At 39.9% G+C, this 72089-nt stretch overlaps 1 protein-coding gene, 1 long non-coding RNA gene and 4 pseudogenes across 2 annotated transcripts; 1 reads left to right on the forward strand and 5 right to left on the reverse strand.

Annotated features, from left to right (window-relative positions):
• Positions 1–5149: 5149 nt before the first annotated feature.
• LOC112189140 lies at positions 5150–6296 on the reverse strand. Its single transcript, XR_002931742.2, has 3 exons — positions 6204–6296; positions 5334–5461; positions 5150–5190 (listed from the first exon to the last, which is right to left on the reverse strand). It is a non-coding gene; the product is annotated as an uncharacterized LOC112189140 (long non-coding RNA).
• A 27532-nt stretch (positions 6297–33828) lies between these two features.
• On the reverse strand, positions 33829–34689 carry LOC112164718 (annotated as a pseudogene).
• A 723-nt stretch (positions 34690–35412) lies between these two features.
• On the forward strand, positions 35413–36391 carry LOC112164724 (annotated as a pseudogene).
• Positions 36392–38590: 2199 nt separating this feature from the next.
• Positions 38591–40209, reverse strand: LOC112164730 (annotated as a pseudogene).
• A 1619-nt stretch (positions 40210–41828) lies between these two features.
• Positions 41829–44578, reverse strand: LOC112164742 (annotated as a pseudogene).
• A 15077-nt stretch (positions 44579–59655) lies between these two features.
• Positions 59656–60720, reverse strand: LOC112164751. The gene is made up of 3 exons (XM_024301047.1): positions 60432–60720; positions 59869–60327; positions 59656–59774 (listed from the first exon to the last, which is right to left on the reverse strand). The coding sequence occupies exons 1-3, from the start codon at positions 60718–60720 to the stop codon at positions 59656–59658; spliced, it is 867 nt and encodes a 288-aa protein (XP_024156815.1).
• Positions 60721–72089: the final 11369 nt, after the last annotated feature.

Consider the following 72089-nt stretch of genomic DNA (forward strand, 5'->3'; position numbering starts at 1 on the left):
AGGTATGTCCAAGACATTAAGTAAAAGAATCGACACCTTATTAATAGCCAATGATTACATCAAAGTTTTTTAACCAAAGTCTAATCCAAAAATAAAAGTCAAACTTAGACAGATTGTAGTCACTCAATCCGTTTGGTAACTCCAATCAAATATGTCCAGGGAAGTAGAGAGAGATGTCGGTGGAGCGAGGCTCTCTTAAGTACCACTAATCTCAATTACTTTCCTAGACATCATACTTCATTGGATACGCCACTTGAGAAAGTGTTAATACAAAATTGTCATTTATTAATTAAGGCATAATTGCCATTACATAATTCTTGGAAAAATAAAAAAACTATTTAATCAAAATCTGCGGCATCAACATGGTTGTTTTCCTCGCTAGATTTGAAGTCTGTAATGATGAGATTGACGTCATTGTCATTTCCATCATCTCCTTCAGCTGCGAGATGAGCCTCATGCTCTCTCATATCTTTATACACTTGTATTGTGCAACTTTGTTTTTCCACTAGCATTCTAGTGCTTAAACCAATGCTTTAAAGATCCACATCTATAGCATTATCTCACCCATTAATTGAGATGCACCTTGTGCATTTGGACATCCTCCATGGACGTTGGTGGCGACACCACCACTACCGGTGGCGCCTGTTTTGCCTCTCCTACGTTGGCCAATGTTGCCACGTGTCCACTTATCCATCTCGCGGTTTTCCTTCCTTTGTAGGGCGGTCGTATGAACCCACATGTCCATTTCGTTGGCCCCTAAATTTTTAGGGTTCCGCTCCTTGCGCCCTTCTTTAGGTGCGCTATTAAAATTCGCCTCGTGAACGCTCTTAGTTCCAACGGGCCTTTGAATTATAGTTTTTCACGAGTATGTTGTTAGCTTTCTCAGTAACTGATATAAGTTGATGAAACCTCGTAATCCATCTAGCATTGCACACAAGCCTATTGCTTGGCAATCATTAACGCTGAGACGGGGAAGGTTGAGAGGATTTTTCTCAATTAATCTTTAGTCTGTGAGCTCTTCTCCACAGAATCTCATTAGTAGTGAGGTGATTCTTGACGTCATTCACCCATCAGTGATAACAAATGTCATTTGAATCTGGTTTTAGTGAAGTCGAGTTTTTGCACGTCTGCATTTGACATTCAAAGACAAAGGAGAATAGATTAGTTTCGGAGTAAAAACTTCCACGACAACTAATATAAGATTTCCGAGCCTTAATGCTACCAAGAAATTGATTTCCAAAAATATTTAGATTAGACGAACAATGATGTTTAATATGGTCACAATTTGATGCTTGCGGTCGCTCTTATTCCGAGCATTATGAACACTCTTAGTTCGTTAAGCGTGAATCCCCATAATTTCGCTTTATTAAATACTCAAAATCCTGTTCATATATTCCAAAATTGTGCAAAAAATAAAAGGAATTTAAAATACAAGAAAGCAGCAACCTTAATTACAAAACTTACGTGTTGAAATTCAGAGCAGATTCTCTTTTGAATAGTTTTCACTTTGATTGTTGTACCGGTCTCAAAATAACTCCAATAAGGCTGAAATTCGGAGATCAGATGGAAGATACAGAGACGAACAACTCTGATGAATAAAGGATTTTGATCTGAGGTTCTGAACTAGATGTTTCGGAGCCTGCAAGCAGAAGGACATGCACCAGAAAGGAGAAGGATGCAGTCGGTGTGTGTTGGTGCTGCAGGGGCAGCAGGGATGCGTACGTAGGGGCGCGTAGGTGCTGCAGGGGAAGGTGCGTAGGTGAGGCTAGCGTGGGCTGGGAGCTGCGGCAATGAGGCTCGAAGGTGGCAGTGGCAGGTTTTGAAGAATTTTCTGGTTTGGTTTTTTTCTTGTGGTTAGGGCTCGTGCTGATAACGTGTTGTAGAGAATTGGAAAAATTGTATTGTATCTTGTATTCATCTCACCATGAGGTTTTTATAGGGTTACATCATGTATACAAAAGGCAATACATAATAGCTATACTAATCAATCGCACATTACAAGTATGTCAATCGCACACATTACGAGTCTATCAATCGCACATTACAAATATGTCAATCGCACACATTACGAGGCTATCAATCGCACATTACAAGTATGTCAATCGCACACATTACGAGTCTTTCAATCGCATACATTAAGCAATACCTATTGCATGAATAGTCATTATCATTTACAATAGCCTTTATGTATTGCAATAATGTTTTAATTAGCTTTGCCTCCAATAAAAGCTGTAGCCATAACTCATGAGAGCACCAGGGCTTCTCCTTTAAGAAACTCCATCTTCCATGATCTCATCACATTGCTTTCTTTCTTGTTCTTTTTTCTTAGGTCGCTTACATCATCAGTCCCCCTCCCGCCCCCGCCCCCGCCGACCAATCAAGCTCCTTACCCAAGACACTTTGTAGCATAAGAACAAAGCTACAATATCCCATTATTTCCTATGACATGCAAGCTCAACATCAACCAGAAAGGCAAAAATTTACTCAAGTTTCTTTCTTATGGAAAATATAATCATTAGGTGGCCAAATAGATGTGATTATAAAGTTATAAACTATAGCTCCTTTGCAGACACTATGCCAAAAAAGCAATCAGACGACAGAGGAGATCTGTCGTCTAATCAAAAAAATTTCTGTTGTCTAGTACGGTGCCGTCTCTTAGGGGTATCAGACGACATAATTTTTTTTGGTCTTCTGTCGCTTGATGAAATCAAGACATGAGCTAATTGTTTGTACTAGTGAATTCAAACGACAGATAAATGTCATGTGCATTCAGTTCAGATTACATTTATCTATCGTCTTTAATAGCCTACAATAACATTTATCTGTTGTTTCAGTGCACAAGTAACAACATATTTTTTTCTTGTTTATGTTGTTATTAGATATGTCCAACAACATATTTAGATTTCATTTTGTTGTTGCTTTTTATTTCAGATGACAATTTTCTGTTGTTTGAGCGCACAAGTAACAACATATTTTTTCTTGTTTCTGTTGTTCTTAGATATGTCAAACAACATATTTGGATTTCATTTTGTCGTTGTTTTTCATTTCAGATGACAATTTTCTGTTGTTTGAGCGCACAAGTAACAACATATTTTTCCTTGTTTCTGTTGTTCTTAGATATGTCCAACAACATATTTGGATTTCATTTTGTCGTTGCTTGTTATTTCAGATGACAATTTTCTGTTGTTTGAGTTCACAAGTAACAACATTTTTTCTTGTTTTTGTTGTTCTTAGATATGTCCAACAACATATTTGGATTTCATTTTGTTGTTGCTTTCTAATTCAGATGACATATTTGTATTCTCGTTGCGCCACAATTATGTAAATCTGAAAACTACCCAATGCATTCATCAAATATGGAATCCATTCATAAAATACAAATATTTGATTAATCTGTTACTGCACCTATACATACATTACTGCAGCTATACATACATCCATAATATAGCTAAACTTAGTAAACATCAGTTCAATAACCCATAACAGTTGGCATGATCAACAAATGGAACCCAAAAACACTGATGTCTCATACTATTGATCATGGTTGGTGAAGGCAGATTTAGATGGTGCACAGAAATAGATCATTTGTAGTGCCTTCATCCTTAGGGCTATTGCTTGAGCTTTGGCTGTGTTGTTAAACAGGAGAGTCATGGCTTGAAAGAAACAGATATGATCAATAGTCAGCAATATGTATCAATAAATGAGGTTAGAATCAAGAGGAAGACAAATACAATTACATTTATGCTTCAATTCGATAGGATGTGGTTGCACAGAGATATTTATCGGCAAATGCCTTCAATGTAATGATGTAGAAATAAAGGAGATAGTAAGTTGAAATGAAACTATATATCTGCAAAAATTTCATAGAAAAAAGGAAAAAAAACCAAAAACCACATGTACAGTTTGTTACCTGGGGTCAGGATAAGGCTGAATAGAGAGGGGTTTTTTTCCAAGGCGTTGACGTCAATTGGAGAACTACCTATTGCATAAACAATTATGTTTAGCCTGGTTATGATAGACTCTGAAAAATACAATAGTTGAAAGGCAAATATAGCATACATGACAGCAAGCCTGAAGGCTAAAGACTTAAATTTCATACATTTGTAAGAAAGCATTAGCATATAGAGATTGAATGCAGATAAGAGCAATAGGATTTGAAACAGAGAAAAGTCATGCATTAGTGCTGAGAATGTGATTGGAGAACAAGTGTAACCGTTATTGACAATAGGCGGGTCTGCAAGTTCACAATATATTACTGAAATGCACTTGATCATTTCTTCAAAAAGGCAATTTGGTGATTCTGGAACATGATTAGAGAAATAAGTTCCAAGATGTTCTTCTGCATATAAATTTGAAGTTCCAAACTGCGCTTGCTGAAGAGACAACATAGAAGCCACAAATTAGAGAAGCCTATAACTTTAAGTAACCTAATCAGAGTAAGGACAAATATAAGAAGCTAACTACCATTTAGGATATTTTTTTCAAATCAAGTTACCTCCAGCATTGAGAAAGGTCAGAAGTGGTATGAATCTACAGTTCTAGTTCCGTACCTTTTGTTCTCGAGAGAAGTTTTTGGTGAACAAGTTGAAATATGACACCAATTTGCTTACTGTCGGATGTTGCATTAACATAAGAGACTACCTTTGGGAGTGAGTCTTCGATCGTAGCATCATATGATATGTGCTGATAACTTAAAGCTGTAGCTAAATCATTACGTGCCACAAGTTGGTCATGCAATTTTTTTTGAATCTGTAAAATCTGACTAACTGATAGACCCACAAATCAACAGTACCAGCAGCCCCAATTAATCTTTAGGTATGCATCTACCATTAGTCTGTACAGAATAGTGAAGCCCTATATTTGCAGACAAATTGCAAGAATTTCAGCAAGCCTTAATTCAATTTATATAGCAATAGTACTACAAGCAAGAAGTAAAGTAAACAAAATAAAAATAAAGCAAACCTGAATTCTTGAGTTCATCATTGGCTTCATCTTTCACATTCACACAGCTCTTATTTGAACTCAAACCCAAGAAATCCCTCTCCATTTTTAGCTCAAAACCACAAAGATTTGCAGAGCTGAATTACAGCAAGAAGTAAAAAAGTAACTTCCAGAATCTTAAAAGCCAAGACAAGAACAAGCTCTCTTATCTGAACCTTAATTGTTCCAACAGTAACAAAAACAAAGCTCCTGAACCATGAAATAATAAAGATTTTACTAAATTCTTACTTCTCTGGATATAGAAACTAATTGAAGCAAATAAGGGAGCAAAGAGAAATATAAAGAAAGATAGATCCAGTAAAGTTTAGAGCCATGATTAGAACATAACATACCTCGAGCTGGGTGCAAACATTTCTCATGTCAATAGTTGGACCACCTTGACATTTTATCCTCACTGCTTCTTCATGTTTCCAATGGTTATGAATATCATTCAGCATATTGTGAGTCAAACCATCTCTCCCTACAAGAAATCAAACCATAGTAACAATAAGATGTCGGCAGAGAAAAATAAGAGGAAGAAGACTAAACTATCAGTGCATACACTGCTTGTTCTTGTTCTGTACCTTAGTTAAAACATAGAAAACTTCAAACAATGCAAAAGTACAAACTTTGCATAGCCAAGTTTGATCAATGAACAAAAGGAATACAACCTCACAAAGCAAATGCACTGTATGGAATTCAAACACCAAATTTCTCAAGACCCAAAACTACCAATTGTATCATATACTCTCCCCAGCTCAAAAACCTCAAACCAATACCAAGTTGAAGAAATACCACCTCCAGTTCATACCCAAATTCCTAATCAAAGTAGTGAAATCAAGACTGAAACTACAAATACTATCAAATACTCATCCAGTTCTACACATCACTTCATAAAACACATCAAACAAAGAAAAAAGCTTACACAACAAGAACAACCAAATACCCAATTCCTAAGCACATTACACTATTAGAAACCTTAAAATCAGAACCATTATACAAAAATAAGAATACCCAGATTATCAAACAAACTCTACATCTCATCAAATATGAAAAATCATTACACAAATTGATTTGTTTCTTGGGTTTCCCTCTCTGACATTTCTCCACCAATTATCAACTACAACGGGAAGAAACCTCAAAATCAGCTCAATCATTCAAAAATAGAAATACCCAGATTATCAAACAAACTCTGCAGCTCATCAAATACGAAAAATCATTACCCAAATTGATTTGCTTCTTGGTTTTCCCTCTGACATTTCTCCACCAAAATTTGAAGGATTAGGGTTAGGTTTTGGCTCCGTGTCAACCGCTTCGAAGTCGATCTTCGGAGGATCCAAGGGCGGCGCTATGGCTATGGCTGCTGCAACTCTGCAAATTTATCTTTATGCAGAAGAGAGATGGGTAGAGACGGAGAGAGAGCGAGAAGAACCCGGAATCTGTAAACCCAGAGATAAAGAACAGAGTGTGCATGAGTGAGTATTAGCAATCAAAGTTACTTGAAATACACTATGGAAATTAACAGAGTACCTGATGCCGGTCGCGCCTTCGTCATTGCAGTTGTGTTAAGTTCATCCGTCGCTGGCATTTGGTGCTCGAAGTCGCACCAATCGAGGACGATAGACTCCTTGGAGGCCGGTTGGACCAGTTGGGGTTCGCATCTCGGAGCAACGACGTGGTGGCATTGGACTAGAAGTTCCGGCAGAGGCTATGGCGTCGGTGAGGGAGGGAGAGACAGTAGCTGTGGAAAGAGAGCAGGAGAGGAAGGAGGAGAGTGCTAGCGTTTCAGGGAAGAGCGAGAAAGAAAAAGATGAACCCAGAGAACGAGCTTAGGTTAGAGAAGGAGCTAAGGTCGGGGACGCGAAGAAGGAGGCAGCCAACACTGAATCTATCAATTAGGGTTCGAAAGTTTCAAACAAAATGACTAAGTGTTGGGGGGGAATTAAAATATAATTCTAGTAGTGCTTGTTCAGACAACACAATTAAGAAATTGTGTCGTTTGAATAACACTCCATTGACTATTCAGCTATAGGGTTTGAGCATTTGAGAGGGAAAAGACTAAAACTTGTTGGAGGGAATTCGAAAATTTCTGCTAGGGTTCAATATAGAAAATTTCAATCTTTTCAGATGACATTTAACTGTCGTTTGAATTTAACCATATCTTCAAAATAAAACAAGTATGGTTTTTCTATGTATTCAGACAACACATTTAGTATATCTGTCGTCTGAAACAATCAGACGACAGAAAATCACCCTTCTGTCGTCTGATAGCTTTTTTGGCATAGTGAGACAGCAAAGATATCGTCATCTATATATCATGTTCGCTTGCATACGCCCTCCAGCTTCAGAAATTAGAGATAAAGAGACATGCCAATTATTTGGGTGCCTTCGTCATATATGAAGTGAGCTGTCATCTCCCATGTAGAAGTTCAAGCTAGACCTAATGCAGCAGATTTCTAGTATCCATGACCTATAATTTTCAGAAGTTGGAAATTAATTCATTAATTTAACTCCCCCCCACCGTGATTCTTAATGTGCTTCATCTCATCAGTCTCGTGCCATGTATTACTTCCCAACCATACCAGCTCTCTATGTGCAACGCTCAATTTACATATAACACAAATTGGTACGTACTATTGATCTATCATATTTGTTGCAGCACCATATATATAATTGCTTTTCATCTTTCAAGTTTAGGCCAAAGTCAAGGGCTTTCAAGTTTAAGCCAAAGTCAACCATCTCGAATAAAACACGACCTTTAATTGTTCATCATCATGAATTCTTGCATCATCTTCCAATTTACACACAAAGGAGCCACTCTTGCTAGTTCAATATGCAGGCACACCCTAACCATGAGCAAGTGATCTCTTTTAATTGCATAACAAGCTTAATTAAGAAAAACTCCATAGATTTGAAATTTGGTTGATCACATATCTCCATTGAATCAATCTAGCTTCTTGCATAGTGCTTTGATCCCTAAAACATATATATGCACTTTAGATCACATAATAGTATGGCTCCCCACTTGCTTCCAGCAAGCTACTTTGGTTCTTTTCCTCAATCATGAAAATCCGGTGTAATTGTGTTTATGGTAGAAGTCTTGTTAAATGTCAATAGCTAAGAATTGACATGAAAAACCATGGCAGCTTGTAGCATATATGCATGAACAGTACTCCCATTAGTAAGAGGGGAAACTCCAATTTGAGTTATTTCAATGGTGCCAAGAATTGTTCTTCAGTGGAAGCTAACCAGGGGGGAACTGTGTAAGGCATGCAGGGGTCTGGAACTCCCCTACTATGATTGCATGTTCAATCTTACGAGCTAATATAACCATACAGACAAGGAGAATTGTGTTAATTCATATGTTTAAAGAGAAAAAGCACACTAATCATATTTGATTTTGTTGAAGGAAAATCAAGTTTAATGTGCCTTATCAAACTAGGAATAGGAATAGGAGAGAAGGTTCTAGATTTCCCAATCCTACACGGATTGGTATTCCTTGTAACATTAGATTATGCACTTTGTAATCCCTATATATAGGGCTCCTATTCTCTATAATGAAAGACATCTCTCTCATCAATCTCTCTCAATACCAATATACTTAAACACGTTATCAGCACGACTCTAGCCATAAAGAAAAAAAAAGAAAAAAACCCCACAAAACTTCCTTGCAAAATCTGCCGCAAGCACTTGCCTGCAGCCTTCTGTCTACCTGCGTGCCGACTACCCCAGCAGCCCCTAGCCAAGCCCCACCGCGTCTGCCCTGCGCTACGCGCCCCTGCGCTCGTGCTGCGCGCCGTGCGCCTGCAGCCTTGCTGCCTGCCTTCCCTGCGCGCCCGTGCGTCTGCAGCCCCGCGTCGCTGCCCTGCTGCTCCTGCAGCTCTGCCGCACATCTGCTGCCCGCGCACACCTGCCCCGCAGCCCGTACGCACACCTGCGTTCGCTGCTGCCTTGCCCGCAACAACTGCTGCCCCGCAACCGGCCTGCCTACTTCGCGCCCGTAGCCCCTGCACCCCATGCTGCCCCTGCAGCACACCTGCAACTCACTGCCACTGCAGCCCCTGCTGCGTGCACCACTGCACACCTTTACTCGACTCGCTTCGTTCCATCACGCCTGCATCGACACGCGCGTGATCCGAAACCAAAAAGTAAGTATCCAAAAGAGTAAGTTTTAAAGTTCCTAAATTGAAATTCTTTCTTTTTCTCGGGGACTTAAAAAACCTCCCTTCTTCTTCATCCCACCTTTCTTATAACGTGGGTTCGATCATTGAAAAGCGGAATCGTGGGGATTCACGCAATTAACGAACTAAGAGCGTTCGTAAGACTTCGGACAAAGAGCGTCCGCAAGCATCGATTTATGACCTAATAAACATCATTGTTTCGGTCTAATCCAATTTTCTTGGAAATCGATTTCTTGGTAGCATAGCTCGGAAATCTTAAATATTTAGTTGTCGTGGAAGTTTTAACTCCGAAACTAATATATTTCTTCTTCATATTTCAGGATGTCGAAACTTGACTTTCCTGCACTTACCTCAACTGGCTCGGAATATCATAGTTGGGCCACGGATGTTGAGCACCATCTCACTTCAAAAGGGATCCTACCCTTAATTCAAGCTCCTAATCCTACTCTCATATTTGAGCGTACGGCTACGAACAATGCCACCGCCCTCATCTTGATGAGGCGCCACATGGATAAATCACTCCGACTGGAGTACATGGCAATCAAGGATGCTAGAGAATTATGGGTCGCGCTAGAAGAGCGATTTGGAAATATCAAGGATACCCTCCTCCCTGACTTGAAAGTTCAATGGGGCAATCTACGATTCGCCGACTTCAAGTCCGTAGCTGAATATAATTCAGAAGTTCTACGCCTCAAAACCATGTTGGGGTTCTGTGGACAACCCGTCACAGAGCAAGAACTAATTGAGAAAACTCTCTCCACCTTCCCCGTCTCAGCAATTTTGCTCTCAAAGCAATATCGAACGGAATTCGATACTAGACGGATCACGAGATTTCATCAGCTCATTACTATTATGTCTGTAGCTGAAAAGCATGATAATATCCTCGTGAAGAATTATAATTCAAGGCCTATCGGAACTAAGAGCGTTCATGAGGTGAATTATAATAATGCACCCAAAGGAGGGCGCAAGGAGCGGAACCCTAAGAATAAGGGACACAACGGACGTTCTGGTCCATATAACCGCCCTACAAAGGAAGGTACTCGTCAGAATGAAGGACGATCACGTGGCAATACATGGCAACGTGGGAGAGGAGGCCGTGGGGCTCCAGGACATGGAGGAACCACCCAGGGCCGTGGGAATGGCGCCAACTCCTATGGGGGACGCCACCCAAGTGCAAACAATGCACCTCAATTAAAGGGAGGAAATCACAATGACATGTGTCATCGATGTGGATCTAGTGAGCACTGGTTCAAACAATGCAACGCAAGCAAACAATTAGCTGCGCATTACAAGGCATTTAGAGACTTCAGAGAGCATGAAGCCAATTTTGCCGAAAATATAGAAGAAGATGGTGATGATGCCGACGTCAATCTCACCATAGCGGACTTCAAATCTGACAAAGAATTGCACAAGGATGCTGCAGATTTTGATTAGTATAGTCCTTACTTTTCCAAGAATTATGTAATGGCAATTATGCCCTAAATCAATAAAATGACTTATTGTATTAACTTTTTCCCTCTAGGCGTACTCAAGAGTACTTGTGATGTCTAGGCAAGGTTTGATCTGAGAGAACGGTTTTAAAAAGTGAGCAACGCTCCACCAAAATCTCGCCTTACCTTACCTGGTCACAACCAAATTGAAATTACCGAACGGATTAAGTGACTACGATTCGTCTACTAATTTGATTTTATATTGGATTAGATTTTAGTCCAAGAAATTTTGATGTAATCATTGGCTATCATTAATAAAGTATCGACTTATTTTATTCAAATGTCTTGGACATATTCTAAATTCGAACTTTATTATTTTTCAGTATGTTTCCCGGAGAGCTCGAATGCCTCGTGGATAGTGCCACTACACATACCATCCTTCGAAACAGGCAGCTATTCCTATGGATGGCGCCTACTCGATCTTCTGTGACTACGATGGCTGGACCATCTCAATTGATTCATGGTCGAGGACCAGCTCAATTTATGTTGCCTAATGGCACTACTTTGAATGTCACCGAAGCTCTTTATGCTCCTAGGGCAGGAAGAACCCTATTGAGCTTCAAAGATATAAGAGCCATGGTTTTCATGTGGAAACACATTGTGAGAATGGACAAGAGTTCCTTTGCATCACCTCTAATGACTACGGACATAAACGAGTCTTAGAGAAACTTATGTGTCGCTCTAGTGGGTTGTATGCAACCACTATTCGAGTCATTGAATCCAACCATGTCATGAGAGATGATTTATGGGATTCCGACACATATAGGCTTTGGCACGACCGTTTGGGACACCCAGGTCGTGACATGATGATCCGTATATTAAAGACTTCACACGGACATCCCTTTTTCAGAACGAAAGGAAGTAAACTCGAAATTTGGATCAAGGAGGAGCACCTGCGCCTCACGGCGCCTTCCCCCTTCAAGTCCGGCCACCACTAGCCGGCGCCGCCATCCCCTGCGGCTCCAGGGTGGCTTTGACGCCACCCCTGCTCCCCTGACTCCAATTTCTGCTTCTAAAGTCAAAAGTGACTTCATGGCTCAACCAACATCCTCATTGGTTATTCGAAAGCCCATTATTCGTTCTGCAAAGCCTGCTCTTTAGCAAAGTTAGGATCGAGACCATCCTATGCAAAGGACACCAAAGAAATATACCATTCTTGCAAAGAATCCAAGGTGATATTTGTGGACCTATTCAACCATCATGCGGACCATTTCGATATTTTATGGTATTGGTTGATGCATCGACACGCTGGTCACATGTCATGTTATTGTCCACAAGGAACGCTGCATTTGCTAAACTCCTAGCACAAATAATTAAGTTAAGGGCTCACCACCCTGATCATCCTATTAAGTCTATAAGATTAGACAATGCTGGAGAGTTTACATCAAAGACTTTTGATGATTATTGCATGTCCATTGGGATTGATGTTGAACATCCTGTTCCTCATGTTCACACCCAAAATGGTCTCGCAGAAGCCGCCATTAAACGACTACAAATGGTCGCTAGGGCATTGGTAATGCGCACCAATCTCCCTATTTCTGCTTGGGGCTATGCAATATTGCATGCAGCTGTGCTTATTCGTCTGAGGCCCACTGCCACTCAACCCTTTTCTGCGTCCCAGATGGTGACTGGGTATGAGCCTAATGTCTCACACTTACGCATATTTGGATGTGCAGTTTATGTGCCAATTGCGCCTCCACAGCGCACCAAAATGGGTCCTCAACGACGATTAGGCGTTTACGTTGGTTATGATTCTCCAACGATCATCCGCTACATAGAACCCTTGACAGGCGATCTCTTTACCGCAAGGTTGCGGATTGTCACTTCGATGAGACAGTCTTCCCATCGTTAGGGGGAGATAAGAACATCAATGTTCAACAGGAACGACCGGAATTGTCGTGGTCTGTCCCACTCTGTCTCATCTTGATCCCCGAACTGCACAGTCTGAAATTGAAGTGCGGAGAATTCTCGATCTTCAGAACGTAGCAGAATCGATGCCTGATGCGTTTCTGATATCGCTAAAGTGACGAGATCACACATACCTGCTGCAAACGTGCCTGCAAGGATTGATGTCCCTAAAAGTAGAGGACATGACGCCAACTCAAGAGTGCATGAGCATGGCGCCAACGTCCATCTCTCAATGATGGTGACGTTATGGCTAGGCCCACGGCTCCTGCCAGGAAGCGCGGGAGGCCCATAGGTTCGATGGATTCTCGCCCAAGAAAGAAAGCGAGTTTGGCACAGAATAATCCATTAATCATCGATATAAATAATCCATCTCATGAGAATTTTCCGGATTATGGTTATGTCCAAGAGACATCATTGGGGGACGCTCCAATGTCAGAACCAACTCCAGAGAATAGAGAGATCTCCATAAATTACACTAGTGTACATGAGATGATGGATAGAAATTCTATGGCAATTGATGATGCATTTGCATATCATATTGCGAAAGGGATTAAGAATATGATGATATCGAACCTCGCTCTGTTGAAGAATGTCAACGAAGAGCAGATTGGCCTAATGGAAAGATGCGATCCAGGTTGAATTGGATTCACTAACAAAGAGACAGGTATTTGGGCCTGTAACGCAGACACCCCCAAGTGGTAAAGCCTGTTGGCCATAAATGGGTCTTTGTTAGAAAGCGTAATGAGAAAAATGAGGTGGTAAGATATAAAGCCCGCCTTGTGGCGCAAGGTTTCTCACAACGCCCTGGAATCGACTACGAGGAGACATATTCTCCCGTAATGGACGTTATAACGTTCCGCTACCTTGTCAGTTTGGTAGTTTCCGAAAAACTTGACATGCAGCTTATGGATGTGGTTACAGCATATCTCTATGGGGATCTAGATTCAGAGATATATATGAAGGTTCCAGATGGACTTCAATTACCCAAATCAAGTGGCTCTAAACCACGGAGCGCGTTTTCAATAAGATTAAAACGCTCACTATATGGATTAAAACAATCCGGATGTGGTATAACCGTCTAAGTGACTACTTGATTGGGAAGGGATATATTAACAATGAAATATGCCCATGCGTGTTCATTAAAAGAACAAGTTCCGGATTTGCAATCGTAGCAGTTTATGTCGATGACATGAACCTAATTGGAACTCTAGATGAGTTAAGGAAACTGCTAAATACTTGAAATCCGAATTTGAGATGAAAGATCTTGGGAAAACACGGTTTTGTCTCGGTTTAGAACTCGAGCACCGTAGTGATGGATTTTGATCCATCAGTCTGCATATACTCAGAAAATCTAAGGCGCTTTAATGAAGATAAAGCAAAGCCTAGTACTCCCATGATCGGCCGTAGTCTTGAGCCCGGAAAAGATCCGTTTCGTCCAAGGATGAGGACGAAGAACCATTAGAGGCCGAAGTGCCCTATTTAAGTGCAATAGGCGCATTATTGTACTTAGCTCAATGCACAAGACCGGATATCTCATTCGCAGTGAACTTGTTAGCTCGACATAGCTCTGCGCCAACACGCCGCCATTGGATTGGTATAAAGACAATCTTTCGATACCTAAGAGGTACGATTGATATGGGCCTATTCTATCCCTACAGAGAGAAAAGGAATGACGGAAAATTGGGATCGGACCCCAAAGGCAAAACGCCCCGTCCATGGAATGGCCGCGGCCATGTTGCGCCGCCGCCGCCACGCTCATGGTGGCCGGCGTCCTCTATCCCTCCATCAAAACGACAATGATGTCTTGATGGGTTTTGCTGATGCAGGGTACCTCTCTGACCCTCACAAAGGTCGCTCCCAAACAGGTTATGTCTTTACCATGGGAAGCACTGCGATATCTTGGAGGTCTACAAACAGACCCTTGTTGCTACTTCCTCAAATCATGCAGAGATTATTGCTCTACATGAAGCTGTACGTGAATGTGTATGGCTAAGGTCTGTAATTCGACACATTCAAGGAAGTTGTGGTTTGAAGTCTACCACAGATGAACCTACATGCATTTATGAGGATAATGCAGCTTGTATTGAACAAATGAAGTTAGGTTTCATCAAGGGCGACAACACCAAGCATATATCGCCTAAGTTCTTTTATAATCAGCAACAACAATCACTTCTAAAGATTGAAGTGAATCAAATCCGATCAGAGGATAATGTAGCGGACTTATTCACTAAGTCGTTACCTAAATCCACCTTCGAGAAACATGTGAAGAGCATCGGATTGAGAAAGTTATCCGAACTCCCACGATTGTAGCAATCAGGGGGAGATATCGACATCAGGGGGAGTTATGATGTCTACATGTTCGATCTCGAAGAGTGAAGGACGTGTTGTGCTCTTTTTGTCCTTCGACCAGGATTATTTTTGTCCCACAGGGTTTTTGTTACCTGGCAAGGTTTTTAACGAGGCAACGGATGAAGCGGCACAAGGGGAGTGTTGAAGGAAAATCAAGTTTAGTGTGCCTTATCAAACTAGGAATAGGAATAGGAGAGAAGGTTCTAGATTTCCCAATCCTACACGGATTGGTATTCCTTGTAACATTAGATTATGCACTTTGTAATCCCTATATATAGGGCTCCTATTCTCTATAATGAAAGACACTCTCTCATCAATCTCTCTCAAATACCAATATACTTAAACAGATTTGCTATTAATTTCTATGTTTTTTTGGCATTAAAATGAATTTCGTTTTTATTACTGTTGAATATTTAATTGTGGTTATGGGACATATTCAATAAATTTTTCTTAATGATGAAATACTTTACATGATAAGGTGGTTTTGATATATTAAAGAACTCTTTTAATTTTCCAAAATAAAAAGACTACCAAAATTACTGTTATATGTGCAAATTTAGTTTATAACTGGACCTCCCAAGAAATAAATCCTGGTTCCGCCCCTGAAACTAACAAGCTTGATCAAGCTAATCCAGATTATATTTTGTTAAGGTTTTGCTAGTACAGATTTATCTTGTTAAGTGAAATCATTATTTGTCACTATATGTTCTGCTGGAGTGATGGCTTGCATATTCATACATTATGTACAGTTTATGAGAATGATATCTTTCAGAAAATAATTTGCATGCTTTGACACCTTTGTTAAAACATGAAAACATATAAAAATTGGACTTATAGAATCTATTTAAACTTTTTTACTCAATTTGATTCCTTTTTTAGAACATGATGTTAATTTCCACTGGTAATCCAGACTATATTTTGTTCTTGTGCATGGTTGGTAGAGTGATGTAGCAAGTTAACTGGAATCATCAAATGTCACAATTAAAATGTTTTTCTGGAATGATAGCATAGTTACATTATGTACAACTCACGAGAATGATAATTTTTTTTTTAGGAAAATAATTTGCATGCTTTGCCAGCCTTGTTAAACAATAAACTAGGAAAATATCATACGAAATTGGACTCTTCACTCTATAAATGACAATTCATCGATTGCACTATTTATTTTGTTAATAAGAGATGTTTGATTCTTTTGATCATTTTGTTGAGTAGAATTATAGAATGAGATGTTGGAGAAAATTAAAGTTTACTTATTCGATCTCCATAATAGAAACAGTGGTGCTTATTAAATAAAGATAATAAGCTACTGGTTTGTTAACAGCGACAAGCGTGGCCCGTGGCCCACCATTATACGATACTGTCCCAACTTAACCACCCATTAGGTGTTGGTTATATTTTATTGTCACTTTTCCAATGTGGGATCTTTCCTCTCCAACACGCCCTCTCACGTGCAACCTAGCTCTAGGTATGCACGTGGAATTAATTGACAAACCCAATTCCACATTGGAAATCGGGTCACAACCATTATAGCGATACTGTCCCAACTTAACCACCCATTAGGTGTTGAGTTTTAATCACAAAAGGCCTCGGTACAATTAGGTGAGATCCACCCACTTATAAGTTATATTTTATTTGTCACTTTTCCAATGTGGGATCTTTTCTCTCCAACATGGTTCTAATTAAAGCACCAACTTAGCTCTAAATTTAACTTGCAGGATCAAACTGAGATCCACCCACTTATAAGTTATATTTTATTTGTCACTTTTCCAATGTGGGATCTTTTCTCTCCAACATGGTTCTAATTAAAGCACCAACTTAGCTCTAGATTTAACTTGCAGGATCAAACTAAGATATGAATGTACCCAGAACACCTAGCTAATCATGCATATAAAGTTATAAACCCCTTGATTTCCTAAAAATGCCAGGCATGAAAGCTGATCACAATGAAATCATTATGACAAGCAATGAAGCATATAATCAGCATGACATATACTTCCACGTTATAATTATCGACCGATAAATATATAACAAGAATACCTTGGTCATTAATCTTGAATGGCATGAATTTGGTATTATTTATTTGTATTTTCATATGAATGTAGAAATTGTAGTCATTGCATACTTCTAGCTTTGATGGTGACAGAACCAAGGAATTTGTCATTGATTTCAACTGCAGAAATGTAGTCCATGACCTTTTCTCCAGATGCGTTTGTCTTCTTGTTTATCATATCATCTGCAGCAAGCTTCGCAAGTCACAACGGGATACATCAATTGCCTTTGGAGTAAACAAGCTCTAGATCAAAGCTCTTCTGTACTGCAAGAATATCTTAATTAACTTTGCCTCCAAAAAGCGGTAGTCATATCTCATAAGAGCAGCAGGCCTTCCCTTTTAAGAAACTCCATCTTCTCATCACATTATGCTGTTTTTAGGCAGCTCACATCATTTGCCGCTTTCCTTTATGCCATTTTGTAACACATATAAGAGCGAGACTTCAAAGTCTACAATCTCCGTTTCTCTCATGCACAACATCAACATGAAGGCAAAAATTTAAACTTCGGCCAACTTCTTATTCCCAGGAAACATAATCACCACAGTCACAAGCTCATATATGTGAATGAAACTGTAGCTCCTTCACTGACAGCAAAGAGATCATAGTCCTGGTCGCTTGCATGTGCCCTCAAGCTTAAGAAATCTACACATAAAGAACCATGCCATCGATCATGATCTTGACATGGAACGTTTCTGTACAAATATTGTTTATTGTTACACTCAGCAGATTGTAATTCCCCATCTGTTTTTTCCTTATAACACAGAGACCTGGATTCAACTCCATCCATTGATTATTCAGTAGAGGAAACAGTATCGAAGACGGCTGTCTGCTCTTCGGCTAATGAGAAAAGCTTTTGTGATTCCCATTTACAATGCAGCACCAAATCAACATTATTTTCAAAGATATGAACTTATGAAATCTGAAAGCTAATCTGGGTGTTCATGCTGTTAAAAAAATCATGTAATTGTTCGGCAACTAAACCCTGTTGGTCATTGTGTTAAGAAGTCTACTCATTGTGACTTCAGGTTTCTTCATGAATTCCTTAATTTACTCAGGATTAGGATGACTAATGAACTTTCCTTGTAGGTGTAGATTACGTTTTCTGTATAGTTGTAGGAGTGTTTTTCCTATTTGGACTACTCTTGTATCTCTTTATAATCCTCCTATTTTGGAGATGAGTAATAATTGAAGCATTGCAGACCATTGAACCCTTGAAAATTACTTGGTATCAGAGCCAGGTTCAAACCCTTGAACTTGCACTGTATTTCTTTGAAACCCGAAATCCGAATTCCGTAAAACATCACAAACCCCATTGAAGTCAAACCTTGCCAAATACTTCTGTTTGATTTACTACTAGGCGACAAGTCCTCCTGTAATTGATTAAGACTAGCCCACAAAGTCCAATTGCATAGTTTATTTACTCAAACAAAGTCCTGCTGCATTGTTTGATTAAAGTTGAGCCGACAAGTCCTGCTGCACTCTTTATTGGTCACGTGCAGCCATTTGCTTTCTGCTCAATGGAAGACGACGCTGCTACCCTTGCACTCCACAACATGCCTCCAATCATCAACCATTATCATATCATTGCTCAAGATAACTCGACGTTTTCCACCGGCGTTGCCTTGAATGAAACCAACTACACCATATGGGCACTGCTTATGAAGATGAGGATTGGAGCACGAGGAAAGGTCGGCTACCTCACCGGAACCCAAGTTGCACCAAACAATGAGAACTTCGCTGAATTTAAAGTTGGGCCACATACAATGAAAAGTGAAGAGTTGGCTCATTGCTTCCATGGAGCCATCACTCATGAATCGATATATCCGACTTCCAATAGCCAAAGATGTTTGGGAAGCTGTTGAGAAGACCTTTTATGGTGATTCGGACGAAACTAGGATTTTTGAATTAAACAAAAAGTGCTTCGGAGTGAAACAGAATGGCCGGACTCTTCCTACCTGCTACAATGAATTAGTGGGAATGTTTCAGGAGATTGATCAGCATATGGCCTCTCAAAATAACACAGTGGCCGCAATTGTTCAAGAAACTACTGCCATGACACAGATGCGAGTTCACATGTTTCTTAGTGGACGCGATTCAGAGTATGATCAAGTCCGTGGTGAGATCCTGCGCAAAGACCCGAAATTTGACTTGGAGCAAACCTATGCCTATGTTCGAAATGTGCATTCTGATAGGCAGGCAATGGGACACTCCTCTGAATCCTCTGTCATGGCTGTCCAGCGCAAACGGGGTCCTCTCCCAGGCTTCTCAACTACTCCACAACGCTGCCCTTCAAGTAAAACAAATCCATATGTAAATACAAAGTGTCCGGTATGTGGAGATGTGGGTCATAGCAAGCAACGGTGCTATAAAGTAATTGGCTACCCTGATTGGTGGATTTCACCAAGAAACCGCAGAAGAACCTTGGAAAAGATGTTGTAGCTACTATAGAGGAAGAGCAACCATCTAATGCCTCTGGTAATGTAGCACAGTTAGGTATGAAGGGTAAGGTATCTATGAATAGTTCTTGGATAATTGATACGGGTGCATCTGACCATATGACTAATGATCATAGCCTCTTGAAAACATTGAAACCCTCCTCTCAAAATATTGTTTCTACTGTTGATGGTACTCCAACTCCGGTTACCGGAGAAGGCTCGGTTGTCCTATCTGACACATTAACCCTTGATTCTGTGTTGGTTGTTCCTTCCTTAGCATATAATCTCCTCTCTGTTGGCCAAATTATTCTAGCACTAGCATGTATTGTGACTTTTTATCCATCTTTCTGTGTGTTTCAGGACATTCTGACTCGGTAGATTCTTGGTTATGGTGTTGAAAGGGGGAAACTCTACTACTTGGATCTGACAAAAAGTGGAGAGCAACAGTTGTTGGGACAAGTGAATCAGGTCAATGGATAGAGAATGCTAAGGCAATAGTGTGGCTGTGGCATTGTCTTTTAGGTCATCTATCTTTCAATTATCTTAAGAAACTGCAACCGCATTTGTTTTCAGTTGTTAGTGATTCGGATTTTCATTGTGATGTATGTGAACTGGCTAAGAGTCATCGAATTTCATATTCACCTAGTCTTGATAAAAGTTCCGTTCCGTTTATGAAAATTCATTCTGATGTCTGGGTCCTGCCAAGATTCCTTCTCTTTCTGGAGCATGATATAATGTAACTTTTATTGATGATTGTACTCGTATGATTTAGGTGTCTCTATTGAAGAACAAGAGCGTTGTGTGTTCCAAGTTCAAAGATTTTCTCAAGATGGTGTCTACTCAGTACCAACAGGCTATTCGAGTTTTCCAATCTGACAATGGCGGAGAATATGTTAATGGTCCTTTGCATGACATCAAACCTCAAATTCATATACCCCCAGCAGAATGGATTGGCAGAAAGGAAGAATCGACAGTTACTTGAAGTTGTCCGTGCTTCTTTGTTTGGCATGCATGTACCTCGTGAATATTCGGGAGAAGCTGTGAAGTCTGCTGCCTGCATCATTAATCGTACTCCTTCTCGGGTGATTGAATTTCAAAATCCTTAGCAGCAACTTTAGAAACTTCTTTCACTTCCGTCGTTACCAAACCTTGAGCCTCGCGTGTTTGGCTGTGTAGTCTATGTTCATATTCCCAAGCCTCAACGCAGCAAACTTGATCCCCGTGCCCATAAGTGTATATTTGTTGGTTATGTTGAATTCCGAAAGGGTTATCACTGTTATGATCCACTTACTGGCACTATACATGTCTCTCTTGATTGATGTTGCGTTTCGTGAATCTGAGCCTTATTATTCAGGGGGAGGTTCAGAGTCTTCCCTTCAGGGGAGAGAGGTTGTGAAGGAAATCCTCGAGATTTATTTGCATTTGAAGAGTTTGAAGAATTAGAAGCTTTAGAATCAAGATTTGGAGTTGGGAATTCTCCAACTGAAAATGAAATAGAAATCGAGGCCGTAGGAAACGAAAAAGAAAGGGAGACTGCTGCCGTGGGGCCCTCCACCTGCCAAAGAGATAATGATGTTGTCGTGGGACCCTCCTGCCAAAGAGAGAGTGAAGTTGCCGTGGGGAAAGAAAAAGATGATGAAGAAAGTGGAATAGGAAAGATGATGCCATGGGGTCAAGTGGAAAAGAAAAGGATGATGAAGAAAGTAGAAAAGGCCGACATCATAATCTGTCAAATAGGACAGATGCAGCACGCCAAGTCATCAGTGAGGATTTTCAAAGTCTATCAGAGTTCTTCCCCTTCTCTACACTGTCAACTGAAGAATCCGCTGCGAATGTTCCTCCTCAGGTACCTTTAATTTCAAATGAATCATCTGGGGTAGATAATATTGAGCCTAGGAAATCACAGAGGGTTACCAAGAGTATTCCTAATAAACAATATGAACCAGACATCAAATCCAAAGCTAAATATGCTATAGCTAATTACATGTCTAACTATAGGTTGTCTAGGTCACATGCACTTGTTGTTAATCAATTATCCACTGTATCTATTCCTAGTAGTGTACAGGATGCTTTGGCGGACCCTAAGTAGACTCAAGCGATGAATGAAGAACTAGAGGCTTTGCAGAAAAACTTGACTTGGGAATTGGGATATTGTGACTATGCCAGCCGGAAAGAAGACTGTTGGATGTCGATGGTGTTTCTTGTAAAACTTAAAGCTGATGGAAGCATTGACAGGTACAAAGCACGATTAGTTCCCAAATGATATACCCAACGCTATGGAATTGATTATGAAGAGACGTTTGCCCCTGTAGCAAAGATCAATACGGTTCGAATTTTAATTTCACTTGCAGCAACTAAAGATTGGCCTCTACATCAGTTTGATGTGAAGAATGCTTTCCTCAACGAAAACTTGGAGGAAGAAGTGTATATGGACATGCCACCAGGGGTCAAAAATATGCCTTGCGATACTGGCAAGGTTTGTAAGTTGAAGAAGTCTCTGTATGGTTTGAAGCAGTCTCCTCGAGCTTGGTTTGGAAGATTCTCCAAGTCTGTGAGGATGTTCGGGTACAGACAAAGCAACTCGGATCATACCTTGTTCATCAAGCGTAGTTGGGGACGTAGTATCGTTCTAAAGAGTTTGAGATGAAGGACCTTGGGCAGTTGAAGTACTTTCTTGGAATCGAAGTTGCAAGGTCTAAGGGATTTCTTTGTCCCAACGTAAGTATGTACTGGACTTGTTAGCTGAGGCCAGGATGCTTGACTGCAACCCTATTGAGACACCGATCGAGATGAACCATAACCTCGCCATCTATCCGGATCAGGTTCCAATTGATAAAGGAAGGTACCAAAGTCTAGTAGGGAGGCTTATTTATCTTTCTCATACTAGGCCTGATATTGCTTATGCTGTGAGTGTGGTTAGTCAATTTATGCATTATCCCAGTGAAGAGCATATGGATGCAGTGTATCGTATTTTGAGATATCTTAAGATGGCACCTGGAAGAGGTTTGTTGTTTGAAAAAAAGGATGAGTTGGAAGTTGTGGGGTACATGGATGCAGACTGGGCTGGTGATAAGACGGACAGACTGTCCACATCTGGGTATTTTACATTTGTTGGAGGAAACCTTGTGACTTGGCGTAGCAAGAAACAGAAGGTTGTTGCTAGGTCAAGTGCTGAAGTTTAATTTCGAGGTATGGCACATGGAGTTTGTGAGATGTTGTGGATTCGTAATGTGTTGAAAGATTTGGGTTTTAAACTCAAGAAACCTATGGACTTGCATTGTTATAGCACATCTGCTATTGAAATCGCTCGTAATCCTGTTCAGCATGACCGGACTAAGTATGTGGAAGTAGATCGGCATTTCATTAAGGAAAACCCGGATAGGAAGATTATCTGTTTTCCTTTTGTGTATACAGAAGATCAATTAGCAGATGTTCTTACGAAAGGAGTGTCAAGGAAAGTGTTTGACAACCCAATTGACAAGTTGGGTATGATTGACATCTGTGCACCAACTTGGGGGAAGTGTAAACTATTCTCTAAATATTTACTTTCCTTGTAGGTGTAGATTACGTTTTCTGTATAGTTGTAGGAGTGTTTTTCCTATTTGGACACTCTTGATGAATAATACAATTGAAGCATTGCAGACCATTGAACCCTTATTTTCTACTATTAAAGCCTATATATTCTTCTACTACTATCGTAAATGATTCAAACACGGGATTGTGATAATAGAATTCACTCAACCTTGCCTGATATATAATCCCCTGCCTTGCGTTGCTTCTGCTTACTGAACAATGGAGCTTTGTGGTCTTAACTTATGTGCATTTTTGCCTATATACCTTCGTGTGCCCTTCTCCAACACACCATTCTTGCACATGCACAAATGGAACTGATCTATTGGCTTTGCTCAAGTTTTTAGAATCCAATCAATCCATACTTGTAGAATCGCTGTAAATCTGTATGTAATTAGGATTTTATTTAATTAGAATATCCTGTAATTATGGAAAGATTGTTTCCTATTAGAGTTAGACTACTCCTTTGTATTTGTATATATATCCCCATTGTGGGATGAATAGAATTATTGAATTAACCCTGAATTGAAGTATTCTTTTCTACTTGGTATCAGAGCCTAGTTCAGTCCTTTGAACTTGCGCTGCATCCTTTGAATCCTGAACCCTGAATCCCGAAGAATACCACAAACCGCTGCGTACCACCACCGTTGAAATCAAACCATCCTGAATTTCAAACCACCATCACCCTACCTTTTTTTCCAAAACATTCATATCCATCTTGAAACCCTTGAAAATCCAATCCTGTGAAAATCATGAATTTCTCAATGATGCAATCAGAGAAACAGCTATGGGCATTCGTAACTACCGATTTTCTGTTATGGCCCAACGCAACGGGTCCTTTAGGCTTCTCAGGACTTCTCCACACCATCCTCTAGGTAAACAAATCCATATGCAAACAAGGTGCATTATCTGTGGGGAATTAGGTCATAGCAAGGAGCGGTGCTATGAAGTGATTGTTACCCTGATTGGTGGGACTTCACCAGAACCGCGAAAGAATCTGGGCAAGGCTGCTGTTGCTACTAAGAGGAAGTTTACCTAGACAATGCCTCCGCTAATGTGCGCAGTCAGGTATGAAGGTAAGGTTACTTTTAATAGTACATGGATAATTGATACAGGTGCATCTGACCATATGACCAATGACCAGTCTGTGAAAAACCTTAGACTTTCCCCTCAGACGTTGTCTCTACTACTGATGGTACTCCAACTCTGGTCACCGGAGAAGGTTCTATTGCTTTATCTGATACCTTACCTTGACCTGTCTTAGTTGTTCCATCACTAGCTTATAATCTCTGTCTGTTGGTCAAGTTTTTAGCTCTTGCATGTATTGTGACATTCTATCCGTCTTTCTGTGTGTTTTCAGGACATTTTGACTCGACGATTCTTGGTTATGGTGTTAGAAGGGGAAATTATACTATCTGGATCTGACAGAGACTGGAAAGAAACAGAAGCATCTTTTGGGACAAGCTAATCAGATCAACGGGGTAGAGAATGCGAAGGAAGCTGTATGGTTATGGCATCGCCGTTTAGGTCATCTATCCTTTCGTTATCTTAAGAAGCTGCAACCTCAATTGTTTTCAGTTGTTAGTGATTTGGATTTCCACTGTGACATCTGTGAACTGGCCAAGAGTCACCGTATTTCATATTCACCAAGTCTTAATAAAAGTCCTGTTCCTTTTATGAAGATTCACTCCGATGTCTGGGGTCCTGCGAAAATTCCTTCTCTTTCTGGAGCTCGGTATTTTGTAACATTTATTGATGATTGCACTCGCATAACATGGGTGTCATTACTGAAGAATAAGAGTGATGTATTTGGAATGTTTACCGAATTTCACAAAATGGTGGCAACTCAGTATCAACAATCCATCAGAGTGTTTCAATCTGACAATGGTGGAGAGTTTGTGAATGGCCTATGATTGAGTTTTGCCAGTCACATGGAATTCGTCATCAAACCTCCAATTCTTATACTCCTCAACAGAATGGTTTAGCAGAACGGAAGAACAGGTAGTTGATGGAAGTTGTTCGTGCTTCCTTGTTTGGCATGAATGTACCTCGGTCCTATTAGGGCGAAGTAGTGAAATCAGCAGCATATCTTATCAATCGTACTCCTTCCCGGGTGATTGAGTTTCAGAATCCTCATCATAAGCTTCATACACTTTTGACCATCCCTTCTATGCCTAATTTGGAGCCCCGGGTGTTTGGGTGCACAACTTATGTTCATATTCCCAAGCCTCAACGTAGCAAGCTTGATCCCCGTGCCCGTAAGTGTATATTTGTTGGTTATGTTGACTTCTAGAAGGGTTATCGATGTTATGATCCTCTTACTGGCACTATACATATATCTCTTGATGTCTCATTCCGTGAATCAGAGCCATATTACTCAGGAGGAACTTCTCAGTCTTCCCTTCAGGGGAGAGAGGTTATGAAGGGAATCCTTGTTCTATTATTGATTTTGATGTCTTTGAAGACTTGGAAGATTTGGAGGAACGATTTGAAGGTAGAAATTCTGAAACAAGGAATGCGACTACCGAACAGAGTGTTGTAAATTCTGAAACAGAAAATGACTGCCGAACGGAGTGTTGTGAATTCCGAAACAAGGAATGCAACTGCCGAATAGAGTGTTGTGAATTCCGAAACAGAGAATGCAACTGCTGAAACTGCCAAACAAGAGTTGTGAATTCCGAGACAGAAGAGACGACTTTTCTGGATAATTTGAAACAAAATCAAGACGTATCTGAAGCTCACACACAAGATATTCCCCCTTCTGCCTCACCAACTGAAGATCCCAGTCAGAATGATCCACCTCAGGTACCCCTAAACTTTAATGAGTCTTCTGAGTTAGAAAGTGTCGAACCTAGGAAATCACACAGGGTTACCAAGGGAATTCCTAAGAAACAATATGAACCAGATATCAAAGCCAAAGCTAAATACCCTATAGCTAATTTTATGTCTAACCATAGGATTTCTGGGTCACATGCACTTGTTGTTGATCAATTATCTACTGTATCTATTCCTAGTAACGTGCAGGATGCATTGACGAATCCAAAATGGACCAAGGCGATGAATGAAGAATTGGAAGCTCTTCAAAAATGCAACATGGGAGCTAGTACCTATGCCGGTTGGAAAGAAGACTGTAGGATGTCGTTGGGTATTTACTGTGAAGCTTAATGCAGATGGAACTATTAATAGATACAAAGCGAGGTTGGTTGCCAAAGGATATACACAACGCTATGAGATTGATTATGAGGAGACTTTTGCACCTGTGGCAAAGATTAATACTGTCCGGATTCTAATCTCACTTGCAGCAAACAAAGATTGGCCCTTGCACCAGTTTGATGTGAAGAATGCGTTTCTTAATGGGAATTTGGAGGAAGAAGTGTACATGGATATGCCCCCAGGTGTTAAGAATTACCCAAGTGATGTTGGCAAGGTGTGTAAATTGAAGAAGTCTTTGTATGGCCTAAAGCAGTCTCCAAGAGCTTGGTTTGGAAGATTTTCAAAGTCCATGAAAGCCTTTGGATATAGACAAGCAATTCTGACCATACCTTGTTCATCAAGCGCAAGAATGGTAAGATTACAGCTCTATTGTGTATGTTGATGACATGATTGTTACAGGAGATGATCCGAAGGAGATAAATGAATTGCAAAAGTATTTGTCAAAGGAGTTTGAAATGAAGGATCTGGGACAACTAAAGTATTTTTTGGGTATTGAAGTTGCAAGGTCTAAGAAGGGGATTTCACTTTCACAGAGGAAATATGTTCTTGATTTACTTGCTGAAACGGGGATGCTGGACTGCCGACCCATCGAGACACCCATTGAGATGAATCACGGACTTGCTATCTATCCTGATCAAGTGCCAACTGATAAAGGGAGGTATCAACGTCTTGTAGGAAGGTTGATTTATCTTTCACATACTAGACCTGATATTGCTTATGCTGTGAGTGTTGTTAGTCAATTTATGCATTGTCCTAGTGAAGAGCATATGGATGCAGTCTTTCGTATTTTGAGGTACTTGAAGAGGGCGCCAGGTAAAGGGTTACTGTTTCGAAAAAAAGATGAATTGGAAGTTGTTGGGTACACAGATGCAGATTGGGCTGGTGATAAAATGGACAGACGTTCTACATCTGGGTACTTCACTTTTGTTGGAGGGAACCTTGTCACTTGGCGTAGCAAAAAGCAAAAAGTCGTTGCCAGATCAAGTGCAGAAGCTGAGTTCCGAAGTATGGCACATGGAGTATGTGAAATATTGTGGATTCGTAATGTCTTGAAGGACCTGGGTTACAAGCTTAAAAAGCCTATGGATTTGCATTGTGATAATACAGCTGCCATTGAGATTGCACATAATCTAGTTCAGCATGATAGAACAAAGCATGTGGAGGTTGACCGTCATTTTATTAAAGAAAATCTTGACAGAAAGGTTATTCGCTTTCCATTTGTAAACTCAGAGGAGCAATTAGCTGATGTTCTTACTAAAGGAGTGTCCAGGAAGGTATTTGACAGCTCAGTTGACAAGTTGGGCATGATAGACATCTATGCACCAACTTGGTCTATCATGCCCAATTTGAGGGGAGTGTAGAATCGCTGTAAATCTGTATGTAATTAGGATTTTATTTAATTAGAATATCCTGTAATTATGGAAAGATTGTTTCCTATTAGAGTTAGACAACTCCTTTGTATTTGTATATATATCCCCATTGTGGGATGAATAGAATTATTGAATTAACCCTGAATTGAAGTATTCTTTTCTACTATACTCACCAATTAACATGGGGTCATGAACTCAGGAGTGACTCTTTTCAGCAAGATTCCTCAGCAAATTGATCATTTGTTCTGACTGCGCCATCTCAATCTAAGTTGCAAACTGTTGGAGGGGCTGGGGAATTCCAGTTAGCCTGACATTCTGCTCAGAATTGAGCTTCAAACCTCCTTACCCCAAACTTCCATTAGAGATTGGCTAATTGTTGAAACTTGTGACCCTTAATCTTTCCATCTCAACAGTGTGACGTGGGATCTTCCTTGGGAAATCTCATTACCTTTTCTTGGGACACGGAACAATTTGGTGGGCATGCTTTCAAACTTAAGTTTATACTTGCTGTAGTGGCTGGAAGTTCTTTTAAATTTTCGTTATTGTTGGCTCTTTACCAAAGGAGAAAACCGCTTAAGAAAATATCAACTGCAGTCCTGTCAATCAACTCCCTCTCCAAGGTTTCATACGAGGAAATTTATAAGCGACAGGTGCATTCTCTCCAAGCACTCTCATTGCCTCAGGTGTTTTGGCTAGCGTATATAAACGGTAACCAGATCAAAAAAATGCACTTGCTATAGAGGTCCTCAACCTTCAACCAAAAGGAGCTTCCAAGAGTTTCATTGCTGGATGCAATGCACTAAGAAATATCCGGCACACAAATCTTGTGAGGATCTCAACTTGCTGCTCCAGCATGGATCATAATGGCAATGATTTCAAAGCTCTAGTTCTTCAATAACCATATGTCAAACGGAAGTTTAGAGGAGTGGCTGCACCGAGAACACCAATCAAGGAGTTTCGATCTTTATCAAATATTATCTCTATTGATGTGGCCTATGCATTATCTCATCTTCACGACCATAGTAAGCAACAATCATTCACCACAGAAGAAATGCAATCAAAGCACAAAATGCCTTTCTTTATCCATATGGCTCAAAATGCCTTTCTTCATCCATAGTAAGCAACAATCATTCACCATAGAAGAAATGCAATCAAAGCTCAAAATGCCTTTCTTTATCCATATGGCATCAGACGCTAATTATCTTTGATTAACAATTCCAATCGAGCAGCTCTTCTTGGATGAGACATGTTATCAAACAGTCATAACTTCTGAACAACACCTGAGTTAGTCACCCCTCGATTTTAATAACAAATCCATATTTTCTGCCTAATATCTCGTAGCAGAATTTACAATGTAGCAATGGCATGAAAATAACTAACTATAATGCAAAAGAAGATGCATTTTCAGCTCTGATATGGAACGCACTATCTATCTGGCCCTAAAATTATGGTAAATACAAAAATATAACAACTAGGTAGTTTCTCTCGCTTGTTGTATCAAGGGCTAGCGGTAAACTCGAACTTGGCCCTGTACCAATGTTTTATGAATAGAGATGTATTAGCCACTAGAGTTTCTGCATCTTGTCTAACGAGTATCAATCATAGTATTTTTCTTCTTTTTGTCTGATCTTTCAACATAGTGATACTCCACAGGAAATAAGCACCGAAATTGACGTACAGTTGGGGTTTAAAAAGTGGCAAAACAACGAGTCTTTGACAGTCTGCTGAAGAATCAGCCCAGAAATTAACTAAACTCCACTGACCAACATGCCACTTCAGTCCATCCATTGCATTTATGAACACAAGCCTGATCCTATGTCATGAATTTGGAGAAGTGACACTCATAGTACCTGTTAAAGAGAGTGAGATACGTTTCCAAGATCAAAACCAAGGCCGAGTCTTTTCCAATAAACTCGGAATAAGTAATACTGGGAAAAAATTTCCAGTAGATAGCTACCAGAAACCACATTCTTCTCACTACTGGAGCAATTCATTCTGCAAACAACCAGGGAAAAGAACTAGTCAACTCTCAATTCTCAAAAGAAATCTCACAAATCCTCTCCCTCCAATATGACATGGGTAGCTGATGAAAGCCAACAAAGACCTCGCATATGCATAGATTCCCCAACAGCAATGGTTTTGCAATAAGATAGCCATTTCTCATTTTAGACTTCTAGTGACAAATGATAGTCATTAACTCATTACCTACTCTTGTATATTGATCCATAAAAGTAGAAGCCAGAAACTGGCGCTTCAATTATAAATTACAGACCAAGTTCTACATAACTTCCACGATATCCAACAAACCACATTATGCCATCCCATGCATGTGCCTAACCAGAAGGTAGCTATTGAACCAATCTTGACAGCAAAATTTTTTAAAAAAATAATAAATAAATAAAAAAATTGCCAAACCATTTTAGCTTTCACCAAAACGGCAGTCATAGATCCAAAGAATGCTACCAAGAGCATATGTACCACTGAAAAGAGAGTCACTTATGAATGAAAAATCAATCGCAAATATTTGCTGGCCTATTCAAAGATATGAAGTAAAAGTGCCTCTGGGTATTTTGAACTATTATTTCCTTTAAAGTAAGTCAGGAAAGGATTACAGACAGATTATATATGATACTTATCATGAAGCAACCAATTTGGTGGGTCAAAATTTCAACAATTACCTGTCTATGAACCACAACTACAGACTGAATGATGTTCCAAATACCATTGTATGAGATATGAGAAAGTAGCAAAGTAGAAGTAACAAAAGTATTTCACAGACAGTGACACAGTGATTGATGAAAGATAAGAGTGTGATTTCCCACAAGCACTATAAACCATACCTTGCCATGCCAGTGGAGATATCAGCAAGATATATCTCACAAAACAAGTTGTAGTGTAAAAAAATATATATATTATATAAATAAATAAATAAATAAATAATCTCTGTGAATCACTCAGTTCCGTAATTTCCACTGGACAAAAGGAACCAAAGTTACAAGCAAGAAAGCTAACCACTCTTAAAAATGAACTGGGGTCGTCAGACACAGGGACTTGTCAACTGAAGATATAGCTGGTAGACTGTCGACAACATTTCAAGTATACAAAAAACATTAGCATTCCTGCTTCCTTTAAGAGTAAATTTTACTGATTTCCTTGATCTTATGCAACAATCTCAGAGAATATAAAGTCAATTATAATCTCAGAGTAACTAATCAAGTATCTGCGAGAGATTACTGTCAAATAAGACTGTATACAAGATATACTCACAAGAATGTTCCACTATCCCATAAAACAGAAGTCCCAAGGTCCAACTTCTGCTAAGTGAACCAATAAAGTACACTGACCAATCAAATTTTCCAAGGTTTCAAAAAGTGTATGTGATCTCTTTAAGCCTCATTTTGTCACCTGGATGCTGAAGGAATACAGCCACAAAGCATCAAATTAAACATTGTCCACATGCCCTTGAGAATATGTTTTCAAATCATAAAAAACCAACCAATTCTGACTCCTTGCCTGCTGGAAATCTGTCCTGGCATGCTCTTCATATCTTCATCCCCATTAGCCTCTGTGCCTTTTACCATGTCATTCATTTGGTTTATCTCTGATAACTAGATTCTTCAGCAACCCTGCACCCAACCTTGAGATGATTCACAGCCAACCAGCCCAAGAATGGTATCCACGCTCCATGACCTCCACTGTGGAAATCCATTCAAAATCTGATAGTCCCAGGACAAACAACTGTGGTGCCTATCCATGGCAAATCACTCCCCATTTAGCAGTGAAACTTACCAACCCACTCACCATTGCTATCTTTATCAGAACACACATTTACAATGATCAGTTTTGAGCTTGAACCATCCTTGAGAGAGCATAAACTCTGTTTTACTTTTATGCAGAGTATTATGTCTGTAAGCAGCGGACCAGTGAATAGTAGCTCGCAAGATATATTGATATACAGCTGAGTTCAATGGTGATATGGTTCAATTCAGCTCTTCATTTACAGTTCCATATATGTCATAAGGCAAAGGAAAACACTACCCCAACATAACCGCTGAGATCTCAAATTTTCACCCAGCCAATCCTATTAGTCTGAGACCATGGGGACATCAGGAGCCACCTATAATTCTAAAGCATTAGGGCAACACTGAAACATGAGACATGGATCCATACTGCCAAGAACATAGTGTATCTAGAACATAAATTCAATTTCCTTTGCACATAACAACCAAAATAACAAGCTTATCAGCCAAACAATGTCTTCCTGACCAGCAGACTTAACATCCTCTCTAGCAGAAGCCCTCACATTCCAATGATTGCATACAATGGCATTCATCATTTAAAAATTCAGCAACACAAACCAAAAAATGAGATAGTCCAACTAATTAAGCCATAGTTTCCACATATTCAGAGGCATCCTCATCAGCCTCATCCCTAGATTCATATTCAGTAGCTTTCATATTCTGAACTCTCATCTACAGTATCAGCTTCTTCCTCCTTCACCATGTCGGGTCAGATCATTATGGAACTCAGAGGAGGAATCAATTGATCCAAATGAAAATATTTGAGTTGCCCAACTCAGGAGCTTATGGCCATAAATGGGATCATCTAACACATTCTTTTTAGAACCCTCTACAACCACACTTTGCTGATGTGCATACTCAACCAGTTTAATAGGAGTCTTATGCTTGGAGAATGGAAGCAGAACCATGGGAATGGTAAATGCTTTCCTTCTGTAGATCCCAGTTCAATGGGAACTTGTTGAATCCATCCGCCTACACTGCTACACGTCTTGCTTTTACCTTTATGTTGGGAGTTACTCCACATACTGCATGTCAATCCACCCAAACGCTATTGCACGTCCTCAAACAGTCAAATCCTTGGGTTTCCCTAGATTCAAAGGCTTATTTGAAATATCTCGCGAAGAACCTGAAATTGAAATGTAATGCCTCTTTATGTAGTCTTTTCTTTATTAACAATTTCTTCTTGTAGATGTTCATTGAAGCATGTACAGAAAGTTCTTCAAAGATCCTTTTCCTTCTAATTTACATTAGACAGAAGGACAATATGCTAATAAAAGCCCCGCAAAAAGTGAGAAAACGAATCATAACTTTAGGAAATATGAATCATTCACTTTTTTTCTTCCATCTTCCAAAAAATTCTACTCAACCAGAAAGAAATTTTGAACCACAATATTGTGTTTTTAATTACTTAAAGCCTATGGAGAAGTTCCAAAAATAATCCAACAAATGAAGTCATACCATCATGTACCGGGTATGTAGAAGCAATGTTGATAGCAATTCATCTTAAGAACCAGAAAAGCCAGAACGTTTTACCATACACCAAAGTTACAATTATAAATAACAAGCACTCAAAGAGGAAGAAAGCTAGCAAGAGCTATTACCACTGATAAGAGAGTCAGTTCTAAACCAAATGTTCCTCCCAAGTTTTTGCTGAACTATTCACAAAAATTTACGAACTGAAAACTAGCCAATAGATTTATTTGCACTCTTGGTCCAAAAAAGAGAGTCAGAAGTGGATTAATAATGTGAATATAGACAATACTTTATCAGGACTCAGGAATCAGCCAAATTTGTGCGTCAGATTATCTTTCTATGCTCTATCTAACTATGTTTTTAGCGAACTTGGCATAGTTTTACACTCTTATGTCAACAGGACACAGCTGAAGCTTTGTTCATATCACTTTGTTTCAGATCAGATAAACAAAACAGAAAACAAAACGAAAAAGATACACACGCATCCACAGCAGAGGAAGGATTGCATTAGCAGAGGCACAAGCCTGTTACTATATGAGGCCCAAATACAGATCAAAACTAAAGATGGCGGCATTATCTTTCAAAAGACTGAAAGAGCATGGCGCAGTAAAGTTGGCTTTTGAAAATAGGCATGCATAAGGAAATGAATGCAATGCTTGAACACTTACCAGCTCATGAACCATTGAACAGTCCAACTATGAATATCCTTCAAAATCTGGAAACACCTGACCTGTAGTAAATTTAAGAATTAAAAGCAACAGCATGGATCAATATGTTAAGAGCCAGATAATTTCAACCGGAAAACTCAATCAGATAAAGCACGCCGTAGTGTATTCAAAACAGAAAAAAAAAAAAATCTTCAGTAGAATCACTCTAGTACCAAATATTACAAAGCTAATACACCCAACATATTTGAGCCTCAAATGCTTTTTGCCAAGAGAACACAAACTATACATGATCTCTTCAATCAAACCTTCCTGTGTCAGTCATCCAAAGTCTGACAGAGCATCAAATTATTTGTGTATGTATATAACTTCTAAGTTGCTTTTCGCTAGTAATAAAATCACCAAAAGCATCCAATGCCGCCTCGGAGCTGGCCGGAAACCCATTCTCAAACTTCTGCCGTATCGCCAACGCCCTCTTCTTCATCTCCTCATCCCCCATCAGCTTCTCTATCCTCTCACAACATCCTCCTTCCTAACCATCTCCGACAAGTCCTCAGCAACTCTGTAACCAACCTTCAAATGGTTCACCACCAATTTTGCATTGAAGTACTGATCACCTCTAACCGGCCACCCCAAAAACGGCACTCCCCGGCCCAACGCTTCCGCCGTTGAGTTCCACCCACAATGTGATAAGAACCCACCCGTTGATGGGTGGCTCAGTATCAACAGCTGTGGTGCCCATCCCCGTATTAAAACCCTCTCCCCCACTTTGCTCTCCAACCCATAGCCTGGTTCGGACCCACCCGACCCGGGTTGGATGACCCAGATGAACGGCCCGGTCGACTCCTCCAATGCGCCAGCCAGCTCCGGATACTCTTCCGGAGTCGGACCCACTTCACTTCCGAACGCCACGTACAACACCGACCCGGGAGGCTTTCCGTCCAGCCACTTAACGACGTCGTCTTCGGTGTAGTTCGATTGCCGCTGCTTAGCTCTGATCTGACGGTGGCGGATTGAAGAATCCGACGGCGACTGCCAATATGATTCCGGTAATAGCGGGCCCACTCCCCACGTCGGAATCCCCATCTGCTCCGTCATGTAGTCGATGAACGGACGCTCCAGGTAGTCACACGTGTTGAACATCAACGCTACCGAGCCTTCCACCTCCGGGACCCACGGCGGCCGTTCCCCGGTTTCGGCGGACCTCCTCTTCTCCTTCCTCTCCCGCCTGGTGGCCGCCCGGTGGACCGTTCGGACCGCCGGGTGATGGGCCGCCGGACGCCACGTGGCGGCCAAAGGGCTTACGTTTGAGATCGGAAATAGTGAGAGCCATTTCTTCGGGTAGCCGGGAATGGGCGGATCTCGTCGGGCGGATGTCTCCGGCTTGGACCTTCACGAGCCCCACTCCATGGGCGGCGCACGCGCCGAGGTGAAGAATCCGACGACGGACGTCGATTTCCAGAAGACCTCCTTGGACAGCCATCTGGAAGTCGATCACGGCGCAGAAGCCGGGGGCGGTGGACGTTGGCGAGGTGGCGGTCGAGGTCCTGGCGGCTTGGTGCGGAGCGGGTCGGGTCCGGTCGGGTGGCGGAAGAGGCGGTGTTGGAGATCTGGCGAGTGGGTTTTGGGAAAATGAAGGAGGGATGGCGGAGGAGAGTGGAGGAATGACGATTGTGTGGTATGGCGGGAGAGAGGTGTTGCAGAGCTCATGCATGGTTGAGGTGGCTTGCCCGCTGCTGAGACTAGAATTCTCTCGACTCGCCATGTTTAGTTTGATCGCTGATCTATTGTTTTGGAAAAAGGCTTTGTCGTTATAAGTAGAGAAAGATAGGTGAGGGGTTTGATAGCTCAGTGTCTCAACTGGCTTCAAGCTGTCATTCAAGAGAAGGGGACGTTTGACTCTATGGTTTAAATAATATTTAACCGTTGGACCGTCAGGTAGGGATTACTATTTTTAGTTATGAGCTAAGAAATAGAAGACGGACCCAAAAGAGCGAAGAGAAGAGAAAAAGTAAGAGAGAGATGGAGGAAGCGAAGGGAGTGGTGAAGCATGTATTGTTAGCCGAGTTCAAGGAAGGAGTGACTGAGTCGGAGATTGAGCAACTCATCGGAGGCTTTGCCAACCTCGTCAATCTCATTGATCCCATGGAGTCCTTCCACTGGTACTACCCACTCTACTATTTTCCCGCACACTCAGCTTGTGATGTAGTTGATTCTGTTTTTAGCCTACTTTTGGTGATTTGGTGCTTGTTGGGATTCAAGCATCCAACTTTAGCTAAATTTGTAGTTAAATGGGCTGAGTTTTGCAGGAAACCTAAAATTCTAGGCTTGAATCTGAAACCCAAAATGCTAGGCTTGAACCTTGATGACCCTGTTGGTATTGTCAGTTTCACTATTTTCATGTTTGGCATAAAATTGTGGGGATTATATGATTATATCCCAAATTTCCAGTTTGTATAGGTGGAATTACGACATTTTGATCAACTAGTTCATCTAACCGAAAGCTCAATCATTCACACGTACTGATCAAGTTATCTAGCTTTTCATGGAATTTTAGACATGACTGACTATATTACTTGGCGTGAGAAGTCCAGCACTTGAAACTGTTGCACAACTAAATGCACTCTCCAAGTTTTGCCAGGATTAGACAAGTTTCTGTTGATTAGCGAGTCTCAAGTATGAGCATATGTGCTTATATCATTTTATGAATGGTTTGGGATCAGGGGAAAGGACGTGAGCATTGAGAACCTGCATCAAGGTTCACTCATATCTTTGAGTCCAGCTTTAAGAGTAATGAGGCTGTTGCGGAGTATCTAGCTCATCCTGCCCATGTGATTTTGCAAACTTGTCCGTCCCCATGTGAGAAAGTCCTTGGTTTGATTACACCCACTACAGTTCGTGTCTGAATCCGAAGAACAAGGGGCCTTTCATCCTGCGTTGCGCGCTCTTATGTAATTGACTTGTTTCTGTGAACACTTACATTGAGTGTGTTCGAAAAGCTTTATGCAATTGCAATAATAAATAGATGGCTGATATCATTCCCAGTCATTGGTTGTGTTTCAATTCTCACTGCATTTCTTATTGATTATTTTGATGCTATTGAGTTGTTTGAGTTTGTTATCCCCTTACCATAACATTGGTCTAATTGAATTACAGTATTTGTGCAGTTTGGACTCTTGTATTCATCAAAATGCTCATTGATTTTATTCAGTCCAAATTAACTGCAAAGACATTTGCCTATTCCATTTCACATATAAAACTTCAAAGAGGCTCATATTAAGATTAAGATCATGACGGTGCAGCCCACATATTCAAAGATCATAATATCCTAAACCTAATACGATGCCAATTTATGGAGGATGGAAGAGCCATGAAGCCCATATCCTCATAAAACATTGTAAACCTCTGATAACGATAATTATTTCATTATGATTTCACCAAAATCTCAAAAGAGCTAAAATATACTGAGAGAGTGGCTAAATATCATGACTAGTATTGCTAACTGTGATGGGTCAATATGTCCTTGAATCTGTCTTCACATTATTAAACATTGTAGCAGCCTCACGCTGCAGGCTTACATTATAGTTACCAGACCTAACCTTCTCTTTGGTCTCCTTAGAGCAGCAATGGCTTTATTGCATGGCCAGGAACATAAGCTGTATGGCATTCTTCAATTAGGATTATTTGTTTAATTGCTTTTTCCAATTGATTATTGCTGACTCGTCTGTGTAGCATTTGAATATGTAAAGTCTGTAGTGCTCATGGCAAGGCTTGAAGGACGGACTTGATCACAATAGGATTAGAACTCAGAAAATTGAACAGAGAAGAGCGACTCAGGACTCTGGTATTGGAGCAAATCAGCAAACATATATACTTATCTATGGTAAAAGCATAAGAGGATGTGGTGGTAGTCAGTACAAGAAAGACATTAGAACATGGAAGCTATTGAGAAAGAAGATGAAGAAGAACCATTTTGTGATTTTTGTTGGCTTGAGTGATCGAGTGTATAATTTCATGTACTACTTAAAGTCTTATATTTCTTCAAGGTGCATTGTCATGTTGGAATTTAAAGGCGTTTGAAATACTAATTCATTTTAATGCAGTGGAGCAGTTACTTTAATCAGTAATGGTCATATATATCTTCGCCATTTGTCTTCGGTTCATGATCACTGATTGTCATAACAAGCCATATTCTTTTCCCACATTTGTACTTCTGGGGTTCTTCTCCACTGGTTGTCGTACACATTAAAGATCAGAACTGCTGCCAGGCGCAAAGAATCACCTATAAAAGCAATTGTCAATTTGTCATGCCTGCATTCTGAAAGGCAGAAGTGCAGGACACTACATTTAGGACACTGATGAAGAAATGTAAACAACTGTTGTATGCACAGCATCAAAGCTCAAACTCTTGCATGAAAAGCCATGCACTGTTCATATAATTAAAGTATTCAGGAGTTAGAACGTATGGATCATAGTTGTCATGACTTGGGGAAGGATAATCAGAAGCAAGGGAATCTTATGCTTATAAGTCATCACATTCAAAGTGTACAATAATTTGATAATACTATAAGACGAACTGTAGTGCAAGTTAAGAATTGCAGCAGTCAATACTTAAGTAGCATTGATGGCTTGTAACATGTAACATGGTTAAATGAATTTTACTTCTTCTTCTCAACTCAGACACTTCGCTCATCAATATATACAAATGGACAACATTTCACATACAGAAGTTATCATGGAATTTGTAAGCTTATATGATATCTGAACAGTCTAAATTTATATATGCAATATATAAAACTACTCGTTCAAGAATACCACAAGAGTTTACACAGAAGCAGCTGCAATTTATCTCGACAAGCCCTCTTTTAATTTCTTTTGGTTACTAGTGCCTAACAATAACAGCCCATGTTTATAACAAGGCTGGATTTCTTTATTTGTTTGCCATTTGATACTTGAATAATGTCGAGACCTTTAAATTGGATACGCATTGCGTGTGTGACTGCTAGTATTAATTAGCAGATGCATAGGCTGCTGTGTTATTTATTTCTGAGCTTGTAATCGGATAATCAAGCTGATCAGGTTCTGGATTGATTAAGGAAGCAGCTTTATTCTATCTTTAAGAATTTTGAGCCCTTGTATCTTCCAAGCATTAGCAGATGGCCATTGGTTTGTGCCTGGTGATTCCAGGAAGGTTGATCCATCAATCACTCTCAAGCCTTTAACACCATAAACCCTATAATTCTTGTCGACCACTGACCCCATAGTGCAACCACCATGGTAGTGGTAGAAGGTTCTGACAGTCGTCTTGCAGAGTTTCCGGAGCTCGTCTTGAGTAGGCATCGGCTTGTTCGGTGTTCATTCGAACCCAGGAAGGAAGCGATTGATTTGGACCTTAAAGTTAGCTCAAGCAGCTGGGTCAGCGTCACACACTGTGCAAGTCTTTCTCGCTTGATAGGTAGTTGAATGTCACTGATGGTTTGCTCTGGGGTCGGTGCTGTTGAGTTCAAGCTTTCCTACGGAATCTGGGAAGGCAATTTTGCCAGTAACGGGAATTATTGTTTCATTGAAGCTAATAGGTAAATTATTACATTGATTATGAATTTGAAGTCATCTGCTATACAACAACTTTTGGAGGTTGTGGTGTACGATATTCCGGGTTGAAGTTGGCTAAGATTCCAATAGCAGCATTGTCTTGCATTCCTTCTCCAACTCCCTTTAAGTCGAGTACGAGCGGGATTTCAAAGTTGTTTAGCTGTTCTTGAGGGCCAATGCCACTTAACAACAAAATCTGAGGCTGCCTAAAGCTCCTGCTGTTAGTATCACATCACCCCATGAACCCGAGTTATCTGGCTGCAGCTGTTCACGTAAGCTTCATAATTCTGTTTCCGAGCTGCCATCCTCTTGATGAATCTTATACCTCGAGCTATCTTCTCATCTGTGGTACCTGCAATCATTACATCATCAGAGACAGAGGGTTATCTTACATATGTTCATTAGATGCTATTTTAAAGAACTACATGCTTACGAGTTCTGTAAAAGATGACTTTGTTTACAGTTGCATTCAAGAGAACTGTGATCTTGCTTGGATTTCCTGCCGGTAGAAGATCAGCTGATAAGTGTCTTCTTCCCTGATTATCGTACAACTAGCACCAATCTTTGTCCCTGAATATGCTCCAAACTAAAACCATTATAGGGGCAAATTCCAGCTTCAAGAAAGCTAGTCGCAACAACATTCGACCATGGAGTCAAATCAGGTTTAGAGATGCTTAATCTAGATTCCACCATTCATAAGCATCCCTTACTCCCTTATTATCCCACCCGACCTTTTTCACAAAATCCTTACTTGCTCTGCTGTAAAACCCACCATTAAGAGCAGATGATCCTCCTAGCACCCGTCCTCTGAGATTGCTGACACCATCTTTCGAGACAAAACTTGTGCAGGTGATGTATATTCATCAGTTTGGAGCAATGAGAATCCATAGTACTTTGACTCTAAGATGAAGGGTCTCCATAAGGCGAGCCACCTCGTTCCACCAACAGCACTGAGAATTTCTCAGACAAGGTTGCAGCTAGGGGCAGCCCGCAGTGCCTCCGCCAACAACAATGTAGTCGAAGACCTACCGGCTACTTCTTCGACATTTGAAGTCATATAGGGGAATGTTTGCTCCGAAGAACATATAGCCAAGTGAACAAATAGAAGCAACAGATGCAATGAAAACCCCATCACCATGAATGTGATGAGAACAGTAGAATTGTAGAAGCTTCAAGGCTGGTAAATGAAAGTGGTTAACATATGGGAGATGTATATATAGTTTCAGGTTCTTGACTGTTCTCGGTGCTGGTAGCATATGATTGTTGAATAAGCATAGTTTCAAGTGCTGGTAGCATATAATTGTTGAATAAGCATAGTTTCAACTTTCAAGTGCTGTATAATTAATTGTTCAATAACCATAGTTCAACTTTCAAGTGCTGTATAATTAATGTTCAATACCATAGTTGAAGTGCTGGTATCATATAATATTGTGAATAAGCATAGTTTCAGTGCTGGTAGCATATAATTGTTGAATAAGCACTGTTCTTAGTCCAGTTCTTGACTGTTTTCAGTTCTCATCTATACTCTTGCGCGGGGCCTACCTTTGCCAATGGGGACTTGATCGTTATTTATAACTGATTCTATTTCACACCATTGTCAACAATGGTGATTAGAAATTTAATTAAATAATAATAATAAAATAATACAAACATGAATCGTTTCATAAGTGAGGGATGTGCCATCAAAAGCCACTGAGTATTCCAAGCATGTTTTAGACAAGAAGGGAAGCATTATTGGCGAACCCATGATCCCCTCCACAAAAAAAAAAACTAATAATTTTGCAGCTTCAAAACTGAAATTGACCTGCATTATCCTCATAAACTTTTTGAATCGGAGTGTATGAACGACCACCTGGTTAGACTTCCGAGCTATGCTACCAAGAAATCAATTTCCAGAATATTTTGGATTAGACCGAAACAATGATGTTTAATATGGTCATAAATCGATGCTTGCAGACACTCTTATCCGAGTCTTTTGAACGCTCTAGTTCATTAATAGTTTGAATCCCCATGATTCTGCTTTTCAAGAATCGAACCATGTTATAAGAAAGGTGGATGTAAAGAAGGAGGTTGCAAGTCCCCGAAGAAAGAAGAAGAAATTAAGTACGGAAAGCGAGAACTTTAATTATAAATACTTACTTGGTTAATTGAAGCTTGAAACCTTGAGTCTTGAATTTTTGAACTTTTGGAAGCTTGGACAATTGTTGATTGATGAAGGTTCTTTGGATGGCTCAGTGGTGATGGTAACAAAGGATTTTGGTTGCTGCCGAGTATTGCAGGAAGGTAGGCCGAAAGCTGTTGCTGCTATTAGTTCGGAATGTGCCCGGTTCGGTGGTTGGTTGGCTGGTTGAAGGAGTTGCAGGGCAGCGGAGACGCGCGGCTGTCTGGGAGGGTTGCAGGGGTAGGCTAGGACATGCGGTGGTGCTGCAGGGGCAGCAGGAGTGCGGCAAGGCTAGAGTGGGCTAGGTGCTACGGTATTAAGGCTAGAAGGTTTTGGGTTTTTGGGTTTTTATTTTTGTGGTTAGGGCTCGTGCTGATAACGTGTTTAAGGAAGAGAGAATTCTTGAAAGATTGATGAGAGAATTGTATATCATTATTGAGAATAGGAGCCCTATATATAGGGATTACAAAGTATATGTTCTAATGATACAAGGAAAACTATTCTGAATAGGACTAGGAATTCTAGAACATTCTCTCCTGTTACAATCATGTAACTACTAGTTTATATAGGCACACAAAACTGATTTTCCTTCAACACTGTGAACCAAAAAGTACAACATGCATAGACTCAGTCTCCAAATCATACATCACAAAGCCAACCATTTTTCAACTCTCTAATTAACTACATATACAGTATGTACCTCATCATTAGGCAGGGCGCTAGCACCAGTAATAGTAATATCCTGCTGTTTGTTTGTGCCCTTGTCAATAGTAGCGACGGAGAGTATACCATTGGCATCAATGTCAAACTTCACTTCAATTTGAGGAACCCCACGTGGTGCAAGCGGAATACCATCCAGACGGAAGCTACCAAGAGATTTGTTATCTCTAACAAATTCTCCCTCCCTTGAAGAACATTGATCTCTACACTCGTCTGCCCATCCGCAGCCGTTGAGAATACCTCTGAATTAGAGGTAGGTAGAGTGGTGTTTCTTGGGATGATCTTTGTCATGACACCACCAAGGGTCTCCAAACCCACTGACAGTGGTATCACATCCAACAATACAATGTCGCTTACATCTCCAGCTAATACACCAGCCTAGAATCAGGCAAATAAGAGCAGCACTAGTCAGGTAACCACAATAGTAACAAAAAAACCAATAACTATGAAAGCAACACGTACTGTCTGAAGACGATAAATATACACCAGTCTAATGTTATAAATATGTAGAAAGAAATCATGACCCACCTGAACTGTAGCACCAAGGTCAACAACTTCATCAGTATTGACTGTAACATTTGGTTCCTTCCCCGTCAACTTCCTGACAAGCTCCTGAACAGCAGGTATACGTGTTGAACCACCAACAAGTATTACCTCATCTAGGTCTTTGAAGGAGAGCTTTGCATCCCTTAAGGAATTTTCAACTGGTGTTTTAACTCTTTGAGTTAAAATATAAAAGAAACATTCAATATTTGGATTGCAAAATGTCCATGGATTATACTGTTATAAAACAAGAAGAATCTGGTAAAGATAGCACTAGAAACTTATTACAACAATAGTTCATACCTATCAAGCTATTTGAGCCCAAAATAACAATTTTTCCCGACGAGGGAGACTCGAAGAAATCTTGGCCAATATCTGTGGCCCAAGCTATATATTTTCGATAAGCTCGGAATATATTGTTTAGAGGCTAAATAAAGCCTACTTGGAGGCCAAGCAATTTTGGAGCAAATCTGAATATTCTTTGATTTATTATTAATTATGAAGATATCTGATAATTAATAGTGATTTGTTTGCTTGATTGCCAAGTACCGTGCAAGGGAGCAGATTGGGTTGATCAATTAAGGAATGATACAATTACCCTTCACTAGCCTTCACAAGCAATAATTATGGCTGCCCATGCAACTAATGGCATGCACGTACAGTATATACTTCCATGCAATCATGCTTGATGGTGGAACATATATGTATGTATATGATATATATGATGTGGTGGCTCATGCATGATTTAATTAAGGAAGGGATATGGTGGACACGTGAAGCATGGCACAAGTAACAAGGGATATATATATACAATTGCACATGCATGGCAGATAGACAATTAAGGCAGGTGAACTCCTTTGTTGCATACAAAAGCCAATACGTGGCTAACATATTCACATACATATTGCATGGCAGATGGGTCAATTAAGGAGTCCCCGCGACGAGTGCTCGCGAAGATATATATGAACATATATACGTGCATATCCAAAAGCTCACGACCAAGAGGAAGATTATGTTCAGGACTCTAAGAGGCAATTAACCCTTGCCTATATTCTAGCGGCGATAGAGGATAATTATTAATTATCGCTTACGATAGATATCAAAACTATTAAGAGTTTTGATTTGATTCAGGGCTAATAACTGTGGCCTAAAATATAGTATTTCATTCCTCTTAGGACGGTGAATCTGCAGTAGCCTATATATAGAGGCTAAAGACGATACAGAAAGGCTCTCTCTCAAATCAATCAATCCCAGCGATTACAAAGCCTCCCCGGAGCAAACCTTCAACCTCGTTGAAAGCCGGTGACCGCCCGCCAGTCCTAGTCTCCTCGCGAGCCGACTGCCAGTACTACTGCCACCGATACAACCAGCAAAGCAAAGGTAACGCCCTCGCAACCCAGCGAAGCTAAAGTCACGCTTTAGCAAAACCCGTGCTTTCTCCAACTTCCCAGTGATTGCTCTGCTCAGCCTTCAACGTTGAGTATCGATACGGTGAACGTAAAGAGACCACAACCAAAGCCCTTACCCTCGTAAGGCAAGAAGTCCTTTTCCGAAAGGCAAGAAAAGAACCCTGTGAAGAGGTTGGTGCTCTCCTCGTCCACAGCGCTTGAAGAAGAAGTCAGGTCAAGGGACTACCCAACGACTACACCCCGCGGTGCTGGCACGCCTGCGCAATCACTCGCTCAAAAGAGACAGTTTGCACACCAACTGGTTTTGGAGCCAAACATTTTGGCACGCCCAGTGGGACCAAGCTAAAGTCTTTTGTGTTCACCATCATTGGGATGCCAGAGGAAAATCTTTACCAAAGGAAATTCCTAAAGTGAAAAGATGGCCAATGTTGCCACCAATGACGACATGCACTACGACAAGAGAGGCTTTCGTTGCGAACCCTATTCCAGGGGAGCGACCTTCGGGAAAGGTGCGCGATTATCATGGAAATATCGAGAACCATCGCAAGAAGATGGACGCTGATTTTGCCAGGGGAAAAGCGAAGGCGAATCGGCTCACACGCGAATTGAACGAGCATATCACCCAACGGACCGGGATACCAAGCGACAAAGCAAGTCATGGAGGCCATCGCGAACCAAAAAGCATACCTCATCGGAGTTCGCGACCTTACGCAAGGAAGGTCCCAGCTTGACTACTCAAATCGGTTCACAGCAAGGCGAATTGGAAGCCAAAATCTTCTCGCGAAGAGGTTGTTTCTGAGGTTGAATGCCTACAGGTGGCAATAAACCTAAATGCCTCATTGATGAGTCACGGCCTTACATAGGGCTTTGCATGGAGAAGATGGTCAACAAGATTGTCCTCTGACAATATAATTGTCTCAGAACAAATATTGATTTTTCTACTGATCAAGCCAAATACGTGGCTATTGATCAGATGCATGGGGGCATGATATTGTCCAGGTTCACCCCCTAATAACCAGAAGCGGCTGTGTGATCAATTTATTATGATGTTGCTATTGGTGTCATGACCATGCAAAGGGTCAAGAGCATGGCCTATTGATTTCAATTAAAACATTGCTTATTCATCTGCGACCCACTTTGCAAGAATGACCATAATGATGCCTGGAAGAAAATGGAGCAAACAAATGTTTGATATGCCTATTTTTGCAGAGAGATCAATTCATCAATTTTGGTGATTCTAAATATGATCTCAACATGGGCCATATATGATGAGTATGATGATAATTATAATTTAATTATTGGTTCCAAAGTCATATGCAGGAGTTCAAGTTCTTTGGAGCTCTTTATATGGAGAATTTAGACACAAGTGGTCGAATCCAAAAGCCATTTGTGGCTTATTCTAGAGACACCATGTTCTATGACATGGTAGTTGGCGACAAGCCGATCTTAGGACATCTTCATCTCAAAACTCAATTGAAGATCATGCTTCGTCAACCAACAAGATACTTGGGGGCAATATCACTCCTCCTATGAGCCAAATTTCTTTCAAGTTTTTGACGCCGCGAAGTATCTTTGTTATTTTCCTGCAAGCTCTCACAGAGATGTTTTCATGTTATAAATTTTGATACGTCGGAGCTTGGAGTGAGGCATAGATGGCCTCCCTGTGGCCTTCTAGAGGTTGCCAAGCGCACTGATGATAGCTTCTTTATTGCTTCTAATTTTAGTTTGCATCTTTCTTTAGTTAGTTAAAAAATATATATATATATATATATATAGAAAAAGAAATACAAAAGAGAGTTATGCGGCGCATAAGCGACTGGCCGCGAGCGAAGCAAGCGACGCGAAGAGCGCGGGGCCGCGAGCAAATGGCTCGAGCGACTGGCCCCGACCAAGTGACCGCGGAGGACTGGCCGCGAGCTAAGAGAGGTGGCGCGAGGAAATGACCGCGAAGCGAGTGCTTGCGAAGGTGTCCGCGCGACCGACTGTCGTGATAAACGTTTTCGCGAACGCTTTCTAGCAAGTGTTGATCGCGTGAAGCGGAGTTCATTGATATACATCGCCTGGGTCTCGCCACGAGCTTCGCCAGAAATTTCCAACAAGCTATGCTCTGACTGAGGCGAATTCGATCTATGGGGCCAGCGAATGGTCTTTAATGGACAGTATGCCAGTACAGTGGCAGAAGTCGAGACAGAGACAAGGAAAGGGAGGTTCTCATGCCATAGCAGCTTCAGAGAGAGTTATAATCTCGTCGGCGAGGAAAGAAGCAGATTGATATCCAGGGGACTCATATCCAAGCAAGATTAATCACAGCTCCCACTGCCGCTGCGAGGAGTCAAGCACAATCTCCAGGAAGTAACTTTTGTTTCATTGTTTGTACACTGTCTGGTGGTAAATTAATCTCCTGTGGGTCATTCAGTTGAGTTTTCGTCCAAATCTGCGAATCTGAAATATGCATATATGGTGTTTGATGGAATGCCTGAGAGAACCTTTTGTGAAGATGACGTGCGCAGGCGTGGGGGGTCGAGGCAGAAACTATCATTCCTGGCTGGTGGAGTGCAAAGAACAGAGGCTTAATATTCGCCCAGCTCACGCTGGGAAGCATGTTAAGGTTTGAGCTCCTGCACTCCACCCAAATTTCACTAATCCCTAGCTAACTTGATTCTTCCCGACATCAAACTGGGGGGCATATATGGGCAGAGTATTTCAAATAACTTGACTTGAAGTGTCTTAATATTACCCGGGCCAAGACTCGTGGCCTAAAATTGTCTGAGTTTTGTTTACTTTTCGAAGAAAATCTGAATGCCAGTTACAGTGGCACTTGAAGAAGAACTTTTGAATGATCATGGACATTCCCATTTGCTGTCCAGTTGCATGACGCCTGTGAGTTGGATACGAAATAAGGATGTAAATGCTATAGAGGAATGCGAGCTCGCGAAGTGAAGCTACCAAGAAATTTTCAGAGTTTCTTCCCACAGTAGTCTTGCATCTTCATGACGGAAATTCTATTGAGATAATCTAGCCAGCAAGTGGCTCTAGTGTATGCCAGACACAGTGGCTATAGTTGCAGGGGAGAAAAGAAAAGCATAATTGATCCATACTACCATCAGGGACTTCTATTGCCCTCTGCACATCAAGCTAATTGAGTCGCAGTGGAGGAACGCATAATTAATTCAAACAGCAGGACCAACATTTCTTCTTGGAGAGATCAAGCTGCTACTGAGGAGGACCATCTCTTGCCCAAAAGGAATGTCTTTCTGCAGAAGTTTCATGGGCCAAATTACGTGAAGCTGGAGATGAGGAGGAGGAAAATTATGATGAGGAAGTTACCAGGAGAGGAACATGAGGTGGTTGAAAATGATGTTGATGTTCAGTCTATCTCTGTCTCTGGTGATGAGGGTGTGCATATTGCAGTGGATCATAAAGGACAAACATCTGAGGAGAATGGTTGTGAAATAGGCTCGTTAGATTCTGAAAATTTGGTTGATCATGCAGAAGAGCTTCAGGTTTACATCTCTCTCTCTCTCTCTCTCTCTCTCTCTCATGATCCTAGGACATACTTTCAGACAGAAGTTCCACACCATTGCCTGTTCTGTGCGTAGAAGACGGATTGGTGATCTTACGGTTTTCAGAAATCTTTGGCATTCATGTACCCTTAGAGCAAGTGCAGCGGTTTGCCCATGACTGGTCAGAGTCAAGAAAATCCTATGTGGTGACCTTGAGAGCAATTTTCATACTTGCACTGGTGGTTTTTTGCCCGAACAAAACTGACTCCTTCTTGACTACAGCCAAGAAATTAGTCATTCCCATGACTAATTTCATGACCAGGCAACAAACAGGCGAGCGGTTTGGAGAAGGAAGTCTGCAAGGGAACGTGGGCGACGTCAGCAAAACAGGGGAGAAGGAGACGCGCCAGCTTCGGAAGTGAGGGACAACCCGTTGACGCGTGGCGCCGCAATTGTTGAAAGACTGAAGAACACACTTGTCGCGTAGCGACATGCATGGGCCGGCAGCTGCAGACCAGTGGAAGAGACCCGTTGGAGGCTTTGAATTCTGATCCCAACGGTCATGAAATCTCAGCTCTCCATTTCAATTAAGATGCAATCCTACGGCTTACAATTAACATGTATATATATGCTTTGAATTCTGATCCAACGGTCATGAAATCTCAGCCCTTCATTTCAATTAAATGGGCAATCCTACGGCTTACAATTAAACATGTATATATATGTTTGTAACGTTAATAAACGGTAACTAAAAAAATTTAAAAAATTCTAAACATTTCTCTATAAATAGCTACCATTTATTTTACAACTCACACCAAAAATTTATCTTTCATAGTAACCAATTTTGTGCTTCCTCCTTTTCATATAGATCTCATCTTCCAAATTTATTTATATCCAATATGGCTGAAGAAATGGGAAACACAGGTCCAATGGAGGGATATCAAACTGAAGATGATAATATCCAAGACAAAAGGAGATGGACGGATGAGGAAGATGTTCAATTGTGCAAGTCTTGGAAAATTATTGGCAAGATCCGGCTGTAAGCACAAATCAGAAAAATAACGACTTATGGATGCGTGTGAGGCGACACTTTGTCGCAAATTGGCCCAGAGCGATCAGCTTCCTCTTTGCAAGGAAGGTGGAAAATTGAAGGTTGAACTCTTTGAGTGGCATTGTGCATTAAGGCAAGCAAAAAATTGGTACAAGAGCGGTTCGAATGCGGTTGATGAGTTATGTTTTTTTGATAAATCATTTAATTTGTTGATACATTAAATTAAAATATTACATGATAAATAATGTAGTTGATAAATAATGATGTAATTACAACGATGTTTATATTTATACTAATTGATTTTTATTGTAAAACGGGATAGATACTTTTTTATTAAAATTATGACCTTTATATTTGTTGATAAATCTTATTGATACATTATAGTAAAATATGTCTTGATAAATAATATAGTAATTATAATATCGTTTTAATGTAGTAATTGTTTTTCGTTATAATTAAAATATGTCTTCATTAAAATTATGACCTTTATATTTGTTGATAAATCTTATTGATACATTTTAGTAAAATATGTCTTGATAAATAATGTAGTAATTATAATATCGTTTTAATTGTAATAATTGTTTTTCGTTATAATTAAAATATGTCTTCATTAAAATTATGACCTTTATATTTGTTGATAAATCTTATTGATACATTTTAGTAAAATATGTCTTGATAAATAATGTACTAATTATAATATCGTTTTAATTGTAGTAATTGTTTTTCGTTATAATTAAAATATGTCTTCATTAAAATTATGACCTTTATATTTGTTGATAAATCTTATTGATACATTTTAGTAAAATATGTCTTGATAAATAATGTAGTAATTATAATATCGTTTTAATTGTAATAATTGTTTTTCGTTATAATTAAAATATGTCTTCATTAAAATTATGACCTTTATATTTGTTGATAAATCTTATTGATACATTTTAGTAAAATATGTCTTGATAAATAATGTACTAATTATATATCGTTTTAATTGTGGTAATTGTTTTTCGTTATAATTAAAATATGTCTTCATTAAAATTATGACCTTTATATTTGTGATAAATCTTATTGATACATTTTAGTAAAATATGTCTTGATAAATAATGTAGTAATTATAATATCGTTTTAATTGTAATAATTGTTTTTCGTTATAATTAAAATATGTCTTCATTAAATTATGACCTTTATATTTGTTGATAAATCTTATTGATACATTTTAGTAAAATATGTCTTGATAAATAATGTACTAATTATAATATCGTTTTAATTGTAGTAATTGTTTTTCGTTATAATTAAAATATGTCTTCATTAAAATTATGACCTTTATATTTGTTGATAAATCTTATTGGTACATTTTAGTAAAATATGTCTTGATAAATAATGTAGTAATTATAATATCGTTTTAATTGTAATAATTGTTTTTCGTTATAATTAAAATATGTCTTCATTAAAATTATGACCTTTATATTTGTTGATAAATCTTATTGATACATTTTAGTAAAATATGTCTTGATAAATAATGTACTAATTATAATATCGTTTTAATTGTAGTAATTGTTTTTCGTTATAATTAAAATATGTCTTCATTAAAATTATGACCTTTATATTTGTTGATAAATCTTATTGATACATTTTAGTAAAATACGTCTTGATAAATAATGTAGTAATTATAATATCGTTTTAATTGTAATAATTGTTTTTCGTTATAATTAAAATATGTCTTCATTAAAATTATGACCTTTATATTTGTTGATAAATCTTATTGATACATTTTAGTAAAATATGTCTTGATAAATAATGTAGTAATTATAATATCGTTTTAATTGTAGTAATTGTTTTTCGTTATAATTAAAATATGTCTTCATTAAAATTATGACCTTTATATTTGTTGATAAATCTTATTGATACATTTTAGTAAAATGTCTTGATAAATAATGTAGTAATTATAATATCGTTTTAATTGTAATAATTGTTTTTCGTTATAATTAAAATATGTCTTCATTAAAATTATGACCTTTATATTTGTTGATAAATCTTATTGATACATTTTAGTAAAATATGTCTTGATAAATAATGTACTAATTATAATATCGTTTTAATTGTAGTAATTGTTTTTCGTTATAATTAAAATATGTCTTCATTAAAATTATGACTTTTATAATAGATGACCATTCATAATAGGGTTTATATTTGTAGTAATTGTAATTTTCTGTTATCCTTTTTTTTATTGTTTTTTTATTTCGTAGCGAGATGAAGCACATAAATTGTGGCATGCCGGGATGAAGAGAAAAAAGAAGCCAAAAAAACACAATTTTCAGAGTTTTGCTAGTTACGCTGTTGTGGATGGTTTTCAACAATTTAAAGACATCCTAGTCATACATCTGGAGGAACATCAAATGAAGGAAATCAACATACGCCTACACAACCAATTCCTGGAAATTCTCCCATCAACTTGGACATGGATGTAGATGAGGTAATTGCAGGTGAAACTGCAAATCCAATGTGAGGCCTCAAGGAAGGAAGACTGCCAAAGAAGCAATACGGAAAGGAAAGAAGGCAACGAAAGATCAAAGTCCTTTGTCAAACAGTCTCGAGAGTATAGCAAACAACCAAATAGAGGCAACCAAGGGCAAGAAAAAACTCGATGACAAATTCGCTCGAAGTCTCCAAGAGGAAGAGAAAAGAGCATGTATCCTCTTGCAAATCGAAATACGAAAAGAGCAACTCCTATTTCAAGAAAGGCAAGATCGAATTAAAGAGAGGGAAGAGCGAAATAAAGAGAGGGAAGAGCGTATTATGGAGATTGATACAAGTAAAATGACGCCAAATAAAAAGCGTTATTGGTCAAGAAAACAAAAGAAGATAGCAGAGAAGAAGATCTTGAAGAGCAGCCGCCACCTTCTATGGGTGGATACTATCCGCAACCCAATTTTGGTGGTGCATTCCCACAACCAAATTTTGGTAGTGCATACCCACAACCTCCTTACCCCGGTGCATACCCACAACCACCTTACCCTATGCATTCCACAACCTCCCTTAACCGGTGGATTCCCGCCACCTCCCTTCACCGATGGTTTCCCACAACCCCCTTACCCCGGTGGATACTATCCACAACCTCCTTACCCCGGGGGATATCCTACACAACCACAATTTTCACCTTTCCCTACGGGTGATTCCACCAACCCTAACCTTAATGATGAGCCTTCAAACACAAATTGGATTTCTAGAGAGGATGAGGATTATGATTTAAATAATTAGCCCACAATCTGCATGTTTGTAATTGTATTGTACTTATTCCTAGTTTTTCATTTATGTAAGCGACAATTTAAGGAAATAAAAGTTGTATTTGGAAATTCCCCTTATTAAAGCACACACTTTATATTAAAAATCATAGCACATAATAAACATAATACAAGCCAAATTCAAATCACATTGACATAAAAAACATATACATTGGCCAAATTAAAAGCACACCAACTTTCCAAAACATAATACAAGCCAAATTCAAAGCACACAAACATAACAAAACATAGATATTAGCCAATTATTCCAAAAATGCTCATTTATGATCTAGATCTCCATGTTACCTTGAACGTTCCAGAAATGCTCTATCAGATCCCCTTGAAGGTTTGAGTGACTATTTGCACTTCTAATGGCATCGTATCGATCCATGAATCCGTTGAAGTAATAACCATCTCTACCAACAGGATCGAAGTCATCACCAGTCGGTCCTTCCCAAACCTGGGCCAACCTGGGCCTCATATTGTTATCCTCTTCTTCATCGAACTCCAAATCGTCATCGCTGTCATCTGGTCTTTCATCCTCGATTATCATATTGTGTAATATAATACAAGTCAACATGATGTATCTGTAATACCCCGAAAAATCCAAATTAAATTCCGTGGATTTTTAGAATTGATTTTACGGTAATAAGAGCGAGTGCGAAGTTTAGAGAAGTTGTGGAAGTAGTTCGAACGATTTTATTTTCGAAATCGAACGTTATTTAGGGGGGCATCAAAAAGTGACTTTTTATGCGTACCGAATTTGAGAAAATTTCCTTCATGAAAGTTGTAGAGCTCGTCGATATGATCGCGTGCATATGTGGAACGCAATATTCGGAGTTCGTATGAATAAGTTATGAATATTTGAAAATTGGAATTTTTCTATAAATAGGTGGAAAATCAGATTTTTTCGGAAGGACGAAAGTTTCTCAAATTGCATTTTGGTCCCCCAAACTCTCCGTTCTCTCTCCTCCCTACGCAGCCGACCCGGTCGACCCGACCCGACTAGAACTCGCTCTTCCGGCGTCCTCCGCCGCGGACCCGGCCCTCCAGGTGATCGCTGCAAGCCGCCCAGTCGTCCTGTGACATCGCCTTGCCCCGCCGCTGCCCACAGAGCTGGATCGAAGCCACCTAGTCGTGCGAAACCCGACCCGGCCGGAAAACCTCGACGCCGGCGATGCACTGGCCGATCCTTCCCATTTTCGTGATCTCCTCCTCCCCTGATCATCCCCATGTAAGTCTTTCATCACGATTTTGTGTGTAGAACGCTAGATCAAGGTTGACTTTTTCGACGTCCCTGATTCAATCCAGGATCTGATCAGACGCACCAGATTAATCCAAACTTCAAAGCTTGATCTAGGACGATCTAGGCCGAACCAGACTTAGCTCCAGGTACTTGACGGTTTGAGTTGACGAGCGTTCGGAATATTGATATATTCGACTTTTTAAAGACGCAGCTGGATTAGAGGTGAGTAAACCTCACATGGTTCATATTACGAACCGAATAAATTTAATTACTTTATTTTGTGGTAATTGTGTGAAAATATTTATGGAATAAATATTTGTTTTAAATCATATGGACTTGATCAACTACGGTCCATAGGTAAGTAAAATGATTTTATTATACAAATGAATTTCACGGTTTTATACTTGAACTATAGTTGGTATTAGTAGTCATTCCTGAGCGGATGATTACGTATATATATATTTACGTGAATATATATGTTGATTGGCGTGTGATTAGCATGATGAAATGATTGAGAATTGATTGGATATTATTCAAGCTATTAATCTCCATTTAATTGTTGAATAATGAAATGTTGATCATGTGATGTGAAAGCTATTTTATATGCCAATTGTGAATATGTGGAAATTATTTTAAGAAGTAAAGATTTGTCTTGAAATAATATGTCTCTTATGTGGGTGTACATATGCATAATTACAATCTAAAATTTATAAAGATTGTATGTTGTGAATTGATTATGTCTAAAAATATAATTATGAAGCCGGGTGATTACAACAACCCCGTGCTTAAGTGAATTACTGGTAAATGTGCTTCGTGGTTATGCTTCGTGGTTGTGCTTCGTGTTATGCTTCGTGGTTGTGCTTCGTGGTTATGCTTCGTGGGGTGCTGCATGGTTATGCTTCGTGGGGTGTTGCGTGGTTGTTAGCTGTGGGCTTTAGTCCCTTCAGATAGTGCACTATTATACTCTTAGGAAGTGTGCTTACTTTGAGTATACATACCTTAGTTGTGTCTTTGGTATGCTGCGGCTTACCCGTACTTTGGGAATAGTACGTCGGTCCCTAGTACGTGGATTTATGATTTGATACCAGTCAACCTGGTTTCCCGTGTTTTGGTATTATGGACCCTAACACGTGGATTTATGATCTGATACCAGTTAATCTGAAAATTCACTAAAAAGACTTATGTTATGTTGATCAAATATCTATCCATGATATATTTGAAATATGTGAAGGTGTTATGTGAAATTGATCAATATCTATCCATGATATATTTGAAATATGTGAAATTGATCAAATATCTATCCATGATATATTTTGAATATGTGAGGGTGTTGGTAAAAAGAAAATCAAGCATGCATTGCTTTAATGTTATTTCACATATTAATGATGCAATATTTGCTGATTGAGTTTTAAAAGAGAGTATCGAAAAATACCTACTTTTATGTTTATATGATTTTTGGAGTTATCTTGTGAGTGTGTTGATTGTTTACTTGAGTTATAATAATTGTAATTAAATAAATCAACAGTTCTTTCTTGTTTACTCACGAGCTTTGCAAAAAGCTTACCGGGTTTGGTGTTGTTGCAATCCCGGTACACTATTCAAATTGTGTAGCGGGTAATCTCACAGGTCAGGAGAATCAGGGCAGTGATCGTGCGGTTTAGAGTATTAGTGTTAGATTTACAGCATTTGTTTTGTGAGGAGAATTATACTCATTTGAGCTTACAATTTGATTTGATGAGAGTGTGCTGTAATAAGTAGCTTGAGGATTTGGTTTATGTAATATTAAGAGGTGTAAGGTGTGGTTGTTTCTGAGAGAAAAATTCAGAACGTTATTTGTATTGTTATTAGTCATGTTCCGGATTTGAATCCTTATTTCAAAATTCGGGGTGTGACAGTTTGGTATCAGAGCGTAAGGTGCATATTCAATGATTTGTCAATACTTTCCGAGTGATGGCCCGTCTGCAGCGGATCCCCATCGTGTGCTCTTCGGTATTGATCAAGTCATTGGTATGTATAGAGTGTAGAAGTCATCTAGGACGTTAGGTCGTATTAGAGTTATGAAATACCTTCTGTGTGTTAGTATATTGGTTATTAGGTACTTGTATTGCATATGCTATGTTTGAGTGTTGTACAAGTTTTAACCACGTATTGCTATGCTTCTAAAGTAATGGACAGATTGGGAAGCATAATTAAGGATTGAGGTAGACTCTTAGATAGAGGTATAGTCTTATGTAGGAACATGATTTTTCTTTGGAGACAGTTGAGGATGAGGTGTAGGCATTTGAGGTTGAGCTGCCTGTTCCACTAGTGATTGATGTGATTATTCTATTCTTAGGTTGAAATGGTGAAAAATGTTGAGGATTTAGGAGTAGTTGGAAAGAGAATTGATCTCACAACTCAAGATGATAGGAGTGTGAGAGATTATGAGATAGAATTATCTAGACTATTGGTTTAGGAGACGAATGGATGCTAACTTTAGCAAGGTGTAAGGAATAGAGGTGCCTTATCAGCCTTAAGACTTTTCTGACTAAGGCGAAGTGTGATACTAGAGGACCTAATCCCTTGGTGTGTTGTGACAGACTGTGCTTGATGTCTATAATAGACTTTTGCGTGTGACTTCTTTTTGTAAAATGTTGTTCTATGTGGTATGTTGCATGATGCTAGCTAGACTTCTGTGTGACTTAATTGATTGTTAGGTTTTGAATGATTGTTTGTGATACATCATTATGAAAGAGGCGTGCAGCAGAGTTGGCTAAGGTTTTGAAAGAGTAATGGGTGGCCAAGGTTCGACCCTTGGTGTCGTTGTTGGTTTGTTTTTAATGAAAGACTACCACATTCATTCAGTCTTATTACAAGTCAGAAGCGAAATATAGTAATTGTCCAACGAAAGTTAAAATGCGGAAAAAGAAATACAATAACTAGAAGATTAATTATTTTTACTTCTTCCCCTTCGAATGGGAAGGCTCAGTGATCTCCTCCCTGAGTTTGGTGTTCTGATCAGAGACCTCTTCACTATCCTGTGAGTCAGAACTGGTTGAGTCAAGATCTTCCCAAGGAACATGAGGAGCGGTCGCGGGCGAGTGGCAGCCCTTTTGCTGGTTTCAGCCTCAGGAGCAGGGTCCTTGTGGAGTGACGCAGCAACTTCTTTGCAAGGGAACCCAGGAGGGTGACACTGCATGTTATTGACCTTCTGAGCAAGCTTGTTTATTTCGGTGTGACAGCGGATCAAAGAGTTGTTCATATCAGAGATGTGGTCGATCATACATGTGACTCGCCAATCCGTCACCATAATACCATCACGGAGAGAGGAACGCAGTGCATCAATTGAGTCTGACAAGCTTTCCAAGGTGGCCACAGGCCGAGGAGCACTAGCAGCTCGGGAGGAAGAGGATTCGCTGGGATGCAGTCTGGGAGAACGACGAGGCAGAGGAGGAGGACTGCGGCTACGCTCACGTATAGGACGATGGTCCCAGGACTCGTGAGGCCAGCGCGAGCGACCGCTTGACGACCCTCTTCTTCTAAAGAGAGAACACGATGTTGATTGACGCCCATGCGAGCGGTAACCTTGGTTCGAACCATGATGGAGGAGAAGGATTAAAGTGATGAAGAAAGGATTTGAGTTTTGAAAGAAAGGCTGAAGGTTGAGAGAAAATGGCGAAAGCTCTGAAGAAATTTCTTTTCTTTGGTGTGACCAGTCGCTTCCCCGGAACGCACCTATTTATAGAACGAGGTGAGCAGATCTCCACCGTTGGATAGACGATCTCTGTGATTTATTCTACGCGTTGGATTAAAAGTTGCCCGAAAACACGGAAAAGCTGTTGGCGCGTGGAGAGCGCGTAAGGGGACCGAGCGAATCTCGAGGCACTGTGGCAGACAGCTTTAGCCGAAAGTAATTTGACTGCCGTAAATCACGAAAAGGATAAGCCGTGCAGGTGGGCTGTACATGGGCTTATCCTGTATCTATGCCCTTACTGTAGTTGTGGTTGGAGGCCCGTTGGGCTGAATCTCTGAAATAGTTTCGGGTGGAATTGTGGACCGGATTTCTGCAACAGTTTTGGGTATTTTTGTGCAGGATTGATGAGATGGTTGCGTTTAAATTTCGGGACGAAATTTCTTTAAGGAGGGTAGACTGTAATACCCCGAAAAATCCAAATTAAATTCCGTGGATTTTTAGAATTGATTTTACGGTAATAGAGCTAGTGCGAAGTTTAGAGAAGTTGTGGAAGTAGTTCGAACGATTTTATTTTCGAAATCGAACGTTATTTAGGGGGGCATCAAAAAGTGACTTTTTATGCGTACCGAATTTGAGAAAATTTCCTTCATGAAAGTTGTAGAGCTCATCGATACGATCGCGTGCATATGTGGAACGCAATATTCGGAGTTCGTATGAATAAGTTATGAATATTTGAAAATTGGAATTTTTCTATAAATAGGTGGAAAATCAGATTTTTTCGGAAGGACGAAAGTTTCTCAAAATTGCATTTTGGTCCCCCAAACTCTCCGTCTCTCTCCTCCCTACGCAGCCGACCCGGTCGACCCGACCCGACTGGAACTCGCTCTTCCGGCGTCCTCCGCCGCGGACCCGGCCCTCCAGGTGATCGCTGCAAGCCGCCCAGTCGTCCTGTGACGTCGCCTTGCCCCCGCTGCCCACAGAGCTGGATCGAAGCCACCTCAGTCGTGCGAAACCCGACCCGGCCGGAAAACCTCGACGCCGGCGATGCACGGGCCGATCCTTCCCATTTCGTGATCTCCTCTCCCCCCTGATCATCCCCATGTAAGTCTTTCATCACGATTTTGTGTGTAGAACGCTAGATCAAGGTTTGACTTTTTCGACGTCCCTGATTCAATCCAGGATCTGATCAGACGCACCAGATTAATCCAAACTTCAAAGCTTGATCTAGGACGATCTAGGCCGAACCAGACTTAGCTCCAGGTACTTGACGGTTTGAGTTGACGAGCGTTCGGAATATTGATATATTCGACTTTTTAGAAGACGCAGCTGGATTAGAGGTGAGTAAACCTCACATGGTTCATATTACGAACCGAATAAATTTAATTACTTTATTTTTGTGGTAATTGTGTGAAAATATTTATGGAATAAATATTTGTTTTAAATCATATGGACTTGATCAACTACGGTCCATAGGTAAGTAAAATGATTTTATTATACAAATGAATTTCACGGTTTTTATACTTGAACTATAGTTGGTATTAGTAGTCATTCCTGAGCGGATGATTACGTATATACATATTTACGTGAAATATATATGTTGATTGGCGTGTGATTAGCATGATGAAATGATTGAGAATTGATTGGATATTATTCAAGCTATTAATCTCCCATTTAATTGTTGAATAATGAGATGTTGATCATGTGATGTGAAAGCTATTTTATATGGCCAATTGTGAATATGTGGAAATTATTTTAAGAAGTAAAGATTTGTCTTGAAATAATATGTCTCTTATGTGGGTGTACATATGCATAATTACAATCTAAAATTTATAAAGATTGTATGATGTGAATTTGATTATGTCTAAAAAATATAATTATGAAGCCGGGTGATTACAACAACCCCGTGCTTAAGTGAATTACTGGTAAATGTGCTTCGTGGTTATGCTTCGTGGTTGTGCTTCGTGGTTATGCTTCGTGGTTGTGCTTCGTGGTTATGCTTCGTGGGGGTGCTGCGTGGTTATGCTTCGTGGGGGTGCTGCGTGGTTGTTAAGCTGTGGGCTTTAGTCCCTTCAGATAGTGCACTATTATACTCTTAGGAAGTGTGCTTACTTTGAGTATACATACCTTAGTTGTGTCTTTGGTATGCTGCGGCTTACCCGTACTTTGGGAATAGTACGTCGGTCCCTAGTACGTGGATTTATGATTTGATACCAGTCAACCTGGTTTTCCCGTGTTTTGGTATTATGGACCCTAACACGTGGATTTATGATCTGATACCAGTTAATCTGAAAATTCACTAAAAAGACTTATGTTATGTTGATCAAATATCTATCCATGATATATTTGAAATATGTGAAGGTGTTATGTGAAATTGATCAAATATCTATCCATGATATATTTGAAATATGTGAAATTGATCAAATATCTATCCATGATATATTTTGAATATGTGAGGGTGTTGGTAAAAAGAAAATCAAGCATGCATTGCTTTAATGTTATTTCACATATTAATGATGCAGTATTTGCTGATTGAGTTTTAAAAGAGAGTATCGAAAAATACCTACTTTTATGTTTATATGATTTTTGGAGTTATCTTGTGAGTGTGTTGATTGTTTACTTGAGTTATAATAATTGTAATTAAATAAATCAACAGTTCTTTCTTGTTTACTCACGAGCTTTGCAAAAAGCTTACCGGGTTTGGTGTTGTTGCAATCCCGGTACACTATTCAAATTGTGTAGCGGGTAATCTCACAGGTCAGGAGAATCAGGGCAGTGATCGTGCGGTTTAGAGTATTAGTGTTAGATTTACAGCATTTGTTTTGTGAGGAGAATTATACTCATTTGAGCTTACAATTTGATTTGATGAGAGTGTGCTGTAATAAGTAGCTTGAGGATTTGGTTTATGTAATATTAAGAGGTGTAAGGTGTGGTTGTTTCTGAGAGAAAAATTCAGAACGTTATTTGTATTGTTATTAGTCATGTTCCGGATTTGAATCCTTATTTCAAAATTCGGGGTGTGACAGTATCGAAGGTCTTCTTTTTCCCAGCCATGAGCAGCTCCTCGAACAATACTAAAGCGCGACTGTAAAATGCCGAAACATCTTTCGACATCCTTCCTGTACCCCTCTTGAGCTTGGGAAAACTTCAGATCCTTCGGTCGTGTAGGCATTGGAATTGATTTTACGAAAGTCGCCCATTGCGGATAGATACCATCAGCGTGATAGTACCCTAAATTGTGAATCCTGTTATTTGCTTGAAATTGGACCCGAGGGGCTCGACCAGTAGTGACCTCGTCAAACAACGGGGACTTAGAAAGGACGTTGAGGTCGTTGCATGATCCAGGCATTCCAAAGAAGGCATGCCAGATCCAAGTGTCATAAGAAGCGACTGCTTCGAGGATGATAGTGGGCACATGTTTTCGACCGCTGTATTCTCTAGCCCAACCTGTTGGGCAATTCTTCCATTGCCAGTGCATGCAGTCGATGCTTCCAATCATTCCAGGAAAGCCCCTTCTCTCGGCTTTGGTGAGAAGTCTTCTGAGGTCGGCCGGATTAGGAGCCCGGAGGTATTTTGCCGAGTACAGATTAACGATTCCTCTTGTAAATCGTTTCAGAGCCTGAATGGAGGTAGATTTTGCCATCCGACAATACTCAGCACATTGATCTGCCCCTGCACCATAAGCAAGCATTCTTAAGGAACATGTCAGCTTCTGCTGGGGAAGTAGTCCGACTTTGCCTGCAGCATCTGATTTCTGGACCAGTACGGGTCGGTACCACAAAGATCACTGGAGATGCGGTTGAACACATTGTGACTCATCCTGTACCTTGTCCGGAATATCTCTTCACTGAAAACCGGACGCTCCACAAAGTAATCTTCCATCATGTCTTTCCCTCTTGATTCCCTAAACTGCTCCTCATTCGGTGTACGCCCCGGTTGAGAACCCCGTCGTTGTGATCCGGAGGAAGCTTCAGCGACTGCTGCTACCACAAGAGCATTAGTTGTACATAGCTCTTCAAGATCTTCATCTCGAGATTGTCGATACTTAGCCCACAATCTCTTCATTGAAAGGAGGGAAGGAGAGGAAATGTGTTGGATCTGGAGAATATGAAAACGAATGAGATTTGTGAATATCAGCTTGTGAGGAATGGTGTGCTGCCTCTTGCTCAATTTATTTACAATTTTCACATAAAAAGTGATCAGACTTTGAGGACACGTGTCCACTCCTGGTTCGCCGTAATCTGATCTGAAATTTTAGATAAGATTACATCAACAATAACCGTTAGATTGAATAGTATGCAAATGATCTGGTCCGTTCAAAAAGTGTCGGTTGTGCCTTCACTCATTTCAAGGAAATTTGTCCGTTGTGCCTTCACTCATTTCAAGATAAATTGTCGGTGGCTTATAATTTGTCAGTTGTGCTTTCACTCATTTCAAAATAAAATGTCGGTGTCGGTGGCTCATAATTTGTCCACCTTAAAATATTTTTGAAAAAAGTAAATTGTATAATTATGACATTAATTATCCATAAATATTCATTATTAACCGCCTAATTTTTTTTTTTTTGAATTTTTTTAAAAACCGATGAACAGTAAAATCAAAACAGTAAAATACCACGTGTGAACAGTAAATTTTGTGAACAATATGCATGAACAGTGAAAATATGAACAGTATTGGCCAGGCAAGAAAAACAACGGGTGCAAACTCATGTCCAGTGGCAGTGAATAGTAACTTGACCGGTCCAATTCTTGACTTCTCGACCTTGACATTTCTTGACTACGGGTGAACTTGCTCTTAAAGAAGGCTGAAAAAGAGACCATAGGTACTCTGTTGCTAAAGTCTGAACATTTCTTCTTGGGCAAAGAAGTTAAAGTGATAATTTCGCCAATTATTGTGGCGAAATCAGAATCCAGCAAAGTTGAATATCGAACGGTTCGCGAAGGAAAATTCTACTTTTTGCCTTGCATCTCACTTTGTGGTCGTTGACTCTAGTTGCAGCGAGAATGTAAATGCTATCGAGGACTGAGCTCGCGAACCAAAACTACCATGGAAAGTTCTTGTGGCCGACATACTTTTGGGGATTACTTCATTAGCTAAGCCAGCATGTGGCTGTATTTGATAATTAATTATTCTTACATGGTCTCTATCTTCGAAAATTCTGCTATCCACCTAGGTGGTTCTCACCTGGTGACGTGGCAGAACGACAGCCACTCATTTCATTTCGGGTTCTGAACCTATCATGTAGGAGCAATCGTGGTCGAAGTCGGAAAATCTGACTGGAAACCACCATGCACAGCGGAAACTTTCCAGCCTCAGGCTGCCGTCACAGCATCGAGCAAACTCAGGCAACCCTCCATCCTTCCATCCTCCCTAACACACCAGCAGGCATCGTCGACACCCCTCTCCACCTGACGGTTCCACGCAACATAGACTAGATCGAATCCCTCCGATCCGATCTGAGCCAATCAGATCCCGTCTTCGCCCACTAGGTGACGCCGCCTCTTGCTGTCCGCCTTCCGGTCGTGGGGAAGATCGACCCCAGCCCCACCCACAAGCCACCAAGCCAGCTAGCATGACCACCTCGCGTTTTGGGCAACGAACCCCACGCAGCCTGAGCCTCCTCTCCGACTGGGTTTTTTGGTTTGCCACTGTTCTGTCAGCACTTGTATGCCACGCGCCGCTGTTAACACAGCAGGTGACCCTCACCAGGTGGATAGCAGAAGCTCCGCTCTATCTTATCTTGAATCTGCATATGAAGCAGTGAAGAGGTGGTGCGTCTGACAATATATATATAGCCTACATGGTGCTTATATTAATGATGCATGATGGTATGAGTTGACTACAAAATGTGCTCATCCACTAGGGACAACATAGGCTTTGTTGATTAGCCTGATGGTTTATATATATATTTGTATAAAGTTAAAGTTGCTACAGAGGCATGATCATGATGTCTGAGTAGGGCTGTCACTCGATCGGTTCGAATCGGTTATAGGTATTACCAACTTCAAAACCAAAGCTTTCGGTTTCAAAACTGAGCTACCAATTACCAACCAAATTTTCGGTTTTTAATTTATTATCTATAATTCGGTATTTCGGTTTTCGGTATTACCACTTTAGAATAACTAATTCTTTATAATATAAATTAGAATGAACAAAACTAGGTTTTTGAATTTTATAGTCATAAACGTTGTATTCATCTACTAATCATAGCTTTCTTTGTATATATGACATCAAGTTCTAGCAATTTTCCAATAAAACTAGGTTATTTAACCATCTTTGACTAGGTTACTTAAATACATGTACTATTAATGTAGTATATGTAGTAATGTTCATACTATTATAAAAGTTTTTATGTTTATTTTTAATATACATGTATGTATATTGAAAATTGTAGTATATAAATCTAATATTTAGATAATCGGTAGATTCGGTATTTACCAAAACCAAACCAATTTTTTGGTAATTTTCAATTCGGTTTTATCGGTCTCTGTTACCAAAAGGTCGGTTTACCAAACCTAAACATCGGTTGGTATTCGGTCGGTTTGCTAATTACCAAACCAAGTGGCAGCCCTATGCCTGAGCCATATATAAAGATATTAAAAGTTGGTTCAATTGTCAACACTGGTCTCAAAGCAACAAGGAGCACGTGGCCCCTTAATATGCAGTGATTTAAAGCAAGAAGAGTTTGGGCACCGCGAAGAGTGCAGAAAGGACAATTAATTATAGCAGGAAGTTCGCGAGCGTTCATAGCCGAAGCCCATTCTCATCCCGCAAATGTCGCGAGCAGTTTGAAGACTTCATGAGGCAGAGAGTAAGTGCGGCAAATAAAGCTTTCGCTGGAATGGTTTTCTTTGCCCTCTGCTTCGCTTCTTGTTTTGAGACAATATTCCTAAGAGCCAGCGAAGTGGCTTCCACATCTACACTTGAGTGATCAATATAGAGCCAGCTACCTAGGCAGAATATGCTGTTGTACACATCGTGAAGGTTCACTCGCAGTCAAAAGCAAATGCGCATGGGGGCATTCCACTCTTCCAAGTCTCGCCAACCCCTAGTTCAACTCGCTTCATTAAAGCTAGGGGGGCATATAGAGCATTTTTGTGGCGTAAGTTTAACGCCAGACTTCTGATTAAGACTTTGGTGTCTTAGTTTTTCTAAGGCCAACACCTGTGGCTTTTAATTTTTACCAAAATTCTTGCTCAAAACTTATGTAGTGTTTTAAGCTCTTTAAGGCCAATTCCAGTGGCCTAAAAATAAAAGTTTTTCATCCAAGTTGGTGATACTTTCTGGAGCATTTCGAAGACTTATGGTGAGTACATCATCCGCCAGTCTTTGTCTATCAAGTTTGAGCTAGATGATGGAATTCGAGCTTCATGGCCTAATTAAGAGGCTTATTTCCATGATTAGTCAAAGTGATTTCATTTGGGCCAATGCGAGTGGCTTTAAAGCGACGTCATTGCAGACAGGACTAGTGCTGACTCAAGACCTCTTCAGTCAAGACGGGGAACTTTGACTTCGAGGTCTGGAGGGCAATGTTTGAGCCCAAAATAACAATTTTTCCCGACGAGGGAGACTCGAAGAAAATCCGGGCCAATATCTGTGGCCCAAGCTATATATTTTCGATAAGCTCGGAATATATTGTTTAGAGGCTAAATAAAGCCTACTTGGAGGCCAACCAATCTTGGAGCAAATCTGAATATTCTTTGATTTATTATTAATTATGAAGATATCTGATAATTAATGGTGATTTGTTTGCTTGATTGCCAAGTACCGTGCAAGGGAGCAGATTGGGTTGATCAATTAAGGAAGGATACAATTACCCTTCACTAGCCTTCACAAGCAATAATTATGGCTGCCCATGCAACTAATGGCATGCACGTACAGTATATACTTCCATGCAATCATGCTTGATGGTGGAACATATATGTATGTATATGATATATATGATGTGGTGGCTCATGCATGATTTAATTAAGGAAGGGATATGGTGGACACGTGAAGCATGGCACAAGTACAAGGGATATATATATATACAATTGCACATGCATGGCAGATAGACAATTAAGGAAGGTGAACTCCTTTGTTGCATACAAAAGCCAATACATGGCTAACATATTCACATACATATTGCATGGCAGATGGGTCAATTAAGGAGTCCCCGCGACGAGTGCTCGCGAAGATATATATGAACATATATACGTGCATATCCAAAAGCTCACGACCAAGAGGAAGATTATGTTCAGGACTCTGAGAGGCAATTAACCCTTGCCTATATTTCTAGCGGCGATAGAGGATAATTATTAATTATCGCTTACGATAGATATCAAAACTATTAAGAGTTTTGATTTGATTCAGGGCCAATAACTGTGGCCTAAAATATAGTATTTCATCCTCTTAGGACGGTGAATCAGCAGTAGCCTATATATAGAGGCTGAAGACGATACAAAAAGGCTCTCTCTCAAATCAATCAATCCCAGCGATTACAAAGCCTCCCCGGAGCAAACTTCAACCTCGTTGAAACCCGGTGACCGCACGCTAGTCCTAGTCTCCTCGCGAGTCGACTGTCAGCATCACCAGATCAACCCGGCGACCGTGCTTCCAGTCCTAGTCTCCTCGCGAGCCGACTGCCAGTACTACTGCCACCGATACAACCAGCGAAGCAAGGGTAACGCCCTCGCAACCCAGCGAAGCTAAAGTCACGCTTTAGCAAAACCCGTGCTTTCTCCAACTTCCCAGTGATTGCTCTGCCCAGCCTTCAACGTTGAGTATCGATACGGTGAACGTAAATAGACCACAACCAAAGCCCTTACCCGCGTAAGGCAAGAAGTCATTTTCCGAAAGGCAAGAAAAGAACCCTGTGACGAGGTTGGTGCTCTCCTCGTCCACACGCTTGAAGAAGAAATCAGGTCAAGGGACTACCCCAACGACTGCACCCCGCGGTGCTGGCACGCCTGCGCAATCACACGCTCAAAAGAGACAGTTTGCACACCAACTGGTTTTGGAGCCAAACACAAGCATTCATTAGTTTGGAGAAATGGGAATCCGAAGTACTGCTCCTCTAAGATGAAGGAGTCTTTGTAAGGCGAGCCACCTCTTTCCACCAATAGCACTGAGAATTTCTCAGACAAGGTTGCAGCTAGGGGGTAGCTGGTAGTGCCTCCTCCAACCACAATGTAGTCGAAGAACCTACCGGATACTTCTTGGACATTTGAAGTCATATAGGGAATGTTGCCACATAGAACATATAGTGCGTGAACAAATAGAAGCAACAGATGCAATGAAAATCCCTCACCGTGAATTTGATTAGCAACAGTAGAATTGTAGAAGCTTCAAGCTAGGATGGTAGATTAAGGCTAGTTAACATGTGGGGAGATATACAGTTTCAAGCTCTTGACTGTTTTCAGTGCTGGTAGCATAAATTTGATAGACAATTAAACATTATCTTATCCTCTTGCTGTGGCGCCACCTCCACCTCACCATCACCATGTTAATCATTGAATCCATTGAATTCCTAAACATTCAGTAGTTAACTTGCGCATGGCTTTGTGCCTTTGTTAATAGGGTGCATCTAGAATCGATCGAGAGAAAGTTCAACCGAAGGATGGTGTTTATCGACACCGTTTGTATTGACTCTTCTACCCTTTCTCTCTTTCCTCATTTACACTGTTTGTGGAAGAGATGCACTGTTCATGAACTCTAAGCTCATGCAGACCAATTCAAAATTGTTGTAAAAATCCATATCCATCAGAGACTGATTCTCTTGCTTTCTTTATCCATCATTTCTCGCTCTCTCGTGTAGTTGTTCCATCTTGGATTTGATCGAAATCCAAAAACTGACCGGCTGACCTCTGAAGAATTGGATTGATTGATTATATAGAAAATTACATATAAGTGTTATTTTGAGACTTATATTAGCCATAAAGCCACTTAAGTTTTCTTGTACACATAAGGCCACTTACATTCACAAATTATTTTTTTCATAACAATTTTACCCTTCTGCCTAACAAACCCAATTGCATCGGTCTTTCCGTCTTACATCAATCACAAATCTCTCTCTCTCTCTCTCTCTCTCTCTCTCTCTCTCTCTCTCTCTCTCTCTCTCTCTCTCTCTCTCTCTCTCTCTCTCTCTCTCTCTCTCTCTCTGTAGCGACCTCCTTGCTCTTCTCCGGCGGTGAAGACATCGGTGATGCTGTTTGGACAAGGTGGCAGGCCAGGCTTCTCTCTCTCCTCCCCAATTTTAATGAGAAAGCCCCTTCTGTTTCTCTGCTACTCTAATTTGAGCACCAGCGCCTTCACGTCGTTGTCTCCACCTCCGATTTGGGCGACCACCGGCACGACGCTATCAGATCTTGCACCGCCATCTTCACCTTCGATTTTCCAGAAAATAAAGCTGATCAAAAAATTACAAACCCGACGAAAACGTTGGGAAGTCTGCGGCTGCAGTCCGATCGTGATCGGAGGGGTGAAAGGAGAATCGCAACGATGATAAAGTTTCACGACAAGGCGAGGCAGCCCAGGCATCGATTACATCGTCTAGGGCTTAGTTGTCGACTTCTTCGCTCATTTTTTCATTCTCCACTAATGCTCGCCGGATTTCATTCTCAGCTGCTTTCGATGGATGGCAACAATAATAATAACGACTGTGGATGGCAGAAGGTGACCTATGCAACGGGCCAAAGGAAGAACAAGGTCACGGATTCCATCAACAATCATAATAGGCTAGTTCCAGCCCTGTGATCTCTGGCAGAGCGTGTTTTCCGAGGTGTGGAGAATGAGGTGGAGGAGCGAGTTCGGAGGCAGTAGGAAGCTGATAAGGCGGAGACGGTATTTTCGATTTTTCCATCATTTTACAATTGGTTAGTTTGATGAATTTTGATTGTTTTAAGTTTTAGTTTCTGTTGATTGCTTTCGATTACTTCAATTTCAATTTTTGATTCTGATAAGTAAAAAGGTTTATGCTTGTGGACTGTTCTTGTTTTGAAGCTTTGGTTATGAAATGAATAGATATTTGTTTTTCTTATTATGACTTGAAGATTGAGACTTACTAATTAAGTTCAGGTCTTGAAACAGTTACCAAATCTGAGTCTGATAAGCATGTATAATGAAATAATGAAATTATATACTTGATGTTTTATGTTTTGCCAAATCACATTGGGCTCTATTGTTGCGTCATTCTCTTCTTTTTGGAGGTTCCTTGATATGTGCTCTGAAGCTAGAATAGTTGGCATTGCCTTACTTCATGAGTTGATTTCCTTACTTATGCATTGGAAATATTTGGCATAGCTTTCCATGATTGCTATAATGTCTTTTCAACACATAAGTAGTAGCTTTTTATGGGCACGTTAGCATAATTTTAAGTTGATGCCAGCAGCTTTTTATTTTTGTTTTGATTGATTTCAATTCAGTAGCTCTCTATAACTGTTATAGTGGTTTTTAACATAGTGATAGTAGCTTTCTATTCCCATGTTAGTATATTTTCAATATAATGTCCGTAGCTTTTTTGTTTTTGTTTTGATTGATTTCAAGTGGTCTGTTGTTAATAGCTTATCAAATTGGAAAAGCATAATTCTGAATGAATTTATTTTTTTATTATTTTTTTAAAAAAAAAACTCCACTCCATTCCCAACCTTGATGGGGCTCGAACTCCTGACCTCTTATATATGAGACCAAAGCCTTACCACCCCACCAAACACACACACCCTTTTTCTTTGTTCAGGGGTGCAACACGAGGACTTCCCAGGAGGTCACCCATCCTAGTACTGCTCTCGCCCAAGCAAGCTTAACTTCGGAGTTCTGATGGATATAATTTAATTTTCTTCTTCTTGTGATTTCATATCTCTATCATTTCTTGTTAGAATTTGTGTTACACTATCAAGATGTATAATTAGCTGGTTTTATATAATCAATATCTATGTCAATAGCTTTTTATTTTTGGTCAAGTAGTTTTGTACATGTGCTATAGTAGTTTTCTGTACCTATGTCAGTAGCATTTTATTACTAGTCCAGTAATTTTGTACGTGTTATAGTAACTTTATATACCTATTCAGTAGCTTTTTATTATTGATCCAGTACCTTTGTACGTGTGTTATAGTAGCTTTCTGTACCTATGTTAGTAGTATTTTAGATTGCTTGTTTTTATTATCAAGTTGATAAAGAGTGTGACGTTTGCGGCGTAGCGGTACATTGCTGTTTTTAGTTTTCATTTCAAATACTAATATTTTTTTTGTTGTATCTTTGTTCTTGCAGAATTTTTCCCCTTTGCATTTGTAGAGTAGATTTCGAAAATCATAGGAATTTGGATTTGAAGCCTCCATTGACCAAGAGATCATTCAGCTAACCAAGAAATGTTGAAATGAAGTCTCGTACTGAAGGTGGAAAAATTATGTCTATGGGTTTAGAGTGTCAGCATTGAAAAATGACAGTAGCATTACAACATTAACAGTAGCTTTATTCAACTATTGTAATAAATTTTCATAACTATGGTAGTGACTTTTTGCAATTATGCAAGTAGCTTTTTACATAATTATATCATTGTTGACCCTGTATACTTTTGTATCATCTAATATGTTTTACTTTCTCGATTGCAGTAGCGTTTTTACTTTGGTTGTATTCTTTACATTTCCATAGCTTTCTTAGTCTTTGACAATAGTTTTCTCAATCTTTGGAGGTTACTTTTGTTCTGTGTGGTACTTTTTGTTCTGCTTGGTTATAGCTTTTGGTGTTGATGAGAGTAATTTTTGGTGATGGTGAGAGTAGCTTTTGTTATTAGCGAGAGTGACTTTCTGGTGTTGGTGACAGCAATGTCTCTTGCTGGTTAGAGTAGCTTTCGGTGTTGGTGACAATAACTTTTGTTGGTGAGGACAGTAGCTTTTGGTGTCGGTGAGCATATGTTTTGTTGTAATAGTAGATTTTGTTGCTGGTGACAGTAGCTTTTGTAACCTCGCCGGAGGTTGTCAGAAATCTCACCAGAGTAGATTTTGTTGCTAGCGACAGTAGCATTTGGTGCTAGTAACAGTAGCTTTTGTGACCTCACTGAAGGTTGCCGGAAATCTCACCATAGTAGCTTTTCTTGCTAGCCACAGTAGCTTTCACTACTAGCAAAAAGAGCAACACACACAGATTTTAAACACACTGACTCTCACACTGATAAAAAATCAGTGAGTTTTAACTTGTAGATACAGTCCGGGTGACTGAATGATTGGATCCCACAGAAGAAAGCTTACACATTTACTCACCGAAATCAGTGTGAGTAGATTTTCTCACAGATATCTGTATGTACCAAGTATTTTGTCTATACTGATATCTGTGTAAATCACTTATACACAGATATTCGTAAATAATAGCAAAATTATAATTTTCAAGGTGAGTGTTAATTCATAGAGACATATGTTATAACGACTTCCACACTATTGTCTATGTGAATGTGAAATAGCTACTAATATTTGTATGAAGTTTACACAGTCATCTATGGCAGCTGCTACTTTCCCACAGATATCCGTGTGAATATTTGATTGACATATGGACATGACATGTTTTTATCTCACACGGATATCAGTTTGCATTATTATTGTTAATACACACAGATATCAGTGTTCATAGAGAAATGTGAAAAATAGACTGATATTTGTATGAATATTTATACAGTTATCTGTAGCAATTGCTACTTTGTCACACACATTCGTGTGAGAATTTGTTTGACATATGTGTGAATAGCTCACACGGATATCAGAGCCTGAAGTGTAGCAGACACGGAGATCAGTGTGAATGTGTAATCATCACTACCGAGGATGTATTTTTTTAAGGGGAAATGATACCCAATTTCAGCTTAAAAATTGCCCACTTGCTCCACTAACAGTTTTTTAACCTCATTTACCCAAAACTCTAAGGGATTATTTCCCTAATACCCAATTAATTCTTTTTTTATTCTTTTATTTATTTTGAGACTTTTTGCCCTCTCCTTCTTTCTCACTTAGAGAGAGAAGTCATCATCCACCTTGCTATGCTCCGGTGACCTGTGGCTGGCCGCTGTCTCCCGCGACCGGAGTCCCGCGTCCAGTCACCGGAATCCCGAATCCGACTGCCGGACTCTGGTGACCGGATTCCGACTTCTGATTTTATTACCCTCCAATAATACTTAGTAATCATATTATTGCCCCCAATAATCATATTATTGCACCCTAATAGACTTGTTATTAGGGATCAATAATTAGTGAAAAATGAAGATGTTTTGAATTTTGAAAGCTTTCGGAGGTTTATCCAAATAAATAATTTTATTATTTCCCCCCAATAATCTTATTATTGCCCCAATAAACATTTTATTGCCCCTCAGTAATCTTATTATTATCTTCCAATAATCTTATTATTGCCCTCCAATAATCATATTATTACCCTCCAATAATCATATTATTGTCCTTAAGTGAATTGCATAAACTCCCAAAACCAACACTACAGACACAATTGATCAATTTGTATGTACACGTTCACTTTTTTTTCCTTTCTCATTCTCGGAGCTCACAGTATATATAAAAAAAAAAAACAGATGTACCTTCAATAGAACCTTTTTTTCCTTTCTTTCTGGGCTTTTGCCCCCATTTTGCAAAAAAAAAAAAAAAAAAAAACTTTGGGTACCCATACACTATTCGAGGGTGTTCCCTTCGATGCTGAAATCCACTAGCTGCGAAATTGGTTATCGCCGACGGCAGCGTTCCTTCCAAAAGGTTGTGATCTAGCGCAGATGTTCGCCAGAACCTGACCAGAAAACTCGCTGCACGACAGTTGATGAGCTGAAGCTGAGTCAGTTGGGGATGCTCCTCAGATTCTCGTCGGAGAGAGAGAGGAATAGAGAAATTGGATCTGGAAGGAGGAGAGAGATAAAGAGGGCCTGGAGACGAACTCGGCGTAGAAGATGAAGGACTGGAAACGAACTCGGCGTCGAAGATAAGGGTCTGGAAACGAACTCGAGTCGAACTGGTGACTGGAGAGAATTGAGCGTTGATGACTTCGAAGGTGGCCATAGAGAAACTGGCGGCGAGGTCGACGGAGGGCGGTGTCGTCGTCTTCAGGCCGAGAGAAGCAGGCGGCCTTGTCGACTGAGGGCATCGTCGCCATCGTTGCACCGGATATGGTGATCGGAGATCAGAGAGAGAGAGGATCGGAGATCAGAGAGAGAGAGATCGGATCTGGAATGAGGAGAGAGATAAATACTGAGATTTTGTAATTTCTTAATTAAGTTATGGGTAAAATGGTTGATTTCTGTTAAATTGGGTAGGTGGGAACAAAAATTTATTGTTAGAGTAAGTGGGATAATTTTGGTTTATTTTTGTACTTTTGGTCAAGACCCTTTTTTTTAACTTTTATAGATTTCTGTTGATGCTCGTCCGTTTTTCACATCAACTGTTCATATGAAGTTGATCAGTTCATTCTTCTATTAAATCAAT

Source organism: Rosa chinensis, chromosome 1 (assembly GCF_002994745.2).
Source record: "Rosa chinensis cultivar Old Blush chromosome 1, RchiOBHm-V2, whole genome shotgun sequence".
In the NCBI taxonomy this organism is placed as follows: domain Eukaryota; kingdom Viridiplantae; phylum Streptophyta; class Magnoliopsida; order Rosales; family Rosaceae; genus Rosa; species Rosa chinensis.

Excerpts from the sequence above, each read along its gene's own strand:
- LOC112164751 (XM_024301047.1), bottom strand. The coding sequence starts at position 60,720 with ATGAAGAGATTGTGGGCTAAGTATCGACAATCTCGAGATGAAGATCTT. Across the intron at positions 60,328-60,431 it reads CATCTCCAGTGATCTTTGTG|GGGCAGATCAATGTGCTGAG; the intron begins GTACCGACCCGT and ends CTTATGGTGCAG. Across the intron at positions 59,775-59,868 it reads AGGGTACTATCACGCTGATG|GAAGGATGTCGAAAGATGTT; the intron begins GTATCTATCCGC and ends AGAGGGGTACAG.